We start from the raw sequence: 72,089 nt of genomic DNA on the forward strand, positions 1-72,089 counted from the left end.
ACGTGGCAATGACTCACACCCACATACATATCACACACATGCTTAATAATAATAATAATAAAATCATTTAAAAGAAGATGTGCCCATGCCTTTTGTGGCACAGCACCTCATTGTTTTTAATTATGAATAACAATAATTCATATTGTTATTGTATTCAATCAGATGATGTGCTCCTGTTTAATCTATTTCCTTCTGAAAGCATACATTGCTTACAGATTGGTAATTGTGACTAAAGCTGATGCAATCATTCCTGCTTCGGGATTTGTGGACTTGCATTTTCAAAAGGAGCTGAGCAAATAACTCTGAGGGTGAGTGCTGAGATGTTCCTTGAGCTGGAACTTGGCAAAAATTTCCTACTGCCTTCTGAAGTTTTATCATTTGACAGTCTTGCCAGAAATTAATTTGTTTTGCTAGTACTTGGAATATTTTTTCATGCATGTACATAAAAGGCATTTGTAATTTTTAAAAAGTCCTTTTATTGCTGTTGTTAATATAATTCTAGCTTCAGAGGATAAGGAAGCATGCTGTGTATGTTTCTACTTTATAGGCAGAATGTGGGGAAATTGTCCTATTTTTATGCACAATGTTTAGATAGGATTCACTGTCAAAACCATTGGGCTTGATGATTTTTTAAATATATATAGTTAATTATCATTTCCTTAAGATATATAGGTTATTTCCTTTGTCTTTTTCCTACTGGGATTTTCACTAGTTATGTCTTCCAAGCATTATTCATACATACCTTTTATGATGTTGGATTTGTAGACAGAAAACTGTCAAAAGTGATTACCATCTTTTCAAAGTCCATTGAGCAGTTCTCTTGATCTATTTTAAAAATTATTTTTGCTTAGTGAGAATTTTTCAGATCTATAATCTATCTTTCTATCTATCTATCTATCTATCTATCTATCTATCTATCTATCTATCTATCTATCTATCTATCATCTATCTACCTATCTATCTTCTATCATCTATCTGCCTGTCTATCCATCCATCCATCCGTCTCTCTGTCTCTATCTCTCTTCCTCTCCCTACTGTGTCTATCTTACTTTCCTTTCTTTCCACTCTAATTTCACCACAGTTTTACTGGAGGCACTGCAGTCTTTTCACAAAGAACTAGGCTCTATTTCATTGAATTCTCTACTTTATTTCCTTTCAAGGAATGCTTTTCTAGGTTAGTTCTATTTCTTTTCTATTCCTTGTTTTGGGCTTGACTAAATCTTTTCTTCTAGTTTCCTAAAGTAGATGTTTTTCAATAACTTTTCAGTTGTTGGTCTATAAATTATCTATGAATTAATCTCTTCATGTTTTAAAAATATACTTTGCATGATTTCTGTTGTTTTAAATTTGTTAATGTGCTTTATGGATCAAGTGTGATCTCTCTTGGAAATGTTCTGTAAACTCATGAGAAGAGTGAATATTGGACAGAACACTGAAAAATGAAAAATCTAAAAAGTTGCATAATGAAACACTTTTCTTTAGATTGTGTGTGTGTGTGTGTGTGTGTGCGCGCGTCTTGTGCTATAAGATACACAGGAGGACCAGAAGAGGCTTAGATTACCAGAAGCTGGTGTACCAGGTATTTATAAACCACCTGATGAAGGGGGTTGTTGGAATCATAATTCCCATCTTCCAATAGAGTTGTAAATGTCCTCAATATGGGAACCATCTCCCCAGCCCCTCTAAACTCTATACTTACTACTTTGATACCTTCTTGTTTACACATGGCGCAATCTCTAGTACATTGATACATTATTGCTTTAATCATTTTATTATCATTTATTCATAGGGGGTAGGATAAACAAAATTCTTTTTTCTTAACATTGTCTCTGATACTATTCCTTTTATATGGTCGTTGATTCAAATATCTTGTTTCTATTATTATCACCCTCCTGAACTAATTTTGTATATGACATGGCCAGTTTAAACAAATTTCCTCAAGTTCTGTATGTATAATACAATGTGTATGTCTCTTCATTTCTGAAGCACTGTTTTACTTGATGGAGAATTCTTATTTTATTCTTTTATTACACTTTAATGAAAAAATAGCGTCAGAATACAGAGGAGAATATTTTTTTGAGTAAATTATAAGTGAAAAAACAATCAGATTCCAAAAAATAATTTCTCAAAATAAAAAACACATATTATTTTAACGGCCATTTAAAAAGTTAATGCTGATACAGGGAAAGTGGGAGTCTTTGAGATCAAGAGACACTTTTTTGTTTGTTTATATTTTTGAGAACAGGGTTTCTCTGGGAAGTTTTGGTGCCTGTCCTGGATCTTGCTCTGTAGACCAGGCTGGCCTTCCACCTGCTCTGCCTCCCGAGTGCTGGGATTAAAGGTGTGTGCAAGCACCGCTTAGCAAGAGATGCTTTTTAAGAGAAGTTTTTCTTTCATCTGTGCTGAACTTTCATTAATGCATTAGGGTGCTGGATTCTCGTGGTCACACAAAATTTGCACTTAGTTCGTAGGTGCTTGTCTCTTAAATCAAAGAAGGAAATTCATGAATGATAGAGGTCAAGTTTTACAAAGAAGTTTATTAAAGACTCATAGGTGGGAGCTAGAGAAAGGTGAGGGGACAGGTGGAAAGGGAGAGGGGGAGAGAGAGAGGGCAAGCACACGACTGTAGGTTGGGCCAGGAAATAAGGTATCACTTGGCTCCTGGTAGAGTGCTTTTGCAGCAGTAATGGAAGACACTGGCTCTAAGCATGGTGGTCAGTTTAGTTGGTCCGTCCAGGAGATGTACAGGTGCCTTTCCTCAGCAGTCGCACACCCACTTATGGCTTCTAGGCAGATGCTTATTAGAAGAAATGATAAGCAGCCAGGTGCCAGCATAGTCTTCTTGCATTTCTGTCCTCTAGCAAGAACATGCCTAAAATGCTGCTTCAGGGTCCCTGTCCTGCTCTAGCGGTTTCTGCCTCTTGCTGTGATTGATGTGATGTGTTACATCTTTTATTATTTTAAATATTTCACCCTATCCTTGTTTGGAATTACCCTGACAGCAAGTCTGCTGTCAATCTCTGTTCTTTTCTATAGATAAGGAGCCTTTCCCTTCTCCCTCTAGAGATTACTTTGGTGTCATTTTCTACTGTTGAGTGTGCTGTTCATTAGCTTGTCTTCTTTTTCTGCTCTTAATTATCTGGCTAGATGCTATCTTCTTCCTGCTCTGGGGTTTATTATCTGTCATTATTTTTGGCAAATATGATGCATTGTTACGTCAAATAATTATTCATTTCCACTGTCTCCCTTTATTCTCTGCTTTTCTAATTTCGAGTTTAAACTATTTCCCAATGTCCCACAGTTCCTACAGGTCTCATTCTGTCATTTTATTTCATTTATTCTTTGAATCTTAGTTTGGCATGATCCCATTTCCTGCCTGGAGCCTCTCTGCTTTCTTCATGATCTGTGTTGAATCCATCCAGGAGATGATGACATAGACATCCTTCATTTCTTTATTGATGCTTTTGAAGATTAATTTTATTTTTAATTATGTGTTTGTGTCTGTCTGTCTGTCTGTCTATATGTGTCTGTACATGGATTTGTGCACATGAGTATATGTACCTATGGAGGCCAGAGGTGCCTGATATTACCTGGGTTGGAGTTACTTGAGAATGTGAGCCACAAAACATGGGTATTGGGAACCAAACATAGGTCACCTGTAAGAACAATTGTATCACTTAACCCTGAGCAATCTCTCTAGCACCCTTTCCTGGTGTTTTAGATTTCTAACATTTCCTTTTGAGTTTTCCTCACAATGCCTTTATCTTTGCTCACATTACAAATTATCCACCCTCACACATTTTTTTATGAATGATTACCATATTAAGGGTCTTCTGCTTTATTTTTTTTAATTCTTGTCTAATTATAGCATCCGAGTAACTTTCCTGTTTGCTTTGACTGTTCACACTGCTGGTTGTCTTGCAATTTAATGCATCTGTTAGTGTTTGGCTGGAGCTTGGCATGTTTATGTCAGGTGATAGACAGTAAGGAAAAACCATATCTATACATTTACACCAATGTTATCTGGTTGGAGTTCTATTTAAAATTTTTTTGTATTAAAAGACTTGGGTTTTTTTAGGTTCTTGGTTTCTGTGTAGGGTTCCTTTTGATTTGCTTTCCCACCTGCCTCTTGATTTTGGTCCTAAATCCTCCTCAGTGAGTCTGTGCAAGGCCCAGCTTATTGTTCCTGTGAGACACTACTACACTGTAGCTCTGTTCCTTGGAGGGAAGTCGTGTGGCATTCACAGTATTGGGCAGTCTTGTGATAGTCTCCATTTGCTAAAAAGAGAAGCTTCTTGGATGAAAGGTGAAGGCTGCACTCATCAGTGGATTAAAGGGTAAGTATTTTGAATGTAGTTAGGAATCATGGGGGTTTAGCTGAGAGGCAGAAGAAAGCTCTTCTAAAAGATCCATGACCTCACCAGCCCTGGGAAGTTGGGGAGGCTTCTAGTACTAAGTGTGCTTTTCCTCCTGTTGAGCAGGTCTCAAGTCCAAGTTGGCTGCTGTTGGTGACTGCCAAAGTATACATGTCACTATGGCATAGTTTAGGAGTGTCTTGCCATGCCTGTCTGTGTTGTGATTCCTGGCTGTTTCCTTCCTTTGGTAGCTTACATGGCACTTGGTGGCTCCATGGAGTTAGTCCTCAAGCCAGAGGCTTTCTGGTCAGAACCAAGTTCAGTTTTCTGGGTCGTATGTCTGAAGTGCATTGTGTCTTCAACGATAGGGATTTACTTTCCTCCTCTGGGAGGCACCCAAGGGTAATAGCAATAGGCTCCTGGGTCTCACCTAAACAACAATGAAGGGGATTTTTCAAGCTTAGTATTGTGATTTTGCTAGATAGTCCATAGCTCTTCTAACCCGAGGATATATATGCTATCTTTATAAAAGTACATAGTACCTGAAAGCTGGCATAATCTTTCCTCAGTTCTTCTTTTACTAGTCATGTACACAAATGTCATACTATTAATCTTGAGGCTATGGTCTATAGAAACATTACATTGTCAGAGACAAGGACAGAATCTCTAGTTAGCAGAAAAATACAGACCCCCCCCATAAGACAGGGAACTAGATCATCTTACAGTCAGGTTGCCTAGCAACAGGACACTGAATAGAGCCCTTGACCTTTTCACCCTGTAAACATCCTACATAAACATCCTGTTAGCTTGCCCTACCCTATGCAGATAACAGCTTCTTGCTTCCCCTACCCTGCAGGAACTATATAAACCCTCCTGGAGAAAAATAAAGTTGCACCTTAATCAGAATCTTGTCTTGGTGTATTTTCTTTGTGTCTCCTATCCCTATCATTCTGTCCTTAGGTTGGTTGAGAACCCGTTGAAGCCCTGCAGGCTGGGGCATTACATAAAGGGTCACTCAAGCTAGTTAACATATTAGTTCACCAAACTTTTATTTTCAATCATGATACTAATAATCCATCCATTTTGCAATTGATATTTTAAAATTATTTTTAAAATTTATAAAGGCATGTGTGCTTAGTTGTCATAAAAACTTAAAAGGGAATTTAACATTTTAGGTTTAATACCTATGTAAAAGATTAAAACTGTAATCTAACTGATATACATTTGCTTGCAATGAAGTATGCACACATTATAAATTAATGAAACAATGTGCAACATCTTAGACACTAAAAATATTATGATGTAGTAGATGTAATATTGAAGTTATTTCAATAATAAAGATAAAGTGTAAAATGTTCAAGTATTAAAATATTGTTAATTCATTTTAATTACTATAGGTCTCAAATCACTGTGGCATTTATATCCTATTAGGTGCTCTTAAAAATAATGCATCCAGCCAGGCAGTGGTGGCTCACACCTTTAATCTCAGCACTGGGGAGGCAGAGAGGCCAGCCTGAGCTACAGAGTGAGATCCAGGACAGGGTCCAAAGCTACACAAAAAAACTCTTGTCTTGAAAAAACAACAACAAAAAATACAATCCAATGATATTAAGTTATCATTCATAATGGTCTGTGAATAATATCCTTTCCTGGAATTGTTTTGTGATACTTTTTAAAAGTCCACCTTAAAATATATAACCAAAAGACATAGAGAGAGAATCCAAATCAACAAAATCAGAAATGAAAAGGGGGACATAACAACAGACATTGAGGAAATTCAGAGAATTATTAGGTCATATTTCAAAAACCTCTACTCCACAAAACTGGAAAACCTAAAAGAAATGGACATTTTTCTGGATAGGTACCACATACCTAAGTTAAATCAAGACCAGATAAACTATTTAAATAGTCCAATAACCCCTAAGGAAATAGAAACAGTCATTAAAAGTCTCCCAACCAAAAAAAGCCCAGGACCAGATGGTTTCAGTGCAGAATTCTACCAGATCTTCAAAGAAGAGTTAATACCAATACTCTCTAAATTGTTCCACATAATAGAAACAGAAGGAACATTACCAAACTCCTTCTACGAGGCTACAATTACCCTGATTCCTAAACCAAACAAGGATGCAAGAAAGAAAGAGAACTACAGATCAATCTTCCTCATGAACATTGATGCAAAAATACTCCATAAAATACTGGCAAACAGACTCCAAGAACACATCAGGACAATTATCCACCATGACCAAGTAGGCTTCATCCCAGGGATGCAAGGGTGGTTCAACATACGAAAGTCCATCAATGTAATACACCATATAAACAAACTCAAAGAGAAAAACCACATGATCATCTCACTAGATGCAGAAAAGACATTTGACAAAATCCAACACGCCTTCATGATAAAAGTCTTGGAGTGATCAGGAATACAGGGAACATACCTAAACATAATAAAGGCAATTTACAGCAAGCCAACAGCCAACATCAAATTAAATGGAGAGAAACTCAAAGCAATTCCACTAAAATCAGGAACGAGGCAAGGCTGTCTGCTCTCCCCATACTTATTCAATATAGTACTTGAAGTTCTAGCCAGAGCAATAAGACAACATAAGGAGATTAAGGGGATACAAATTGGAAAGGAAGAAGTCAAGCTTTCCCTATTTGCAGATGACATGATAGTATACTTGAGTGACCCCAAAGATTCCACCCAGGAACTGATACAGCTTATAAACACCTTCAGCAACATAGCAGGATACAAGATCAACTCAAAAAAATCAGTAGCCCTCCTATATACAATGGACAAAGAAGCTGAGAAGGCAATTAGAGATACATCACCCTTTACAATAGCCACAAATGACATAAAATACCTTGGGGTAACACTAACCAAGCAAGTGAAGGACCTATATGACAAGAACTTTAAGTCCCTGAAAAAGAAATTGAAGAAGATGTCAGAAAATGGAAAGTTCTCCCATGCTCATGGATAGGTAGGATTAACATAGTAAAAATGGCAATCTTACCAAAAGCAATCTACAGATTCAATGCAATCCCCATCAAAATACCAACACAATTCTTCACAGACCTGGAAAGAATAATACTCAACTTCATATGGAAAAACAGTTTCAATATTTTTTATTAAGAAATTATTATTTGTTTTACATGACAACCACAGATTCCCCTCTCTTCCCTCCTCCTGCTCCCCCAGAGATCCCCATACAACCCACCCCTCATTCCCTTCTCCAGCAAGGTATGGCCTCCCAAGGGAAGTCAGTAGAGCATGGTACATTCAGTCAAGGCTGGTCCAAGCCCATTCCCTGCATCAAAGCTGTGCAAGGTGTCCCACCATAGGCAGAGGGCACCAAAAAGCCAGCTCCTCATTAGTACACTCCTTAGTAGGCTCCAGAACTTTCACAAAAGAAGTTCACAGTCTATTATAAGGAAGTCAGCAATCCCACTGTAGACTCAGGTAGGAAGTCAGTAGTCCTGCGATGGGCACAGATGTGCCTCCATTTGTAACTGATAATCTCAATAAACTGATCTTTTGCATAGATCATTCATTACCTTAAGTCACTTATTGACCTTCAATTTTCCTGTTTTTTTTTTATAGGGTGTTACTTAAAATTTATCTTTTTAAGAAATTGTTAGAACATTTCCTGTCCCTTGAGGTCACTGACAAGTTATTTCATATTCTTTCCTCTTTGAATTAAGGGCTTGTAAGTAAACAGACCAGACACCTTTGGTCCAGGGAACACACTGGCAAGCTTGCAGTGAAAGGGACAGATATAACCTAACAGCTGCCTGCTGTTCTATCTTCAGTTAAGAATATCTTTATCATATAAATAATCAAAATACAATATTTCATAAATTAAGAAAATTTTTAAAATTAATAGCCATGTCTGTCGATCTCTGTCCTCAAAAAAAAAAAAAAAAAAAAGGTAAATCTTCCATCCATGACATCTATAAAATGTGAAACTTTCTACAGAAAATCATAATGGGTGTGTTGAGATGGCTTCATACTAGATTATGGTGGGCTCCCAATTCGAGGAGCCGTTTTTCATGTTAGGATCTGAAAACAGTCAAAATAGCATGATGGAGATAATGGCAGATATGTGGGTAACGCAGCTATAACCCAAGGATTGCTAAGACGGTAGGCAACTACCAGCAATTGAGTTCAACATAGACTGCCATCAGCTTGATGAGGGCTTTAGGCCTCCAGTTCTGTGATTTCTGTTGTTAAAAGTTACTTAGTTTGTGGAAATTTCTTCAATTTCTTCTGTAGAAAGTATCCATAAGTAAAGCACAGTTCAAAGAGCCATGCTCACTCCTTCCATCCAGTATGTAATCATGTTCACAATGACAGGTTGGGCTAGTAGTAGAGACTATCATTCCTCCAAAGCCTAAAACATTTATTGTCTGGTTTTTGTGTGGGAAAAATTGCTCCAGACTTTGAGGTCAGGATGCATACTTTAGGTATGGGTTTCTAAGGAAAGCATGAGAGTCACAGGATGAAAAGTAATTCTGAGTTCTCTTACATACAGAGAATGAGTTTGAGATTTAATGAATATCCAAATGAGTGCCCAAATACCAAGTTTCTACTGCTACAAAAATATGTTAATATCAAGATTGTATATTTTTTTCTATATTCTCATTTTATTTTGCATTTAGACATTGTCATTTGATGTATTACATACACACAAGACAACATGATGCCTCTCCTAGGCTCATGTTAGGAATTCTGAAAAAGTAGGGAATCTGAATAAGGTTCATTAAAAATGTCAAGAGCCAAACGCAAGCCTGTCTCTACCTCTGTGGGAGGCCTAAGATCCAGGTTCTTGATTCATGTCAGTTTTAATCATGTTCCAGAGGCCTGCCATAGTGGAGATTCTGAAAGGTACTATCAATTACCTTACAATCGAACACTAGTGCTGTTTGCCTCGGGCCCTTACTCTGCAATACCCAAGATTTGGGCGCATGGCAGAGCAGGCATGCTGCCAAACCTGGCGATCACCTCAAGCCATCTTCAAGTATTCAGCTGCTTGAGCTAATTATCTATTATTTTGAATGACAGTGTGGGTGACAAGAGATATTCCCAGAGACTGTTTCTCCAATCAACTAACCAATACAGTCAAATTTTAGTCCCCCAATTATACAGAAATTAAAAAGGTATAATACCTCTGGAAAAGCAATGATCATAGAAAGGGGAAAAACAATCTTGCAAACTCACACTGTAACTGAGAGAGCTTGTCCCACACATGGCATTTTCACCTACACTTTTATTTAAGGAATTGGTGCTGGATCTCTTTTTTCTGGAATATTTGTAGGAATATATAGCCAGGGGACCCAATATTTTACTCATAGTTGTAACCAAAGCAACTTAAGACAGGATGAGTTTATTTGAGTCCATAGTTTTAGGAGTGGGGTCTATCATAGAGGGGGGTGTAAAATGAATTGCTAAACAGTATTATTAATCAAAAACCTGACCCTGGTATTGGGGTAAATGATGAAAGATCAGAGAAGCAGAACAAACCACAGCTAACCTCACCTCGCCAACTTCTCAGCTAATCCTGTTTCCTTAAACTGGAAGCCTCTGAGTCCTCATCTGAATGAATCTCAGCTGAACTGCTGCTAAAAGCCTAAAAGCTTAAAAGCCTCTAGTTCTTGGTCCTCATGCCTTATATACCTTTCTGCTTTCTGCCATCACTTCCTGTAAGGTAGATGGGCTCATGGCAGTGTGACCAGCTAGAGGCTGTGGTTGGGGCACTTTTATTTATTTATCTATTTATTTATGTATTTGTTTGTTTATTTTTTTAAAATTATTTTCCTTTTACATACCAGCTCCTTTTCCATCTCTCTCCGCTTTTCCTGCTTCCCCTCACCTACCCCCATCCCATCCCATTCCCCTTCTTATAGAGGGTAAGCCTCCCTTGGGTAGTCAACATGGGTTGATATACCAAGTTGGAGCCTGATCTACAGATTTAGCCCCTTGTTTCGGGAGCTTTTTTGTGTCTCAGCAGAGTAGATAGAGAGGGAAGTTCAGATATTCAGCTGTCCATCTCTCTCTCTTTCCCACTTCTACTATGTTCAGGACCCCAGCCTGTATGAGTGTGTCTGCCCTCATTCAAGGTAGGTCTTTCTCTTCAGGTAATCTGCTTCAGAAATACCCTTACATACACACACCCTCATTTGTGTCCTAGGTGGTTCTTTTTTTTTTTTTCTTAAATCCAATTAAGTTAACATCTGAATTTCGTGACCACAGAACAGAAGGTTATATACTTTCTGAGGAAAAAAAAAAAGAAAAATTATGTTCCCAGACAACTTAAGATAAAAGTAGTGACTTCCTGTAGTGACATTTAGATTTATTGCTTGTGGAGATGGTGGCTTCTATTTTAGGGAAATAACATGATTTCTATATAGAGAAGAAGATGGGCAGGCTTGGCTCCATCCACCAGTACTCTCTACTTGAGATTCTAGTTTGCCAAATTTCTACCCTCTCTCCTGTGTTCTATTATGCATCCCGGGTATGTAGTAACCACTGATTCCTCACTGTCTGTACCTTTTATTCTGTTGCTGGGATAAAACTCTGACTAAAAGCAAGTAGGTGAAGAGGGTGTTAATTTCAGTTTTACATATCTGTATCATAATCCTTCATTGAGGCAAGTCAGAGAAAGAACTCAAGACAAAGGCTTGAACCAGAAATGATGTTCCTCCCTAGCCCACTCTCTAACTAAAGCTCAGCCTGATTTTCTTATAGTCAAGGACCACAAGCCCTTGTACTATATGTCCCACAATGGGCTTGGCCCTCCTACCTCAAACAGAAATCAAGTCAATGCAAATTCATGTCCAGAGGCCAATCTGATGTAGGCAATTCTTATATTGAGGCTCCTTATTCCCAGGTAACTATTCGTTGTATCAAGTTGACAACCAAAGCTTCCCAGCACACTATCTACTCAATCTCCTGGAATTGGGGCTCAGGGAACTAATACTACATTGTTACTCTTACTGTGTCATTTACTGTCTCTAATAAGCTTTACTCAGAGGCATCTCCATTTACAATTGTGTGTGTTTGTTGTGTGTCTGTATTATATCTTTTACTTTCCTTATTAATAAGATAAAAGAGCTGAACTAAGGAGTTAAAGGAAGGAAGACGGGTTTTATTGGTTTATAGTTTGAGTGGAGGTGAAGCATTGTGGGAATATCATGACTACAAAAGTGTAAAGCTACTGGTCACATTGGATCTGCAGTCAAGTAGCAGAGGGTGATGAATGCTGGTGCTCAGCTCTGGTTCCTTTGTACCCAGCCCAATGAATGATGCTCTCCAAGTTTAGCCCGTGTCTTCTCATCTCCATTAGCTTAATCAGAACAATGCTTTAAATGCATGCCAGACACATATCTTTTGGGAATGTTAAGTCTGGATAAGTTTGCAATCAATATTAATCATAACTTGTGCATGTATATGAGCATCTGTGTATAAGTACACAATTTATGTTAGTCTGACATATTAGCATATCAAAAATATAAAATTTATAACATTGATACTACCTTATTTTATTGATTTCAGGAAGTATTTGAGATAAAACAAAGCTAAAAATTACTTTTCTTCCTGAAATTCAAAGCAATTGTTGTCGTTCAGGCTAACATGTTTCAGTCCTTATCTCTAATGGAGATGTGGGCAGTCTTTTCCCTCAGTAATGTGTGAGAATTCATGACCCCTAGTAACTGTAAAAGAATATCTCTATTACTGTAGCTCTGTAGAACAGCTTGAAATCAGGGATGCTGATACCTCCAGAAGTTCTTTCATTGTACAGAAGTTATTTAGCTATCCTGGATTTTTGTTTTTCCATATGAAGTTGATATTGTTCTTTCAATGTCTGTTAAAAATTGTTTTCAAATCTTGATGGGGATTGTGTTGAATCTATAGAGACTGAGAGAACGAGAGTAAGAGAGTGAGAGCTGAGTTAGATAACCCAGACCAAAAACGAGAAACATGATATGTACTCACTTATAAGTGGATATTAGGTATAAAGTAAAGGATAAGCACCCTACAATTCACAGACCCAGAAAGGCTAAAGGAGGAGGTGGGTACATGCATTTCCTTGGGAAGGGGAAATAAAATAGATTTTGAGGGTAGACTAGGGTCAGGAGGGATTAGGTTGGTGGATGGAGGTAGTGAGTACTGGGAGAAATGATTGGACTTGAGGAGGGGAATGGGGTAGAAGCTTAGTACAATGGAAACTCAGGAATCAATAAGAATGATCCTAGAGAAGACTCCTAGCAATAGAGGATATGGGAACCCAGCCGCAAAAATCTTTGACCTATAATTTGTCCTGCATGCAAAATGTGCTGGAGTAAAGATGGCACAGAACTTTGGGGAGTTTCGGGAGTGGCCAACCAATGACTGGTCCAACGTGAGACCCATGCCACAAGAAGAAGAACAGTCATGACATTGGTTGGAGGGTCAGGAACCAGTGGCCCAGAGGCCTAGGGTAGAACCAAACATGTAAATGATCACTAATGATTCTCTGCTGTACTGTAAACCAGGGTTTAGCATAATCATCAGAAAGGCTTTCTTCAGCAAATGATGTGGGCAGATGCAAAAACCCCGAGCCAAACATTAAGTGGAGCTTGGAGAGTCCCCATGGAAGAAGACAAGGAAGTATTTATTGTAGGAGCCAGAGGTATCAGGGACACCACAAGAAAACAGCCCACGGAATCAACTAACCTGATTTCACAGGGCCTCACAGAGACTGGAGAAACAATCAGGGAGCCTGTATGGGTCTCACCTAGGATCTCTACATATATGTTATTGTTGTGTAACTTATTGTTCTTGTGAGACTACCAACAGTGTGACCAGGGGTTGTCTCTGACTCTTATGCCTGCTTTTGGGACTTTTTCCCTCCTACTGGGTTGCCTCACCCAGCCTTTAAATGAGGGGGTGTGCCTAGTCTATTTTAACTGAAAATGCCATGTTTGATTGATATCCCTGGGAGGGCTGCCCTTTTCTGGAGAGGAGAAGTAGATCTGGAGGAGATGGGAGCTGGGTGAAAGGGAGGGACTAAGATGAGAGGGGGGAGGGAAAATTGCAGTGGGGAAGAAATATATGAGAGGAGAAAAAATATAAATGAAAAATATCTCTAAAGTAGTCTCTTTGAGTTGTAGGATCCATCTTCATTTGAGGCAGCCAAGGATTTATTAAGAATCTTTTGGAACGCCGGGCGGTGGTGGCGCACGCCTTTAATCCCAGCACTCGGGAGGCAGAGCCAGGCGGATCTCTGTGAGTTCGAGGCCAGCCTGGGCTACCAAGTGAGTTCCAGGAAAGGCGCAAAGCTACACAGAGAAACCCTGTCTCGAAAAAACCAAAAAAAAAAAAAAAAAAAGAATCTTTTGGAACTGTGGATATTATTGGTTTAGCATCACAATGGAGAGATAATAATTCTCCAGAATCAGAAGCAGCATTCAATAGTAAAGGGAAGGTATTTTAAATTACCCCATGCCTCTGTACCTGGGCAAAATAATTCAACAGAGTATTTGACCTATTTTCCAGAGTCCTTCAGTAGACCTCCTACTTTATCCACAACAATACTATGTTTGAAAACAGTCTTTGGTAGCCCTTCAAACACATTGTTTCTTTACTCATAATTTCTACGAGTCTTTTGGGGAAAACATTCTTCAGTTTTTTTTTTTTTAATTGAACCTGAATCTTAGCACTCGCTCCTGAAGCAGAAAGCTAGACAGATTTCATAGTTGAGTTTGTATATGACCTTCTTAAACAGAGCGGTTTGTAGTGTTTATTTCCCCGGATTTACATTTAATTTCCTTGACTAAAGAGCTCTGTTTCATTCAGACTCTGAAACCAATACAAACATGTTCTGCTTTGATACCAAACAGCATTAATTCAGATGAAAATATTTACTTTCTCTATATCACTGATCTTACCACATAAACAACAGTACAGGGGGCTGAGTTAAGGCGACCTAACTAAGTAACTCAGCCTTTTCAATCTTTCTTACTGAAATCCCCACGTTTATTTCCTTCTAATTCCAAATCTTTTACTGTGTTAGAATGTTTGTTTGTTGTTACACAGCCACTGTTCTATCTTCATTGTTATACTTATGGAGCAAATACATTATTTTAAAGAGCTTAACACACACAGTTTGTTTCTCAGAACCTTACAGGTTGTTTTAGAAATTTAATTATTCAATGAATAATATTTTTATAAACAAAAATTAGAAAATATTTAGCAGAGAATTCCTTTTCAAGGTCAGCAAACTCACAAATCATCTATTATTAATGTTCAGAGAAGAATTTTTTAAGACTTACTTAAAGAAACCAGAAAATGACTTCATAAAAGGGAACATTATATTGTTTGGAGCATTTTCCCATTTGTTTGATCCTGTATTTTGTCTCCACCCAAGTATTTTTCAGGATCTCTGTGTTTATTTGGGAATGTGTCTTGCATTTTTGTGCCTTTGCTATTCATTCTGACCATATTTCTTTTACTCTCTTTAATGAAGTTTATGCTACCTTACCTGAGTTGATGCTTACTGACCTTATCGTCACATTTTATACTACTGAATGTGGTAAGTCCCCTGGTCTAATTCATGTTTCTACCAACAGTGAAAAAAAGCACCCCCTTCTGCAAATCTTTTCTAACATTAGCTATTATCCGTGTTTGTGATAATAGTCATTCCAACAGCACGGAAGCTATATCTCTTTGTGGTTATAATTTACATTTCTTGTATGATCGTAAGACTATTTCCATTATTATTTAACAGTTTCATACATTTATGTAATGAAGTTTATCACTTTCACCACCCATTCCCCTCTCTCATATTCCCTATCCCCTGTTGGAACTGTTCTATTCTGCAAATCACTCTCCTACTTTCATATCTTCTTTTTGTACATTAAACATCAAATTTAATTAAAGCACTGGCTTGGGCAGTACATAATTTACTGGAATAAGGTCAATTATCAGTGGCTACAGCAGTGAAGAAATGACATTTATATATCTTGCTTTGGGACAATTATATTCGATATTTACCTGTGTTTTGATTGGACTATGGCAAAAGAGATACTGTGCTTACATCATTGTTCACAATACAAAATGGGTGGGAACAAGCCAACATTTCATTGAGAGATGAATGACCAAAGAAAATGAGGAATATCTTTCTGTGTTCTTTATGTCTTTTCATACCTAAATGTTACATCCATTACATTTGGGAAGACTTGGAATTTAGGATCTTAGCTAGCATGCTAGTTCTTACCTTCAACCCTCTATCAATTGTTAGTGATTTTCAGAGAAGAATAAGATAGAATGTTCTTGATACATTAAAACCAGTTATTTTGTAACTAATGAGAAAAATTCATTTTTTTCTGTAATTTATTCAATTTCCCATTAATTATTATGTTTTCCAAGTAGATAACCATTTAAAACTAGCAAAACTTTTGACAGTTTTTAAAGTGTTTCTAAAATGTTTAGAAAAAGATTAGTATAGCTTAAATATTTATTTTTGTTGTGTTTTAAATTTATGTATGTGTGTGTGTCATGTGTATGTAGATGATCATGGAGTTAGATACCCTAGAATCTGCAGGTGATTGAGAGCCATGCCACTTGGGTGGCAGGAACTGAACTCGGGTCCTTTGAAAGAGCAGTACATATTCTTAACCACTGAGCCATTGATTGGTATTTTATCTCTAAAATTTAATTCATTTTCAGGAATTCTAAGCAACTAAAGCCATGGTTTTTCTTAAAAAGAAAATTCAAAGCAAATGCCTTACTTAAGATTTCTAGTTCTGTGATGAGACATCATGACCATGACAACTCTTTGATTTTTAATTTATTTATTCACTTTATGTATGTGAGTGTTTTATGTCAGAAGAGGGCACCAGATCCCACTAAAGATGGTTGTGAACCACCATGTTGTTGCTTGGAATTGAACTCAGGACTTCTGGAAGAGCAGCCAGTGCTCTTAATTGCTGAGCTACTGATCTAGCCCCCAACCATGGCAATTTTTATAAAGAAAAATATTTAATTGTGATGGTTCACTTACAGCTCAGAGATTTAGTCCATTATCATTATGACAGGAAGTAAGGCAGCATACAGTCAGACATGATGCTAGAGAAGTAGCTGAGAGTTCTTACATCTTACTCACAGGCAACAGGAAGTGGTCTGTCTAACTGGGTATGACTTGAGCATGTATTAGTCCTCAAAGCTTGCCTCCCCAGAGACACACTTCCTCCAACAAGACCACACCTACTCCAACAAAGCCACACCTCTCAATAGTGCCACTCTGCTTGGGGGTCATTTTCTTTCAAACCCCCATAGCAACCAAAGCCATGATTTTCTTATAAGTCCATTTTCTTTCTGTCTCAAAGCTTCTGTATTGTTATTCCAATTGATGTTTCAGTTTGTATGTGTGTTTATTTATATTTAGAAATTATGTCTTACCCAACAGTCATCCACTATGTTTGTATATATTCAGTCACTGCAATGACAGTTGCACCATTAATAATTCGTGCTTTGCATGGAATACATGTAATAGGATTCTGGCATTTGCAATCTAAACCAGTTGTTCTTGGGGATGTCTTGAATTTCACTGATTATCATGACCCAGTGATTTCATTCCAAGGGAGCAAAAAGAAAGGAAAAAAGATAAAAGCTTTTAGTACTTAATTCTACACATAAATGTGCAGTTAGAGATCTTTGAGAATATGACATGGCAATATTTTATTCTAAGGATTTTTTTGAGGACATTTGCAAATTAAACACTGTGTCTGACTTATGGCACTTTCATTTGTATTGTAGAAGGATGCACTATCCCACTTAACATGATATACTGTAGTGATATTTTCTGAAAAAGTCACTGCGTTATCAAGCCTCTTAAAACATCTTTTGGCTGTGATGATTTAGTGGCTCCAATAAAGTGAATTTGTTCAATCAATCTTTTTGTTCCTTAATGAATTCTGAGGTTTTGTCTATTTGCTTTTTATTTATATGCTTCTCCCTGTCTGTACATAATCTATTGACTGCTATATTCCTAGCTAACAGAGGTTGCAAATGCAACTATTTTCCCTAATAAATTATTGTATCATAAGAAAATTTTGCATGAATTTGCTAAGACAATGTCCATTCTTCATTTCTAAGAAGTCTAGTTATGCCACTTTGAATCTACACTTATGACCAAGATAAAATATGAATTTTTATTTTCTTCAAATGCTCCTCTTTAGAAGTATGTATATTTAATGGTTATGACTCTTTTAATCATTGTTTTCTTTAATTGTTGATATATAGGTACATAAATACAACCTAGTCAGTCTATACAATTATTTGGATGCATATGTTTTCAGGACTGACTCTTTGGTATCAGATATCCTATTGGTGTACTCTTTCTTAGAACATTAATATATTTTGTAAATTGAAAAAAATTTGAGGTGCAACTTCTACCAGAATATCACACTCTTTGAAATGCACTTTGTCTTTTTTTCTGAGGAACAGAAGCTCCACCAAGCACATTCTAGCTATTGGATCCATTTCTTGGGGTAGCAGGCTCAATCACTCTTCTACCATGAACGCAATTGGAAGCTAAAAGTTGGCATCTCTTCTCCAAATACTAATACCAATGAGTGTTATCTTTTACTCTATTTTCTAAAGAAAAGTTAATTTACATTTCTAGTGCTGGTCAGGACAAATCTGATTTGGGAATGGTAGAAAATGTAAAATTATCACAATAAGATTGTGATATGTTCATATGAGTTCTACTTCATGTGTTGAAGGTTGATTGTGAAAATATTCAAACATACATCATAATTCAAAGAATTTTCTATTAAGTATTTACTTATTTGCATACAAGTAGTTACCTGAGTTGATCTCTGTTGCTAAAATCAATATTTGCTGTTTCTGCTTTATTGTATACCATCCTCCTAACAATTACAGCTGTTGATTTGCCTTCCCTTCTATGTGCTCACACTGTAGTCACATGAACTTTCATCGAGTTCCTTCTGTCACAGATCATTAAACATATGTCTTTATCTTTAATATTTCTCTTCCAAAGTAAAATGTATACATGATGAAAAAAGTAAACCTTGACTGTACTGTTGAAAGACATTTTCTGAAAACAATGTCTAAGCCTGTGATCCCCAAATCTGTCAGGGTAAATAAATTCACCCTCACATCAGAGTTCACTCGCACAGCTGTTTAGCATCAGCTTGCATTCCCAATGGTTATCTTTATTGTGTTTTTAAAATCATAAATTAGGTTTATCTTCTCTATGAATTCATGGAAAGAGAACATCCAGAATGCAATATGCTCGGGAAGCCTTCATTTGTGAGAGTCCTGTGTATCACTTCTCATTCCTTTATTGTTGGACAGTTTTTTTACTATATGAATATGCTACTCATTGATCTACTTAAAATTTAACAGGCATTTGAGTTCTTCCCAGAGTGGATTTATTGTGCATTAACTGGCTCTAAGAAATTTCACTTAAGTCTCCTTGTAAATTTAGTTTTCTATTTAGGGTGGCTAAATATCTAAGAGTATTTTCTAAGAAACCATCTTAATGAATAAATTTTTAATTTTTGATTGATTTGAATTTTAAATATTCTTTATTATTTGAATTAGAATTATATTCGATTCTTTTATAGTTATTGTTACTCACATGGGTAAATGTTTAAGACACAAACATATTTACACTTTTTTATGTGAAAGCCCTGTACTTTTGATATATTTTAAGCTTAGTATGTACCTTGAATTACTTTTGAATTTTTTTTTGTCCATGTGAATATCAGCTTTTTGATATCATTAGTGAAAGGCTATTTGGTTCACAGAGCTCCTTCTCTTCTCCTTCTTTCCTTTCCTTTTTTCTTTTCCTTTCTTCCTTCTCTTTTTCCTTTTACTCTTGTTTTTTTATTTATATATTTCTACAAATATTTTATTAATTCTTTGGGAATTTCATGCACAGCCTACTTAATAAAAAACTAGTGTATAGAAAAATAGGTTACATAATGTTCAAGGGTACTCTCTTCATTGATCCATTTCTATCTGTTATCCCTCTCCCTATTGTTGTTGTTGACAGGCCTTTCTGGGTCATAGATCACATCTGACTTCCTTGTAAATAGTATTCTGTTACCCTCTTTCCTTCATTTCCTCCATTATTTGAGCCTTCATTACCCCATTATGAGGTTAATTTTTTTCCCTGGTTTCATGATCCATACCCATACCCCTATCTATATATGCACAGATATATAAATTAAAATTTTACGTGAGAGAAAACATGATCTTTGTCTTACTCATATCTCTTTACTTTTCCTAATATAATTTCTAGTTATCTCTTTTCTTTATGCAAAAGTCATGATTTTAATGTTTTTACTGCTGAAAGACCTCTATTGCTGTCTATACATCCTTGTTTTCTTAATCTATCCACCTGTGATTGGAAATCTAGTCTGTCTCCATTACTTGGTTTTTGTGAATAGTGTCATAATAAGCTTAGATGTGGTAGTTTCTATGTGGTAGAATTGAATCCTTTGGGTTTATGCCAAGGGGTTGTGTATCTTGATCCATTTCTAAAATATAAAACGTGGCAGCAGCGTGATCCTCTACTGTCCTGTTTACTCTGCCTTGTTCTTCTTTTTAATGTGTCTTACCTCAAGGATTTGAAAAGGATATTTCTATTGTAACTATTCAAGTCAAGATATATAATTTCTCATAAATCATTACACATTGTAGAATATTGTTATACCATATACTTTGTTGTTCTGATGCCCTCATGTTTTAGTGTAGTGAAATTTTTTAATTGTATTTTTGAGATTATAATTACAACATTTCTCAATTCCCTGTGCTGCCCCCAAATGCTTCCATATACTCTCTCCATTCTCCTTCAAGTTCTTAGGCTCTTTTTTTTACTAAGTGTGTGTGTGTGTGTGTGTGTGTGTGTGTGTGTGTGTGTTCCTACATTTAACCTGTTCCATCTATGTAGTGTTACTGTATGTATGCTTTCAGGGCTGGCAGTTTAACACTGGACAAACAATTGGTGTGCTCTTTCCTGGGGAAGACGACCTCCAACAGAGTTGGTTGTGTAGGTTTGAAACATCATAGGCTTTCCTGCATCCACTTTGGCATGTTCTTTGGGTTTCCTTGTTCAACTCACATTTGCGTAGTCATGTTGTTGAGACTTCAGTGAATTTTATTAATTGGTTTCCAAAATCAAACAAGCACGCATATTATTTTAAGTACTCACACCCTCCTTTACTTGTAATATGGTATCTAAGACCCTTCCATCAATTCTAGCTTACTCTGTAAAACAATCACTCCAATCAATAATAAAACATGGGATGGTCATGTTACATGTTTAACTTCAAGGGATCTCCAATAGCTATTAAAAAATTACCAGCTTTTCATTCACCTCTTTTAGGTATTTCTCGCAGGTAAGAAGGAGTTAGATAACACAGTGGTTTTACATATAATTCTGTGTCCTGTATTTTGATGTTCTGCTTTGATGTACACCCCCTTTCCATCTACCTTATAAAATAAAGTGTGGGGATTGAGTCTACTTGTTTATTTTCGCTGTCATCTTTCAAATATCATTTAGGATTGCATTTACCTAAACGTTATTGCTCTCTGTTCTTTGTAAATTCATTTAAGCAATATCCTGATGATGACATATTGAAATTACTACAATAGTACATTTTTGTTCAATTTAAGGATAATTTTGAAACACAACAAGTCTGTGTGAGTGGCAGACACCTAGATGACTAACTTTGGCACTTCATGTCCAAGTGAAAGAACTGAAAGATTCCTTGATTGTCCTGACAGCGAAGGTAACAGGCACAGGAACAGTCTCCAAGTGTATCCCCTAGAACCTTCTTATAAATGACCCAAATATAACATTCAGGATACCAAAGTACAAAAACAAAATGTGTCTTCAATCATTCAAGCAACTATTATATTTCACATATTTCCACTCTAATTTCTGACAAGTGTCACCCATTGTGGGAGATCTCAATATGGCAATGTAGTTTGAATAATGTTAGAGTCTATTTCCAATCATGCTGAGGAGAAATGCTACTTTTTGACTTGAAATATATCATTAGTATTTTCATCAATAACCAAGGAGTGGATTCTCTGACATGAGAAACCATTGTTTGAAATTTCTATATATTCAAGAAAGTTTTCTGAACTCTCCAGGGTCCAACTTGTCAATAATGGTTTGTTCTTTTTTGTTTTTGTTTTTCTTTATACACTAGGTTTGCATTCTGAGCATAGTGTGACTTGTTCATTGAGATGTTTATGTTTGTTTTACAAACACACACACACACACACACACACACACACACACACACACACACTTCTTAAAGGACATCATCTATATGAATAAGCTGGTAAACCACCTGAAATTCTCTCTATATTTAATCAGTATAACTATACAAACTAAGGAACAAAGCAGCAGGCTCAACTGATTTTATTGTTACATTTGGCAGATGGAAAGAAATACTTGGCAGAGAGAGAGAGAGAGAGAGCAGAACTGCTTTTAGGCTCTTTAGAGCATGTGTTAGTTATGCCGCAGAGATGCTATAGACACGTACATGGTGCTTGTGCAAATGTGAACAGGATGATAGGCTGCTGTCCAGGAGAGAAGCTGGACAAGTTAGGAAAAGTTGCCCTGTGTAGAGCTACAGCTTTTGTTTTTCTATTCACCTTTGAAACACAAGTCCTAAGTGACTAATGGCAGTTGTTCTTATTGTAGCTCTGGCCCTGATAGGTGGTGGCCTCTGTGTGGATTCTACAAAGCTTCATAGTGTCGACCTTCTAGAAATGGTGTTAATTTGAATTTTCATTGGCATTCCTGACTTTAACATTTTGTCAACATATTTCAGCTTCCTAAAATACATTTTCCAGTTAAAGAAAAAAGTACAAAATTATTATAAATAACTAGAGAAAAAACCCAGAACCTTAAAATAAGCCAGGAAGGATGTGTTTTCATGTGTTTCTTGTATTTTTTTTTATTTATTCTATACTTTGTTTGACTATTTGTTTATTTTCTAAAAAGAAAAAGAAAGGGTATGATTTGTGTGGGTGGAGAGATAAAGAAGATGGGAGAGAAGTTGGGGAAGGGAAACCATGAACAGAATATACCACATGAAAAAATGTTTTTCACTAAGGGAAACAAAGCTATGAAATACTCTAAGCCTTGTGTTTCTACAGGTAAGCTTTCATAATGATTCACAGCTCTATCAATTGTAATCTATTATTTCATTTGCTTGGAGAATTTGCATTTCTGTTTTTCACTGATGTCTGACCATCAAACAGACCTCTTTCTAAAGTACATGAAGAAAGAGCTGGGGTATGGTGGCACACCTTTATAATCCCAGCACTCAAGAGGCAGATTTAGGAAGGTTTCTTTGAGTTCAAAGGCAACCTGATCTACAAGCAACCTCCAGGACTACATAGAGACTCAAGTCAAAAGAATCAAAACAGAGTAACAAAAACAATTATAGATACAACAAAATGCATAGAGAATTGGCAAATATTCCATCTATAATATAGGAGTAATTTTATGGCTTTAATCAAGGCTAAATATAAATATATATGCAAAAACATGTTTAAAGGTTAAATGTATTTTTTTATTTGTTCAATAGTAGATGTTCAGTGCAATGTAATTAAGGTTTTCTCACACAGGCTTACCAAGAATCAGTGATATGTGGAAAGGACCTGCTCTGGAGAGGAAAACAGAAAAGTACAGAGTATTGATAAGGTCAGTGAGTCTTTACAAATGCAAGGGATAGTGATGACAAAATGACCTGAAATCTGTGTTCTGCCACCGAGGAAGTCTTGAAAAATAAGGCTGAGGAAAGAGAAGCCTGAAGAAAAGGCTTTGTAATAATATCAGTTACACAGGAGTCCATTGCTACATCTTTTAGGATAGTATCTGTTTTATTTCTTAGCTTCAATTGTCAACCCGTCCTTCGTCCTTCAGTTCCAACTAGATAGTCACAAAATGACATAGGTTACTTTGCATTTGCCAGACTAACTATATTCCCTAACTATGGTGAATATATATATTATAGCTCACACATTATACTCAATAGTGACAGCTATAATATAAAAATGTGTTATATATGTCACATATACATGTATATGTTATAGGTATACACACATAAATAACACATATTATATATTATAGCAGTCACTATTCAGTTATTAAAGGGTTTGTATTGAAAATAGTTTGGGAAGGAACAGTTACCTCCTCTTCCCAGAGAACATTTATAAGATAGCATTAGCTTATAGTTCTCATAAGAATGGAAACATGTCTTAAACTAAATGCTTTTTTAATTTTGTTCTTGCACAAACTCATACAATTATCCTGAAAAATAAATGGATATATTTCAAATCCACAACAGGCAAAACTGATGCTGATCAACTAATCTTGAACTTAGCTACCAAAATGGAATTAAATAGATATCTTCTAGTGTAAAGTTAGGCTCCCTAGGATACAACAAAACAATTACAGAAATGAACAAATGCACCCAACACACACCAAGTAGTACACAGCAAATGAAATAAGTACATATGTATCAGCAGTATGAGATTATTGTTTTTAGAATTAATATTTAATGTGGCTAGTGCATATAATTGATGAATCATATTGCTGACTTGAGATGCAGGTAAGTGTCATGGCTAAGGGAACATAATTCAGAAGGAAGAGACTTGAGATTGTACTAGAGGACAGAACAATCTTAAGGAGAATACTTGAACTAGCTGATACAAGATTACATTGAGGTATTTTTTTAAACTTTAGGTATCATTACTCAAGGGCATATTTCTGGTTTTTACTTTAAAGTTTTCTTTAAAATAATGAAATGCAAATATCACATAAATATTAGTTATAAGGTGGCCAAAAGACAACTTGAGGAACTTCTAAAAATAAATTCTATACTATTTAACAAACAAATTAAGGGATATGACAAAATTGGTCTAAAACTATGAAATTGACATGAAAAGAGTAGGATTTCACCTAAGATAGGCAGTAATGATTTTTAACACAAAAAATAACTCAAAGCCATAGGCCATATCAATAGATTATTACATAAAACCATGCAAGCATCTTTTATCTGGAGGGATAGCTCAATGGGTAGAAGCACTTGCTTTGAGAACACGAGGACCTGAATTCAGAACTCAGCACCCACATAAAAGTTACATTAATCTGCAACTCCATTGCTACTGGAGGACAGAGATAAGATAACTGAGGTTTGCTCAACTAATCCAATTTCAAGTTCAGTAAAAGATCTTGGGTCAAGTGAATAAGGCAGAGAATATTGAACAGGACACCTGCCTGTCATCCTCCTCTGGCCTCCACTTGTGTGAAGCACACAGACATGCACATACATGTGTGCTCACACATATATATTCCGCATTCACCTATATACTCATATGCACCATGAGGGACAATCTAGGCATTCTATTGATGAATTGTATTCTTCCTCCTAAGGCCAAGAGAGAGCCAGGAGGATTCTATCACTGATCCCATTGAGCAGCACAACAGACATCCTTAGTTCAACATTGCATGACAAAGAAATAAAACTGTTCCTATAAAATACATCATTACTTTCTAAAAAAAAAATATTAAATTACTCAAAATATCCTACTGGAGCAATGGGTGCATTGTGATGTAAGGTCAAGTTACAAAAATAATATTTAAGTAAACATTTGAGACTAAAGCAAACAAAAAGCAGAAAGAAAACAATCCTTCCTATGAATTTTTATAGAAATCAACAAAATGACTCAAAATTTTAAATGGGAAACCCAAGGAATATGTTTACACACACACACACACACACACACACACACACACACACACACACAACTAAGTTTAAGTATAAATAAAGTGTTAGGGGGACAGTGTGGCAGTAGTAGATACAAGTAACTTGTTGCTACAACAAGTACCTTAAGGAAACAGCTTAATGAATGAATGGTTTATTTTGGTTTATAGTTCTGGTGTGTATAGTCCACCACAGCAGGGAAATCCTGGTGCCAAGAACATGAGCCAACTCATCCTATTCTGTCCACAACCACAAAGCAGAGTACAATGAATGCTCACATTCTTCTTCCAAAGAGTCCAGTACCCCAGCTTGTGGGATTGTGTGGCCTACCGTCAAGGTTGTTGTACCTCATTTAACCTTACCAAGATAATCCCTCATAGTCATTCCTAGAGTCTGTTGGAATCTAAATAATCCCTCATAGGAATGTCTAGATGTTGGTCTCTTGGGTGATTCTAAGTCCTGTCAAGATAACAACCAAAATTAATCTATTTTATATAATTCATAGGACATGAGAAAATTTGAAAGTAAACCTATGCACATATGTTTATTTGATTTTTATTGAAGAGAAAAATAGTTCAGTGCACTAAATAGTGTTCTTAACAAATGAGGCTGAAATGGTTATAATCATGCATAGATCATATATAAAATCAAGTTATATATATTTATTTCTACCCATTTTATATACTAAAATTATTCAGGTTTGTGACTTATCTTTATTTCCTTATTTGTCATATATGTTTTTTCTCAGTTTGAAGTTGCTGTCTGTTTTGTTTATTTTTAGCTACTCTACAAACAAAAAAATTCCCACATCATCTATATTTTGTCTTGCTGGTGATCATATGATTGACTGAGCCTCTTGTGACTTATTGAAGAGTTCAATAAAAGGAATTGGTAACTACAACTTCATTTAAAATCCCCATCATTCCAAGAATCAGAAAAACATACAAGAGTGTGCAAAAAGAGTTAATAGTTGCTAATATCAAGGTAACAGAGAAGTTAGTTATGTGGCAAAGATTTTAAAAACTGAAACTATAGAAGTGCTTCCATGAATACATATAAACATTAAGGAAAATAGAAACCTAGCAAAGACTGGAAAAATACATGAGAAAAATATGTGAATATCAACCCCCACTCACAAAATGTTTAGCAATCAAAATAAAAAGATCAGTCTTTGGGCCTAAAATCAAAACAGAAGAGAAGGAACCATTTGCCAAATGGGACATATAGTGGTAAAATACCCAAGGAAAGGGTAGTACGAAATCAAAATGGAAATAAAGGCAAAGTAAAAGTCAGAGCAGATCCTTCTCTGTTCCGGGACTATAATTAAAGATAGAACTCACTTGTTGGAGTTTTATGAAAGAGTGAACCAAAGGTAAGGGCTGAAACAGCATTGGAAGAAATTGTCAGGGTTCAAATCTGATGTCCTTCACAGGCTCAGTTTTTGCATGAGTCTTAAATGGTCTTATAATTTAAAAAAAAAAAAAAACAAACAAACAAAAAAAACCTGGAGCCAGATACTGGGGTAAATGTTGAAAGATCAGAGAGACAAAGGAACAAGCCTCTAGAGAAACTTCTCACCACTACCGAATATTCATGCCAAATGGAAGGCAAAATTCTATCTCCATGAATCCTCTGACTGAAAGCTTCTGAGTCCTCATCTGAAAGGGCTTCTAGTTCCTGTCTCCTCACGTCTTATATGCCTTTCTCTGCCCAGCCATTTCACTTCCTTCCTAGTGCTGGGATTAAAGGCATGTGACTCCCAAGTAGTGAGATTAAAGGTGTGTGCCAGGCTATTTCCTTCCTAGACTGAGTCAATCTCATGTAGTCTAGGGTAGCTTTGAACTCACAGAGATCCAGACGGATCTCTGCCTCCCGAGTGCTAGGATTAAAGGTATGTGCCACCACTGCCTAGCCTCTAAGTCTAATCTAGTGGCTGGCTCTGTCCTCTGATGCTCAGGCAAGCTTTATTTGATACACAAAATATCATCACACTAAGTTGTGGTGCTTCCCCACCCCCATGGTTGGTCCTGCTTGCAAACCTGGGATTTAGGAGGGTGGAGACTTACAGGAGGATGTGGGGCAATGAGAAGCTAACTTGGCCTTGGAAACTACATCATGCCTTGGTCTCCTCTCTCTTTCTGATTTTCCTTTTCTGTCATGATAGGAATAACCCTCCTCTGCTCTGTGGTACAATCCCCAACATGACACACTGACAGTTCTGAAACAGTGAAGGATATAAAATGTTTTCTTTTTATTTCATCTCTGTGATGTAAAAGTAACTAACAAAGACATTGTGGTGTGCTTGTTAGCTTTTAATGTCAACTTCACACAACCTAGAATCACTTAGAAGGAGTCTTAATGTAAAAAATACAGTGATACTGGACTGGCCTGTGGAAGGGAGAGTTGCCTATTTATTAATTGACCCAGCCAACTGCTTACTTCCTGTGTTGACCAGACTGTGTTGTACAACAATGCATAGTGGGAGTGTTGAATTGCTCACATAAAAAGGCTAGAACACTAAATTTAATCCATGTTTTTCCACGATAAAAGGTACTTTCTTACCTCATGAGTAATGAATATATGACTACTTTAACTACTTCAGAATAAACATCATTTTAAAAATTTATTCTACTATGAAATGACAACCAATATTAGCAGATTTTTTTTTTTATCATTTTTATGTGGTTTTTATCTTGTGCTTGGCATCGGTTGTGGTCTGAATTTGTTAACAATGAGAGTATGTGATTTCCCTTTGTGAGATCTCACATGAGACTCCTTGTCCAGTTTATGAAATTTCTAGTAATATTTCTTAATGCTTACATTAGATGAACTTCATAAATTGTTCATGCATTTCACCAACAGTGAAATGAATGCTCTTAGAGCAGATACTATTTTTGCATACATATTAAAAACACACATCCTAATGGAAATATTAAAAGTAGCTCTGTAAAATCATGGGAAATAAAATATATGCTCAGTTATTAAAGATTTTAGCTCCCAGTGCAATCTCCAATTACTTTCTTCAATTTGTGAACATATAGCTAATTCCCATAATATAGGTATTGCCATTTAGAACACATCTAAAAAAAGAATGAAGGAAAGAAAAGAAACAATAACAAAGGTAAGAGAATCACCAAATGTTTTTTTTCCCTCTATTCTGAAACAGCACTGTCACATAGCTACTGGAAGGCTCTGACTTTGGAGTAGATAATTGCCACAGCAGAAACAATCGTGTTTTAAAGAATAATGTTTATAGTACCTCTAAATAGAAGATTGATAAAGGAAAAATCTTAAATATAGAGTGATATTGGTGAAGGTTCTTACTCTGTTCCATATGATTTCTTTGTTCTGGTTGAGAAAATATCTTTGCCATTCAAAAGTTCTACAAGACATGCATTTTTTTAGTAATTAGTGTTCAGACTTTGTGTCAGCTACAATTTATGTCTTATAAAAAGTAAAAAAAAAAGTCTCACACTTGTAACTCTGGACATTAAACATGTGACAAAAAATAAAATAAATGAATTATACAAAAATAATGGGGAGAAATGTGGCAGCCTTTGCAAGCACCACAGCTGGCAGAGTAATAATCTGGGTGATATAAGAGGGGAAATTTGCTCAACATGACATGGTTAGTTGATGTTTGTTCAAACTTCTAGAGTCTGACACTAGGCAGCCTATTTTAGACATTTAAATACAGTAAAACGTTGGCAAAAGCTTTCCCGAAAACAAATATCCCAACCTTATACGCACAATCAGGCATAATGTGTAACTACATCGAAACTCTTTTGCCAATTACATGTGACCCCTGCCATAAAGATGGATTCCATAGCGGAAGGGCCTGTGGAGGATCTGGTATGGTATTGGTCATACAAATAGCATAGAGGTCACCAGGCTATAAAGAACATGTGGCATCTCCCCTAAGGATGGGTTCTATTGACTGAGAAACAAAGATAAAGATAAAGGTTTATTGTGGAAGCATCTGGGTTAAATATAATGGTCTGGAGAATTCAGGTGTGACCTGGCCCTACAGGCAGTACAGATCTCCAGTGATTAATTATATCCACTCCCAGTCTTCTGCATAGAAAACAGGTACACATGCCTTCTGTTGAAGAGACAAGCCTGTGGGTTTAACATTGTGGTTTCCCTAGTGCTTATCTATGAGCACAAGGACCTCATGCCCTCTATAAGAAGTGCTCACTTCTATGAGAGGAGTACATGTGCCTTCCAGCATATATGATTGAGGCTCTCAAGTAACACTAGTAATACTACCTGATTGGTCTTACTTTCTTTCTTGGAGTTCTTTGCTTAATGAAGATGGTGTCCCCTTAGCCCAAAAAGCTCTGGACTTAACACTCATTTTCTCAGTATCCAGAAATCAATGCTAAGAATGTCATGAGATGTGCCAACAGCTACATCACATCCTATGCCCACAGCTACTAAATGATCTAATTGATTATATCTCTAAAGACTATGGAGAAAATAGATCAATTCACAGAAGACAGTGTGGGATGTTTAACTAAAAGAAGGAACTAAAGAACGAGGACCATAAAAACAATGAAATTTTGCGACAAATATACATATGTGGAAAACAAGGTGGCATGCAGTGTGATTTCCAGGGTAGGACAATAATAAGTGGAGAGTTCTCAGATGTGGAGAAAATATTCAGAAGCTACACTGCAAGGACAGCACTCAGGGAGTCTTTGTGGAATGGCTTATATCTTAAAAGACAGGGTGGGAATTTTGAAGCCTCACCCCTGTCTAAGTAACTGTTGGTAACTGATGGCTAGTGGGGAAAGAAGTCAAGTTTTCTTCAGGGATGTAAGCCTAACAGGTTATCCATGCTCCAGTAGGTGGCCCCACATCCATGTACATGCAAGCAATACTCAATGAACACAGAGGCCATTGAGAAAGAGAGGGGTGGAGAGAGAGAGGGCAAGGGGTGGGGGAAGACAGAGGAGGAGACAAAGAGATAGGAGAAAGTGAGAGACACAAAGAGAGACAGAGACATGGAGTTGGGAGGAAAAAGCAATGTTGGGGATAGGGAGTGATCTGCAGAAATGGGGAGTGGTTGGTGTTAAAAATAAATAGCATGGATGTATTCATATTGAATAAACTATTTAACAAATAATGAGTCTAACATTTGGTATGGAAAAAGGTAACTGTCAATAAATGATAAAGTAAGGGAGATAGTAAATGTCATTGAAATTGTTCATTGTTCTTTGGGTTGAAATAGAGAAACTGGAACAAAGTATCAGTTCTGTAAAACTTGTTACCAAATATATTGACTTCCTGATTTCTTATTTAAGTCATGAGAAAAGAATTTCTCGCCGGGCGTGGTGGCGCACGCCTTTAATCCCAGCACTTGGGAGGCAGAGGCAGGCGGATCTCTGTGAGTTCGAGGCCAGCCTGGTCTCCAAAGTGAGCTCCAGGAAAGGCGCTACACAGAGAAACCCTGTCTCGAAAAAACCAAAAAAAAAAAAAAAAAAAAAAAAAAAAGAATTTCTCTTCACCACTGCAGAAAGAAAAATAGGGTTTAGCCAAGAAGTTGAGGTGGGCTTAACATTCTTTTTAAATCAATAACTCTAACATATCAAATTAATAGTCTGAAAATAAAAGCACAATCTTCATTAGATACATAAATATAACAGAATGCTATTTTAAGTTTACTGTATCAGTAAACAAAGATTAGAGATAACTCTGAATAGTAATCTACAATATTTCTAAAGCTGTGGATAAATACAGCAATGATTAGTATAAATTGTCCAGAAACAGCACTGTTTTGTACATCTGTGTCATTCTTCATAAAGATGACAAAGAACTGAGTTTTAAAATTATATGCCTATAAAAAAAGACACTGACCTCAAACCACTTATACATTAACACACTACTAAATGTGAGGCATAACATTAAATTCTTAGAAGTAGCGTAACACACCAATTCAAACAACATTAGAAAATGATGCATCAGCCGGGCGGTGGTGGCGCACGCCTTTAATCCCAGCACTCGGGAGGCAGAGCCAGGCGGATCTCTGTGAGTTCGAGGCCAGCCTGGGCTACCAAGTGAGTTCCAGGAAAAGGCGCAAAGCTACACAGAGAAACCCTGTCTCGAAAAACCAAAAAAAAAAAAAAAAAAAAAAAAGAAAATGATGCATCAATAGAATATAATTAATAAAAAGTTAAGATCTACTTTCTGGTGGCACAGCTAAGAAACATAAGGGATAAAAAGAAAATGCAAAGCATCTGCTTACTGAAAAGTTTATGATGGAAGCAAACTGAAGAAAGAGACAGCACCATCAAAAAGATAGATAATAAGTGGACACATTTGGAAAACATTTCACCAAAACTGATGAAAAATAAGAATGTAAACCAATGTTTCAATATTGTCGTATTTAGAGAACCCTATCCATCATCAGTCCAGTGCAATCCAAAACACCATGATCTAGCACAGCAGATCCACCAACATGTTTCAAAATGTTTAAAGATCGACAATATGGCTAACAAGAAAAGGAAATAATCTATATTCAAAAATTAGTCATAGTATTGAATTCTGTTGTGTATTACAGTCTGTATAACTTTGGAGTTCTTTAACGTTGCATAGATTGAATAGCAAAATGACTTTGGGAGACCATTACCAGGAAGTTCCTTAAAAAAACATATCCAACACAGAATGGAGCAATTCTGCGGTTTGGTATTTCCTCAAGAACAATTTATAAAAATCTTCAAATCAAATTATTTACAATTATCTCTACCTAGAAGTAATCTAAATATTCAGGGACTTTAATGTAGAAATTTCAGTAAGCAAAACAAACATTACATTGGTAGATGAAACAAGACTGGATCCAGCATCTAAATATATTACCCATTGTTTGTGAAATTTAAAAACAGTGAAGATTCGGTAATAATAGAAGATTAGTTATATCTAGCATTTATGGCATAGAAAGAAACTTCTAGGCAAAATACTGTCATTCAAATATTTTACATCTGGAAGTAGGGTTATGCATGTGCATACGTTGCTGAGCTTCTTCAAAACGTACCTCAATAAAACTTACTTTAAAATTTAAATTTTCTACAAGCAAACTCAGAGACATTAATTTCCTAGTTGTCCATAATTTCTTTAAGAAACATATTCTGACTTCCCATGCTATATTAATAGATATAAAATACATTCACCCAAATTTGTTATCATTCTCTTAATCACATCCCCTTGAGATTCCAGGATATGTTTAGAAAAACATGAACATATTTCTTGGTGTAGATTTTCTTTCCCTACTAATTACTGCTTTTGCAGTGATTTATTCACTGTACTCCTGCATAGTTTTATTCAATAATAAGATGAGAAGACACAACACAGTTTTTATTATTCTTTTTTGTAGGGCATCTTCAGTATCACTTGGAATAAAGATATTTATTCAATAGTGGAAGAGTGAGTACACACAATTATAGACAGTTTTAAAATCTATATTTGTGCAGGCATGTGGTTGACACTTGTGCACCAGATATTAATAGGTCACTTATTTCCTTGTGATTTTTTTAAATTTAACAAACACATAATAATATTATATCAACAGTTATTTATTCAGAGGTGCTCAGAGTTGGATAAAACCATTAATGGTCAAGCAAGGTGACTTTGTGGGTAAAGGTGTTTGGCACTCAGCCTGCTGACCTGAGATTGATCTACAGATCCTACATGGTGAAAGGAGGCAACCAAGTCCCACAAACTGACACAGAGAATAAATAACAAATAGAAGGTATTTTTAACAATAAAATCAACCCATTAATGATCAAATAAAAAATAACTATATTGTGAGAGTATATATTTAGAGCCGACATTTACCTAACTCAAATTTATACCTTCACTCCTAGCCTTATTGTTTTAGGAAAATTACTCTCTTGAATATAATATGTAGAAATTAAGTGTATAAAAATACAGAGGACAAAGTGGGGAGCTGATGGGGCTGTCACAAAATCTTTCATCAGTGTTAACTACATTATGCAAAGTGACATAAAAAAAGTTAACGATATTCATGAGTCTAGGAGTAAGATCCAAAAACTTAAATCAGAATATTAAAAGGATCGGGGAAAGAACTAAATATCCAACCAAGATAAGACATTTCCAATTATTGCAGGTAGTACATTTGAGACATGAACACATAATATGTTCAAAATAAAAGAATTACATATACCTGTCATGTAGACAGTAGACATCAGGATACTGTAGAGATGTATAACCAGAGCTCAAACAAAGTTGGGGAGATGGCTCTCTGGATAAGATGCTTGCTCTGGATGTGTGAGGACCTGAGCTTGACTCAGCACCCACATGGAAAGCTGGATGGGGTACGCTTGTAATCTCAGCTCTGTGGAGGCAGGAGCAGGTGGATTCCTGGGTTCACCTTCTACATTACATGATCAGAAAGAAAATAAGATAACATTTTAAAAATGCATTTTATTTAAGTGAAAGCACATTTCAATTAACTAAATGAAAAGAATATCATAAAAAGATGATCATAGAATGTATGCAAAGGAGCTAAAATAGTGCTTTAGAAAATATATATCTGAACATCTATGTCATGTGAATAAGAGCTCCTAGAAAGAAGTTGTGTCTGCAGAGACTAGTTGGATGATTAGAACTTCAGTACTGTGAAGAGGTTGGAATGTTGCAGCTCCATCAGCTAATTACCTTATCTTGGGCTAGTTTTAGCTCTCTGTAACAATCATTCCTTGCCTGCCTCTGTGTTGGGACTGACATTCTGTGACTAATAGATAAAACGTATTTCTTGTCTATCAGCTTAAGAGACCACTGCTTTCCACCAATCCAAAAGCTAAGAATGTCAACAGACAGTATTTTGGTCCTGTAGAACAGCTTCCCCCATCTTTCTGTACCTGCCTCTCTGATGTACCCACCAATTTGCTTTAAACTTGTATTGCTCTATGACTTTCTCTATTCTGTAAAAGTATTAAAATGTTATGAAACTGCTTCCTATAGGAACATGGACTTTGGGGTAACCTAGACCTCTGTTTCTGAAGCCACGGTCACTCAACATGGCTTCAGAATGCATTGTCTCTCATTTCCATTAAAGTAAGAGCTGTGGATATTTGGGTAAGCAGTTCAGAAACAAGAAAGGGGCAGAAGAAAGACACACAACATCCTTTTAAGAAACGGGGAACAGCAACAGCATGTTCTTGCACTGGAATAGATTAATATAAAATAAATTTTTGCATCATTTTTATAGAAATTGACAACCTTTTATGCAATTCATGTCCTCAGAAAATACTTTGAGAAAACTAAAATAACTTCATAAAGAACGAAATTGTAGTGTAGTGCTTTCCCTATCTGATTCCAAACTTGAAGTGGGTGTTGGAACATGAAGAGATAAATTGATAGTTGGAACAGAACAGAAAGGCTAGAAATAGTGAAGTTATCAAAGCAACTCAGTGCAGCAAGGAGAGTCTTCACAAAAAAGAACTGGCAAGTTGGATATTCACATGAAGAAAATTTAAACTTATTTTTATCTCTCATTATGTACAAAATGTGGTTAGTGATATATATGGTCCTAAATATAATGTTGAAAAACAGGAGAATGCTAGAATTAAACAAAATGGGATATATTTGTAGTGTGGAATGGGCAAAGAGATTTCAATACCCCAAATCAGTGATGGACAGATTGGGCAAGGTACAAATTAGTAAATGTGTATTGTTATGTTTGGGTATGAAATGTTCCCCCTGAGGCTCCTATGTTGATGAAACTGCTGCTGCGAATGCTATTTTGGGCGGCAATGGAAGCATTAGGAGGTGGGGCCACTCTGGAGGGAGTGTGGAAGAGGAGATGGTATTGGCCTTGCATCTGTTCCTTTCTGGTGTCTGTCCTCTATGAAGTAAGGGGCCTCTGCTGTCTGCTCTGGGTACCTTGATGCTCTGTTTCAAGATGGGCCTAGATTTACACTTCTAAAAATACTGAGAAAAAAAAATCCCTCCTTTCATTGTGTTACAAGGACATGTCTGACTGGCACATGTTCATAAACTACAACACTAAATAAAATTTTCTTACAATATCATATGGCAAAATGGCCCTAGAAGAGTGAACACAGACTTGGCAAAAAATATTTGCAATAAGCAATATATAAAGAGCTGGAAAATTAAAAAAGAAAATCATTTGACCATTGAGGAATGGGATAGAATATAGCTAACATTTGAGTCTGATAATTTGCAAAAAAAGGTATATGTATCAAAACTTATATTTCTGCATTGCTGTTTGGCATGTAAATGACAGACACAGTGTGGAGCAGTGTTTACTAGTGTCTCACAAAACTGTACATACGCAAGTTGTGTGTGTATGTGAGTGTGAATGTGTGTGACTGTGTGAATATGCATGTGTGCCTGGGTGCATGCTTTCCTGTGTGTGTCTCTGTGTGTTGTGTGTGCCTCTCTGTCTGTGTGTATAGTGTTTCTACATATGTGTGTGTACCTATAAATATGTGCCTGTACATGTGGGTACCTATGTGTATGAATGTATATGTATTTGTTTCTTTGTGTGTGTGTGTGTGTGTGTGTGCATGCCCCTGTTTGTATATGTCTCTGTATATTGTACTCCTATGTGTGTTTATGTGTTTGCATATGTGTATAGTTGAGTATGTAAGCATGTATGTATGCATGTATGTATATATTTTTGTGGATGTGTGCATATGTGTATGTGTATATATTTACATGTGTGTGCATTTGTTTATGTGTATGTGTATATGCATGTGTGTATTTGGCCAAACTCATTATGCATTCTATTAAAACGCATATCTCACTTTAGGTAAATGTCATCTTAACTTTTAAAATGGAAAATTTAACTAGAAGTTTAATAGTGTTGAATATGACTTGCATTTGAAATATCTACAATATCTGCCCTTACAATTATCTGGAACTAAAGCTTATGGACAATACTGAAGACAGTTTAATAATACAATAATGTAATAATCCCCTTCAACACTAATTTTATTTTAATGCATCTTTTCTACTGATTAATTTAAATAGTCTCTGTGTATGATAGTGGTTATTTATAATCAGTGCAGTTCTTTCATCTCTGAACCTGCAAAATTTGCACTGATTAATGTTCAAAGATATTTGGATGACTTTGGAGCAACTCTTGCCTATAAAGGATGACACCCAGTGATCAGCATGATTCCTGTCTCATAATCCATCACCTAGAGGTGTATTTTCCACGATGGAAAGCTGATTTACTGACATAGCTACTTCACTACTTCTTACCATCAACTAATTGAAATTTCTAGATGAATAGAATGAAAAACGTTGAAGCACACACTAAGATTAATCTCATGAAACAATTATTTCTGAGTGGATAAGCTAAAATATTCCTTTCTACATTATTATGGCTATTTTTTCCTGCAAAAACTGCCATCTCATTTTCTTTGCACACTTCTCACTGTCTGGTGTGTGTGTCTCTCTCTCTCTTTTGTCTTTGTTCCCTATATATTCATGGTATAACACACTCAGGTAGTAGTTAGAACAGGCTTTGGAATGTGAGAGCCACACCTCTTATACTATATGTATGATGTTAATGAACTTAAATTTCTGAACCTAGTTTCCATAACATTTAAGAGGCAGGAAAATAGCACCACCCCACAGGGTTATTGTTAGGAGTAAAGGAAAATGCAGGCTAAGGAGAGGGCCAAGTAGCTTTTAAGCACATAATAAATATTAACACTAATAATGTTCTGAAGCTTCTGTTTGACTTTAGGTCCATACAAGTTCCATCTGAAAAGTAAAAAGACCCAACAGGATAGACTTCATACTGTGAATGTTAGCATTACCTCAGATCCCTCATATGTGGAATAGATTACATAATACTTTTGCTAGAGAGCTTTAAAAACTTAAATGAAACTTAATGAAATAAGCAGCTCATGTTCATTGCCTGAGCTGTATCCATCACTTTTGGTAATCTCATTGATGATTCTAAACCACCCTCATAAACATTAGCCACATCTATGTACGTATGTACATGTATGTGTATACCAAGTCATTTTGAATGCATAAATATTTAGGAGAATGATTGATGCTTTATTTTTCCAGGAAAGAGGACGTTAAAGAACTATACATGTGTGTATCTATAGATATGTAATATGGACATATTTGTACCCATGAAATTTAATTTTCTGTGAATGAGTTCGAAACTATGTTAAAAATTGGGGATTCTAGAACACTACTAATTTGAATTCTAGAGCATTAGTAATTTGACAGAGACTGGGGATCGAGGTTTTGTCTCAACTTTTTAAAAGTTAACATATAACATTGCAAAATTTCTTAAGTGTTTTTAACACAATAAAGTTATCTTTAGTGAGAAGTGTTGAAATGCATCTTTAAATAGAAGAATAATCCCAAGACTGTTAAAAAACTACACCCTGAAAGAAACTTTTATACCTTTTAACCTGTTTGTTAAACTAAATCAATGTGCAACACCAAAATCGTGGACCCAAAAGAAGACCAGAGTCTTGTATATATCTCCATCTTGTATCTCTTCTTTCACATTTAAAATAGGCGGAGAGTTATATAATCTTGGAAACACATTATAAAGAAATAGTTTAATAGGTCACATTATTGTAATAAAAAGCCATTCTGATAGTCTCTCATCCCTAATTTTAACATATATTTCTACAAATATTTTTGGTTTCTTTGAGTGAGAAATAATGTTTAGATAACTAGATTACAGAGCCATGTTGTGACGTTCATGGTCAGCCTGCCCTTCATGTTCAGACTGTGGTGTGCCTCAGCAGTGGCCTGAAGTGGGTGTAGACTTTGCAAGTAGGACTCACATCTCATTGCAGGGATGTCCCCCGCCCAAGAGCCAGGCTGTTACACCACACACCCACCAAGCTGATCTCACGGAGGGAAGTCCTGTTGAAAAACACCTTAACAATTTTAATGCCTTTCATATTAGCAGACATTTGGACAGCATATTACAGTTTGAAAATTCTATTTAAATGCATTATTCATCTGACATTCACAGAGCCCTCTGAGAAAAAAATAATAAAGATCTAATGTAAATTTTAAAGAGTGAGTTATTCTTTAAAAAATTCATATGTGTGTGCAATGGATTCAAGTCATATCCGCTCCCCCACACACCTCTAACTCTTCCACTTCCAAATTCATGCCCTCTCCCTTCTTTCTTTCTTTCTTTCTTTCTTTCTTTCTTTCTTTCTTTCTTTCTTTCTTTCTTTCTTTCTTTCTTTCTTTCTTTCTTTCTTTCTTTCTTTCTTTCTTTCTTTCTCTTTCTTTCTTTCTTTCTTTCTTTCTTTCTTTCTTTCTCTCTCTCTCTCTCTCTCTCTCTCTCTCTCTCTCTCTCTTCTCTCTCTCTTTCTCTCTCTCTTTATTTCTTTCTCTCTATCTTCCTTGCTTTTTTTTTTTTAATAAGCCACTGAAACCAATTAGTGCTGCCCATATAAACATGAGTACATGAGGACCAGCCACTCACTGAAGCATAAACCTACCAGGGTCCACATCCCTGAAAAAAAAGGACCCTGACTCTCTTGCATCCACCAACCACCCACAACTCTTCAGCTAGTGTTGAAAAGTCCTGAGCGCCTCAAAAAAGATTCTGGTATGTATGCTGGCTTGATCTTGTGCAGGTCTCATGGAGATTGCCAGAGCTGCTGTGGATGCATAACTGCAATTTTTCTGCACATCCAGACACCATTTTAGACCATTTTTCATGATCTCTTGATCTTACAATCTTTCTACTTCTTCTGTGGAGTTCTTTGAGTTATTTACATCTAGATATATATGTGCCAAATAACTCAACTATACTACTTTCAGATATATACCCAGAGTAACTCTAAATAATTTCTATGCAAATGTATCCCACAATATTCCTCAGGAAACATTACACTTAAAAATGGTTATTTAGGGGATAGAGCAGAGGCTTGTTGGTTAATAGAGCTCTCATTTATGCAAAGGACCGGAGTTTGGGTCCCATAACTCACAACTGCCTTAAACACTAGCTCCAGGGGCTCTGACACCTTCTTCTGGCCTCCATCGGTATGGGCATGTAAATGCACATGATTACATACATACAAACACTTAAATATAAAAATTCAAATAAAATAATTTTTAAATATATGATATTATTTATTGGAAATTAAAGTTAATTGAGAACCACTGTCCTAGAGTCAATGCCTTCTCTCCCAGCTTTGTTTTACAATCTGCTCTGGGCCACCACATCTCCCTCACTTTTATTTACAGGCTTGTTTCTTTATATTCCCATAGTGCAGTGCACCCAGAGCATTGGTGCTTGATAGCCAAACACTCTACCACAGAGCCACATCTCCAGCCTTGTTGTCCATACGACTGCATCTATTATATAGCTTATCTACAGAGATAACCAGCAACATGCAAGGATATCTAACATAGACATGTAATAATATTACCCAGAAAAGAAAGGATTTTTCTGAATGGGACTTCACAGTTTTTGAGCAATGAGATCATCACCTCTGATGTCTTACTTTAAAGTCTTACCTGTGATCATGGTGCAAAAGGCACAGACAAGGGTATATTTGCTATAGTGTGAAATGCTAAAATTCACTGAGTGTAACTGTTTTATAACTAATCTAATGGATCCAAGCTTTTGCTTCCTGTGACAAATGAAGTATTTGTATAATCAAACACTTTCATCTGTGGATCCCTTTAACACAGTTTTTCTACATAATTTAACCAGTGTTTTCACTGGAAGGATATATATTTATTATACTGCATGAGATTCTTGAAAAAAATTTAGTAGAGAGAAACTTCTTTTAAAATTTCCCCAAGTGAAACAAAGTTAGCTACAAATAGAGAGACCTTGAAAATATATATATTTATACATATAAATATATATTCATATTGAAAAATATACATACTTATATAAATTTATATAAATATATACATATATATGTTCAAACAGAAACAAATAACTTTCTTTAAGGCTATTTTTATATACAAGGTCATATTTTGTTCACTCATTTCAATTCAGTAAAACATATTTCTCTGGGGAATGCAAGCTATTATGGAATCTTAATTATAGTCATTTAAATTTTTTTCTCTTTTGCAGTCATTAATTAGGTTTTTGCTTTCTTATTAAATATAGAGGCTTCTAAAACAATTACTAGTTTTAAATACTTTACATTATTACCAACTATTAGGATATAAAGAAATGAAAGTTAGTAGTTAGACATTACAATAGAAATTGTAGTCATATTAGATATGTTTTAAAAATTGAGCAGATGTATTTTAGACAGGTCATCTTCAAACCCTTCAGAGATCTACAGAATATGGCATTTAAAATGTTTTAATAACTTAGAAATTTTTCTTTTTTTGAGACATGTAGGCTCCTGGCAGTACTAATCTACTTCAGAGAAAATATGGGCATTGAAGAAACTGCATATGGAGTTAACTTTCATTGTGGCAAAAGTTAGCCACTGGACAACAAAGTATCCTCAAATCAACAGGACAAAATGGACAGACAGAACACGAAACAAAGGACTACTGATTCTTGCCAAAACAAGTGTGGTTATGGCTTTATCAAAAGGCATCTTCTGAGGCCAGGACAATATGGCACCATCCCTGAAGTGGACTTCACAATCTGGAAAAGGTACAGTACCCTTTTCTTTGAAGGCAGCTGAACAGGCAGTGGGCCGATGGCTTCTGTTGTGCAATGGAACAGCAACTAAAGCTCACGCCTCTCAATAGTAGACTGGCATTTAATAGAGGGATGTGGAGAAGAAGGGGATGCTGAGATGAAGCCATATATACACAGCCAAGAAGAATGGACAGCTGAATTCAAAAACCATCAACAATTTCCAGAATTTAAAATCCTGAATCATGACATGACACTAGTGGAATTCAGGTGTTTCTGGTATATGGACTGCTCTCACCCAATGTGAGGTTGAACTGTTGACCTTGTGTACAACCTACTTCACAAATGAGTCTGTCAGATACCATAAGCCTATAGGCTGAAGATGATGCCCCAACACTGTGGAGAAACCTCAGGTGACTGTCCAGGCAGCTGGCTGTTTCTGTCAACTCACAAAATTTTTGGAAGTTGCTTTTGTGCACTTCCTGTTTTTATTTTTGTTAGCTAATATTATTTCCTTCTTGGGTCTCTGAGGGAGTTGAAGATTAGTTAGTTATAGTTGAAGATTAATTAGGATAGAAAGTGAATTAGATACATTTTGAACTTACTAAAATAGGATAGATAAGGCAATTATTTTCTCTGATTTGTCAAATACAAATGGACTAGACATCGTTTAGGTATTTGTTACTTGTATATATTGTATATAGTTATTGTACTTTTGTATATAGTTTTTCTTTTGTTAGTTATAACCTTTTGCCTTTTTTCTTTTTATTTAAATAGAAAAGGGGAAATGTGGTGATATTTTATTTGTACTGAAATGTGATTTTAATTTTATGTTAATAAATAAAGTTGCCCTGGGGTCAGAGCTATTAGAGCCATAGCAAGAGCATGGTGGTTAGAAGAGCTAGGTAGATTTCTGTGTGTTCAGGGATACAGCCAGTATTGGAGACATACGCCTTTAAGACCTGGAGGGCGGTACTTACAGGCAGTGATGAGGCAGTCATGTGGTTGGGTTTACAACCAATGAGAAGGCAGAACAGAAAGATTATTTAAACAGAGACACAGGAAGTACCTCCCTCTCTCGGGGAAGCTAGGAGCACGGCAGGAGGTAAGATTTTATCTCTGAGCTCTGACCTCTCGGCTTTCTCTTTTACATTGGCTCTGTGTTTCTTATTTTAAAAAGACGATTGGTTACATCTACAAATAACTTTCTTTAAGGCTATTTTTATATACAAGGTCATATTTTGTTCACTCATTTCAATTCAGTAAAACATATTTCTCTGGGGAATGCAAGCTATTATGGAATCTTAATTATAGTCATTTAAATTTTTTCTCTTTTTCAGTCATTAATTAGGTTTTTGCTTTCTTATTAAATATAGAGGCTTCTAAAATATATGTATTGTCTTGAAGGTTGTTTTCCCCACATTTACATCCTCGGTTGTTTCTTAACTAATGAGCAGCTCTTGGTGACTCAGGTGAAACAGTTTCCATTTAAATAACAATAAAATGAATTCAATCATGTAAGTAATTATTTTTAGTTTTGAAAGTGTTCCAAATATTTCATGGTAGTCTCACAAGCCATCTTTATTTTGCCAAACATGAACTATTATTGTCTTAATGAAGTGTCTACATATGTGTTATATCTTTGCTGGATTCATTGTTGGCCTTGTGATAATTCTGTCTCCCACAACTTTCTGAGGGGCTGACGCATTCTAACCCACAGTAAGTGTATTCTAGATGAGAAACCGACATAAGGGAAAGCATTGTTCATGTATATGGGCATATATTCTGTGTGACTATACCAGGGAAATCCTTCATAAAACATGCATCAAGCATGCAAAACTATGAGTTTTTCTGAATGTGGAATCAAATATTTCAAATTATAAATTTGCAAAACCACATATAATAAAATTAATAATAACCTCTGACCTTATACAAATAGATTGTCATATATTAGGTCTTTGATATTTTATGGCACAATCATTTGAAATTAATTGTCACCCAATGGGAATTGTAATTCTTGTGTATAAAAATCTATGTACATGCAAAAACCAAAAACCTTTAAAAGTTAAATTTTGCTTTGCATCTACAAAAATGTTTACAATAAACATGAAATATATTAGCAATATGCATATAACATACATAGAATAATATATATAATGAAACATGCACATATACATTTAATAAGTATGAAAAATGCTACATGAGGCACAAATTTATACCTTCTATGCAGCTGAATGTGTGTGTGTGTGTGTGTGTGTGTGTGTGTGTGTGTGTGTGTGTGCACTTACCTATATGTGAAATTCAATGATAGGTTTGGGAAATATTTTGATCAATGTTTTACAACTTCTGGTTAATGTAATAATTTTACGCTAATGTGTAATTTTTCCTTTAAATGCAGTCAAGACTTCTACCTGAAATGATATGTTAAACAGTCTCAGGGAGGCACGAGTCAGGCAATTACCAAGACGAACTGTTCTTTCTATAACTCTTCATGGATTACATAATGCTGTATCAAGGTATAGACAGAAAATGTGCAGTTACTGATTTTTCTTTTCATGATGAAAGTCAAATTTCCTAGAAGGCAAAAAACATCAACTCTCTTCATTAAATAAAGAGATATAACATTTAATCTGCTTATATGTAATGCATTACTTTATGAGTGAACATTATACTCCTTTGGTTGGGTGTTTGATTTTCTGTGTCTGATAGACTCAAACTCTTTCAGATTGTACTGCACTTGTAGATAACCCAATGACACAGAGTTTCTAGCATATTTCTTGAAGGCGGCTTGCTTAAGGAAAATGGCTGATTTGATACCCTTGAATTCACCTCTTATCGTATCTCTAGTCCTTTGATACTTGCCATTTGTGTCTGTAGCTTAGTAGTCTCAATCTCTGAGCAATTGCTCTTTTGAAAAGTCTTTTTCTTTCCAAACACACACTAAGACTCTTGAGAGCAGAATATCAACCTGTCAATCTTTTATACTCACGAGCCTCACCAACACTGAGAATGTGTGATGTTGTTGACGTCTCTCCCTCAGCTGCAGGTCCTATATCATATGGAAAATTGGAGAGATGAAAGGAAGGAGGGAGGGAGGGAAGGAGAAAAACTGAATTTTCCACTTTGATGGTTTTAATGTGAAATGTTCCCCATTGGCTCATGTGTTTGAATACATAGCCCCAGCTGGTGGCACTGTTTTGGAAGGTGGTAGAATCTTCAGGAGGTAAAATTTCAATGCAGTAGGTAGGTCATCAGAGTCTGGAATTGAGAGTTTATAACCAGTTCTGTTTCCTGTTTCCTCTGTTTCCCAGCGGAAAATGCAATGTGACCAAACAGACTTGTGCCCCTGAATTCCTGACTTCCCCTCCATGATGGACAGTACCCCCCTGGAACCTTGAGCCAAAATATATCTTCCTGAAACTGCATAATGTCAGACACCTAGACACAGCAACAAGAAAAGTACCTACTAAGTATGTACCTCCATCAGAAAACATGAAACGAGCCCATCACTCATTGCTTTCCCCTCTTCCACTGATCTTGTAACATGTAAGTCTTTGCTTTTCTCAGTCTTACCAATGTCAAAGCAGCTGTCCATCAGGACACTGCATGTCTGGCCATGTCCCTTCAGTGGGATCCTCCTGCCAGGAGTCAAATTCCTCGTTTTCAAACCATGAGGTTTGCTTGATTTTTTTTAAATGATTATTTCAGGATTGCTGCAGGCCTAAATGAGCTTCCCTTTTGAGTTGCTTTTGAATTATTGAATATATATTGAATAAATATTTAATATATATATACATATATATGAATATACAGATTCCATTTAATACATTCATTAAACTATCGAATAATAAGTGAACTATCACTCAAAATTATTCTTCCCCGAATGAAGATATGCCCCATTATAAAGAAACAGAGATAACTCCCTGATTTATCAGCCACAGTCGGATGTTTTATGTGCTAATGAAAACCATTGGTTCTTTGACTCAGAAAGTAATAATAAATACTGCCAATTTCTGAAACTAAGAAGCACTGAGTTGGTTTATTTATGTATGTGCCAATCTTCATACTTTTTCATACTCTGGGGAAGTAACCTCATTTAAAAAATGGAATAAAAAAGGCAGAATAACAAACAAAAGGTTGTAACTCTGTTGTCACTTCTACTCCCTAACCTAGACAACTTTTAAAGTTCATTTTACAGCGTATGAGACATATTGAAGTATACACCTTTATTCTGTTTGGTGTTCTATTGCTGTGAAGAGACACCATGACTGAGTCAACTCTCAGGAGAGAAAGTTTTTCATTGGGGCTGGCTTACAGTTTCAGAGGCTTAATCTATGAGCATCATGACAGGGAGCATGTGGAAGGCAGGTGCGGTGCTGGAGCAGTAGCTGCAAGCTGCACCCTGATCTGTAGGCTAAGAGAGAGACTCTGGGTTTGGCATGATCTTTTGAAACCTGAAAGGCAACCCCTTGTGGCACACTTCCTCCAACAAGGCCACACCTCTGAATCCTTCTAATCATTTAAAATCGTGGCACTCCCTGGTGACTGTGCATTTAAACATATGAGCCCATAGGGGCCATTCCTACTCAAACCACCACAACATCTAAAATATTTTTTTTACTGGAAATGATCAAGTTACTTCTAGAATTGGATCTTTAGACACATATACTATTTGAGTGCTTTTCTTCTCACTCTTTAGAGGCGATCTTTGTGATAAGAAAGGAAAGGCTATCCTAAATATTTGATGGTTTTAATGATACAGTTATGAATACTATGTGGATTACCAAAATATCATGATGGAACAAGTGACATATAACTGAGATTAGCTCATGCCAATCGTTATCGCCACCATATTATACTAATGAGCAAATGAGGAAAGCAGACATGTTTCTCCTCTGCTTTCAGCCACTTAGCATGCTCTAAGAGAAAGTTCACAGAAAAAGGACTTGGGTGGTAAAACGTAGCTATTACAGATGACTCCAGAAGTATGTCTGAAAGTATTAAATCTGGGCAACACTTGAAAAATCTATAAAGACATATTGTAAGTTTTATGTTTTCTGATAGAAAACCTTTACAAACCTGTAAGCTTTTGAAAACCAGCTAAATTCACTAATAACTGTACTCCTTCATCGTTTAACACTGATGCCTTTATGTGCATAAGAGAAAGAGGCAGTTTCTGGTGGCCTGCGTTGACTTCAAATTTGCTCTTTAGCCAAGGCTGGCTTTGAACTCTGAATCCCCTGTCTCCACCTCCAGAATGTGAGGATTATAGCCATGTGTCACATGTCCAATCCTTGCTTATTTGCTTGCTTGCCCCCCCTTTCTGTCACTTTCTCTTTCTTCTCCTACTCTCTCGCTTACTCCCTCTCTCCCTCCAACCTTCTGTGTTCCTCCTTCTTCTTCCTTCCTTCCTTCTTCTTTGCATCCTGCCCAATGTGTAGTGTGTGTGCATTACTGTATGTGTATGCATGTGCAAGTGCATGTGTGTGTGCATGTGCTTGTGTGTGTGTGTGTCTGCCTAGACTAGAACTTCCTATGTAGATCAGGTTTTAATTATATTGGCAGCAACCATGCTGCTTCTGCCTCTAAAATACTGAGGTCCCAGGCATGCATTACCATTCCAAATACTAATTTCTTCTTACTCAGGCCTCCCAGAGTCATTATATATACTACTTGTGCCACGTACAACACAGTCGACATATACCCAAGTTATTCCCCTGTGACGTAGCCCTACCCTCAGTTGAGAATGGTCAAAGAACAACTGGCTGAAATCTAAAATCAGGCAATCAACCCAGGTCTCTCATCCCGGTCGTATGATGGCTTATGGGCTAGATCATTCTCAAGGAGAGGACAAAAATATCCTATTAAAAGGATGTTTTTGTCACCTCTACCCAGAAGATGCTGTTAACACCATCCATTCAATTCACTAACGTGAAAAAAATAACCCTCTATATCTGTTGAATGTTCGTAAGGATAGAGGATAAGTTGGAACAGAAAGCTGATCTTTCCATGAGTCCTACCCCGCTCTACAGGTCTGCCTCACTGTCAGGACTTGCAGTGTGTCATTCCTTCTCATATGATGTCATATTTTACTAATTCAGCTTCTCATTGGGCTTGGAGCTGCCCAAGTATCCCTTGATTGATGTTCTGAATAAAACTCCTTGAGAGAAATCAAGACAGTGAATTTTAGAATATGAGAGACTTGGGCTACAGTGTGTGCTCTGCGACTTTAAGATCTTAGATAATTAATACACCTCTGATTTCATATTTATTTTTTATTAAATGGGAGAAGAGATAACATTTCTTCTCAGATGATAACTAGCATGATTAAAATTAGGTAATGCGGTCATGGGGCTATGATTTTCATTCAACAAATATTCTCTTGAACCACTTTCAGAGTCAGAACTATGTTTAAAATTGTTTTCAGTAATTCCTACTTGCCAGCTGGTTTATACAACAAATACATTGATTTCTGCAGTTTGGAATCAAGGGGACTGGATCTTGATCTATATATGTCATGGGTGTTAGCTAAAGTAATTTCTCTGAATGAAATAATAATCCACCTATAAAGTCCAGATGCTCCATTACAAGGATATCTTACTATCCTTATTCTTGCACTTGTAACTCACCTGTGGAATTGGACGATGCTCACTCAACACCTCATTTTAAGTTAGATGTAGTTTTACAAAATAATTTGAACACTCTACCATCCATGTACCATGAACCTTAACCAATCATTGTCAATGCACACAGGTCTTTTTCATTTGCATAGACTTATTTACATTAATGATTATGTCTGATTCAAATGTTATTATTATCTCTATGTGTTAGTTTTCTTTTACAAGGACAAAATATCTGAGATAATAACTTAAAAGGATCAAAGTTTTCTTGAGGTTCCACATTTTGAAAGTTTATATGATTTAATCAATTTCTCTTAGGTACATAGGTGAGGCAGCATATCATGAAAGTGCGCACCAGACAATAATGGTCATCTCATAGTGGCCAGAAAGCAATTTGGAAAAGAGAAAATTGCCAGTGTTCTACTACACATTTTTTTTTCTTTTTTTCCAAGACAGGGTTTCTCTGTGTAACTTTGCTCCTTTCCTGGAACTCACTCTGTAGCCCAGGCTGGCCTTGAACTCACAGAGATCCTCCTGCCTCTGCTTCCCAAGTGCTGGGATTAAAGGAATGTGCCACCACCGCCTGGCTTCTACTACACATTTTTTTTTTTTTGAGACAGGATTTCTTTGTATAGCTTTGTGCCTTTCCTGGAACTCACTTTGAAGACCAGGCTGGCCTCGAACTCACAGAGATCTGCCTGCCTCTGCCTCCCGAGTGCTGGGATTAAAGGTGTGCGCCACCACCGCCCGGCTCTACTACATATTTTAATGGCATATCCAGTAATAACATTTCCCCAGCTTGGATTTATCTCCTAAATATTCTACCTGTTCATTAACTCAACCACTTGTGAACCAATCTTTCAAAATATGAATTTTGGAAAGACATCTTAAATCCATACCCAAACTATCTCGCTTTTATATATAGTACACAATTCTGTGTATGTTTGTTTGTGTGTGTGCCTGTGTGTATGTGTGTTTTGACTGTTAAAACTGTGCCTTGCTGTTCCCTTTCTTAAATTTATGACAAAGTTTGCAATGCAAACATTATGTAATAGTACAGACAGGTAGTAGACAACTATCTGACTACATGACCTATAGATAACCAAAGATTCCAGTAGATACATCGTTGTCATTATATTTTGCTAAAATTGAGCATGCTAAGATACTTGCCTCTTAATTAGTTCACTAAATAATCAGATCTAATCATGAGTCTAATTATTATTCTAATTACCCAGTAGTATTTCAAAATACTGGCAATAGCTATGATAGAATTTAGAAATGTCTATAATTTGGACTATTGGAAATTATCAGAGTCTGCTAACACTAATGTAGACAGCATTCATATATAAACACAAATAACTCAGATGTGAGTGAAAAAATGAGTGATTTTAAAATATCCAAATTTAGGATTTATTGGTATTTTCCATCATGTTCATGCCATGGTGACCACCTTTAATTTTTTTCTTACTTCCTAGAAGGCGGAACTCTGAGTTATTCACTAGTACCTCTGCCCCTAACCTTATGCATCATCTGGGATTCTTCAGGAATATAGGGAAATATTTGTTTTATTAAATGGCTTGCACATAAAGTATATATGCACTCTACCATCCATGTAGCATGTTTTATTAAATGGCTTATTTATATTTTGATTGAATATTCTTTAGACATTAGAGATGATGATGCATATCATTATTTCAAATTCTAAAAACAAGTGCTTCATATTCATTCTGCAACATTTTGGTGTTTCTTTAGGAAGTACATGACTTATTAATAAGTATAAATACCATTGGGCCATAAGAGTGTATTTAAAAGTAATAAAAAAGTAATTTGAATTGTGTTTTTTCTTCTTATATTCCATGTAAAAATGTAAATATCAGGTTCATCAGTTAGCATACAATTTGTGTGGCTTAAAATTGACTACAATATCAACACTAACCAAAAAGTTTCTTCAACCCAAGGCCTACTTGTATTAGTAGTTATTTCAAGAGTTATAATTCAAAATTCATGTCTGTTTTCAAGGGCATCAATTTTACTTAGAAAAAGAGCAGAGGGAGCAAACAGACACTGAATCCAAGATAAAAAGATGATTTATTGCTGTGGCTTTCCTCTCTGTAGACTTTCTGTTCCCCTGAATGACAGTGGGAGTATTTAATTCAGAATGAATTCCTTGATCGATAAGGATCATCTTTAAGAGTGTCAGTCTCGGCAGATGGAGCAGGGCTGTCCGGCATAATCTCATGAGTATCTTGCTGGACCACCTGTTAATTTTCCCTCTGACACTTGCCTCCAGGTTTCTTTGGGATGAAAACGCACAGACACTGTCTTTCATAGTTTTCCAGCTTACAGCTTTCCTGCAGACAGCTGGTCTATGCTACCCCCCCCAAAAAAACCCTATACTTTATTGAAATATATTGTTACAAAGTGAATCTTCAATGTGCCTGTTCATAATCTTTCCCATATAATAATTTATATAATAAAATACTGAATCTAATTTTTCATGGCTTTAAATGAAACATTGCAGTGTGTGTGTGTGTGTGTGTGTGTGTGTGTGTGTAAGTAGTAGTAGTAGTAGTAGTAGTAGTAGTAGTAGTAGTAGTTTTCTTCCATCTCTAGTATTTCTCATGACTGGGAATTTTCTGATCCTCCCTGTCTCCCAAGATAGCTGTTGGCTGTTGACTCACTCCTTGGGTATCTGATGTTCAAAATAGCAATACTATCACACAGGGTCTTTTGCTATGAGAGAGTTTTAAGTGTAGTTGACATTGTCCACTAGGTCATTTTGGGTCCTTCAGCTTATGCAGTCATATGAGTGGAACTTTTTTCCTACTAGGCACAGGCTTGTCACTGTTTTATTGTTGCTGTTATTATCAAAAAATAGCTTATCAAGTAAAATTTCATGTAAACACATTTGTTTATCAAGGCCATTTTCTAACAATGAACATTGCACATTTCTTAGAATTTTAATTCTTGTATCAATAAAGAGACAAATAAATTGCCAGTGTAGAATAAATTGTAAAAGATTAGAAAATCAAATATACTTTATGCGTATATATGTATATATATCTCATAGATATTTTTGTGATCATGCAGTTTGGTTTTGTGGATAGACTTCTTTGTATCATAAGTAAGTCGTCATAAAGGGGAGAGCAAGAATTGAGTCTACATTTTGAGTCGAACAAATAGTCAGTCATTCTTGCATATCCACTTGCCAATATGATTTTTATTTCATGCAAGTCTATCAAAATGGGGTTTTCTGGGAATAGTTAAAAGGTTAAACACATTTCACAATAAGCCTTCATATTAAATGCAGTATAGATTTACTGAAACTATCATGAAGGACAAACCAATGCAATAAAGACTTCCATGTGTCCAAACCCATCAGTTTACTATGTGAATAACTACATGCCTGTGCATGTATACAATGTCTACAATCACTGTGAACTCTGAAAGGTTTTGTATCCACTTGCCACCTATACAAATTATAAATTTTTCTATCTTATTGTTCTTTAGTTTTATTTTTTCAGCTGGATAAATTGTTTAATTTTGTTTACCGAGTCATTACAGTTCCAACATTGAAAAAATATGAAGCTCATCCAGTGTAGCTTTTCTGGCAAGGATATCTTTTAAAATCATAAAGTATGTAGAATGTAACACTTATTGACAGATTGGTGAATTCTAAAGTAGTGAGAAGGGACATGGAAAGAAACTGGGAGAAATACTTAGAATGATAATAATAAAACATTTTTTTTCATTTTAAGTCTTTTCTAAAGAATATACACCTTTGAAAAATAACAAACACCTATGAGGTTGCTGATCACACAAAGAAATCTAGAACTGGTATAGAGAAAAATGTAAAATGTTTAGAAACTTAAAGAAATTGTCCTAGAAAAATATAGCTAAGTCTTACACATCCATACATATTTTACCCAAATAGTTAAATTATTCATTTAAATATACTAATTATTCTCTCACAGGCTTATTCAGTAACTTTGATAGAAGGAACTAAACTCTAGGAGCTTTAATATGCAGCCAAGCTATTACTGGTATATTCATTGAGGCTGGGAGGGTTGGGGCAGGGAGGAAAGGAGATGGGTGGAATCATTTTGGTTAAAATTTGGGGCCTGATTGGGGATATGGTGAAAACAGTAGAATGAACAGTTAACCAATCAATTGGTTCTATGTCAATAATTTGCCTTTTCAAAAAATTACACTGGCACCATTACTGAGGTTTGAGAGACTGTTAAAAATCCGTGAATGCTGAAACCTGTAGCCAAGGTGCTCCCTACCTGAGCTCATGGTGGCCCACAAAGGGCAAAGCCAGCTCCCAAGTTACCAAAGTTACCCTTTGAAGATGGGAACTGACTGAGGAGGGAAAGCTTTATTGAAGCGCATATACGGGCAGACCATTATGCTATGCTGTGGATATCATTCTGTATAAATAAAACACTGATTGGCCAGTGGCCAGACAGGAAGTATAGGCGGGACAAGGAGAGAGGAGAATTCTGGGAAGTGGAAGGTTGAGTGGGAGAGACACTGCCTCCTGTCACCATGACACGCAGCATGTAAAGATGCCAGTAAGCCACGAGCCACATGGCAAGTTATAGATTCATAGGAATGGGTTTAAGATATAAGAACAGTTAGCAAGAAGCCTGACATGGCCATACAGGTGTAAATAATATAAGAGTCTTTGTGTTTATTTTACAAATGGGCTGTCGGACTGCTGGGGCTGGGTGGGACTGGAGAGAAGCTCTCCAGCTACAATGCTAATTCCTGAAATTGAGAAAAAGACCTTTTTCCAATTATGAAATTATAAATATCAGTTTGTCCATCCAAGCCACTGGCTCAAGTACTGCAGGAGGGCCTATATGGGAGATGGGAGTGGAGGACCTATGCTCTTAGGGTGGAGACTCTTGGAGCCTGTTTTTTTTTTTTTTCTGTGTGTGTGTGTGTGTGTGTGTGTGTGTGTGTTGTTTGTTTGTTTTTTTGTTTGTTTGTTTCAGCTTTGAGCCCTGAAACTGTTTGTGGCAGGTTCAGTTACTGACAGCACAAATCCCATTGAGTCAATTCAAGGGCTGAATGACTTCACAAGCCCTGGTCTCAGGAGATTCACTTTCATATTGGGGTAGTGGTTCATTTGAGAATACAAACCTTCAGATTAACTATGTCCACAATACTGTCTTGAATCATGAAATCCATCAGTTTTTAGTGTTGTCTAGACCTGCATCTAGAACTACATTTTAAAATCTTTAAAGCATGTGTTAGATGTATGTGTGAAAATTTTGTTTAAATGTAAACTTCATACCATACTGTCAATTTTTGTCTTAATAAAATTATAGATTTATAAAAAAAATGTGCAGCCAAGCATCAGATTGAAATTTTATAATCTGTAATGGTAAATTCCAGAATGAATTAACTAAAGCCCAATAAGTATTTTCCCATCACAGACTTTGGATTGAATAGAATGAAGAATTCTCTGACTGCTCCACAGTTACGAGTTCAGGTGAGACCACCGGCCTCAGAGCAGCCATGGCCTAAAGGACAAAACATGGAAACCATCATTTCTGCTTTACATCTGAAGGACTTCAGATGCAACTCGAACATGTTCCAACTATTTTAACTGCTTCTTTTCCAAGGGGAAGTAGTTACTAGAGAACAAAATAAGCACTCCTGGTATTCTCCTGGGAAGGATACTAGAAACACAGAATAAGTATTTCATATCACACTTTTAGAAAAAGCCTATGGATTAAAAGAATCAAACACAGCAAACAGATCCTGATTACTTGCCCCTCATACCAGCTTACCCAAAATGACCATCTGTTATTGACTTTTGCTTTTAAAAATATTTAAATTTAAAAAAGTAAAAGCACTTAATTGAACTTCTTTATGATGAAGAACAAATAAAATTTGGGTAAGAGTAGTATCTTACCTTAGGACATAACTGAATATAAATTTTAGGGAACCAACATAATTGGAAAAAAGAAAATCAATTTAAATGTTTGCAACATAAATTCTAATTCCCTGCCTTTTAATTAGAAAACAAAACAAAACAAAAACAACAACAACAACAACAAATTGTTCTCTTTCTCACTCACAAACTCCATTCAAAACTTTGTAGCTTTTTGGTCTTCTCTATTTATTTCCCTGAATACAAATGACAGTGTACTACCAACCTAGTGTGGACACATGTTCATAAGCATAAATGCACATAATCTCTTCTGCCAACTGTGATTTTTAAATAGCTGTTGAATCTTATCTGCCCAATATTTTTTAAAGATTTACTTACTTTTAGTGTGTGTGTGTGTGTGTGTGTGTGTGTGTGTGTGTGTGTGTGTGTGTAAATGTGCGGATATGCACACATGTGTGCAGGTGCCTATGGCCACCAGCAGATGGCACTGGATCCTTTGGCACTGGACTTAACAGCTGTTCACCTTTTGAGGCCTTCAGAGAACTTGATGAGGCTGGCACACAGTGGATAGAGTATGATCAATGTTGATCCAGTCCACAAACACATTCATCCAGAATAACATTTAATGAAATGATAATGTGCTCCTTGGCCTGGTTAGTTTAGTGTGAGATATCATCTATGGCAACTTGTCATGACTTCAGATGCTCTGTGCCTCACCTGGAAGAAATCAAAGGATAAGGATTTAGAGAACAAACACCTTTACGCTACCAATGAGAACAGCTATTTGTAGTTTGCTACTAAGAGTGTGAATGTAGAATTTACAGCAATCTTTTATCCCATCAGTCATCAGTGGCAAACGGCAACAGGTGATAAACCTCACTAAAACACCTGTCTGTTGCTCAAGGCAGATTTTCAATTGATTCAGTCTTTCTTCTAGAATTTTTTTTTTTTACTGATAGTTACTTTGTATTTTTTTTCCTTTGTTTGCATAGCAAGTTTAAGTGAGAGAAAAGTTCTGGAAGAGTTTTCATTCTCTAAGAAAAACTAGAGATTTCAATGTATTGCTATCGTCAGTTGACCTATGAGACTCATTCTTTTTCTCATAAATTGACAATGACAATCATATTCCTTGATGCCATTGCTACATATATTATATATGTGTGTGTGTGTGCTTGCACATATGTATTATATATGTATGCATTTTCATCTGTTTATGTTTATATAGACTCATTCCATAATATATGTATGGTTCAGTGAGATTCCCAATGGTGAGCATTTTAAACTTTATTATTTTCTGATAATGAAACTAAACCACACAAAAGTTATGATAAATAAAATTTATAAAACACATGATTTGGATTATAGCCACAAAATCCTGGATGATATATATAAAACTCTAGTCATAGAGAATATTAGTAAATTTATTTTATGATTTAAAATCATCACAAAATTCCTCATAGAAATTAATTATTGTCAGACTGGAGAGATGGTTCAGCTGTTAAAGGCCAGTCTCACAAAAAGTAAGAAATCAATTATTGTCATATTTATTTTTAATGATGTCTTAAGCCTCCAAACCCACTCCACATAAAGGACCCAGCAAAAATCCACGGTCTTTGAGTGACACGTTTCCTCCCAGCCCAAAATGTTGCTAACGTTTTCCTGTCTGCCTTGGAAGGCAACTGTACACCACAGTGAATAGTGCTGACGTGTGTTTTGTTTCTAATACTACATGGTTGTTGAGACTATCTCAGCCCTTCTCAATCACTCAAAACGAAGATATTGGCTGGATTCCCCTCCCCTCACATCTATAGATCTTTGAACGATAAAGAGATGCAGTGCATGTCAATATCTGATTTTAGATTTCTAGCTTGCTAGAAAACCCAGAAACTTGAAAGTTCTTTCTGTGCTGAGTTTACAAGTTCACTTGATCCTCCGAGTTCAAAAAATGAGCTTTGGCAACATTTGACAATATTTTTTAGTTCTCCCACTCTAATTTCCGGAGTGTGCCATCTCCTCCTAGCTGCTGCATTAATAACAAGTTGCTAAGCTGAATTTTCTGGCACTGAGTGTCTTTCCTGAACAATCACGTCTTTATTTTTTTTTTCTGAAGAGGGGAAATGTATACTTTTTTTCCCTGGACTAATTTTAGATTGTTTTGTATCCAAAACATGGTGTTTTCCCTTGGAAAGAAATAACAGACTAACATGAAAGGTCAAGGAACTAAGCATTGGTTTCTGGCATGTTCTACATCCTGGTGGGAAGAAATCAGCTGTTTTTTTTTATACTGAAGTGGTTCTCACCACACTTTCCAGACATTCAGTTATCAAAGGTAGTAAGTGCCCCCTAGAAGTGAACTGAAGAAACAGACACGCTGCTTTGGGCATTGCATTCCACTTGCCCACCAGCACTTTTATGCATCACTGTGTGGGTGTTCAGCCTCCCTCCTGATGTGAGGTTTCACACTGGAACAAGGAACTTCACAGCGTTAACCAGCTGATGCTCCCACAGTACTGCGGTTCTCAGCCTGAGGGCTACCCTTTCAAACACACTATCTGTTTAGCAGGCTGCTAAGCTTTTAGTGGAACTACAGTCAGGATCATACTAAGTATTATTTGGAGCACTGGATTTTTATCTTATAGACTTTAGACCAAGCTGCTCTACTTTAATTCATGTGCACTTCTTAAATCTGATGTAAAACCCATTTTCTGAGTTGTGCTGGTTTTTAGATTCTGACATGCCTGTACCACAACTACTGATAACCATGAACCTCCTACTGGATACGATATTAACTCCAACATATAACTGTATTCCAATGTCTTTACTCATAGACTCGTTATCTTATTGCACAAAGAAAAATAAAGGACCTGAAAGATAGTGACTTGCCAGTGATATAATCAGAGTCTATAATTTATAAATGTAAGTTTCACAATCAGGTTGCCTTGGGTCAAAATTAGGTCTGAAAAGAAAGACTGATTTGAAGTTTTTTTTTTAATCTCTTCTCACCTCAGTTTCCTAATTAATAAAGAGAAAAGGAAGTAATAATGTTTATTTCAATGGTGTGGGATGAAGTGCATTACTATGTCTAAGGAGCATAGCTGAGTAGCAAATGTTTTAAAGTACCCAAGACATAGGTAGAACTATTATTATTACCTATGACCATGAGACAGTGAAATTTCAGTCTGACTGACAGAAATAAACACCACCAAGGGATTTATAGTGAGAACAACTTAGCTCCCATCACTCCCCATATGTCAAAACATGTATGTCCAAGTTTTATAGTTATAATACTCAGTATACCCCGATATGATTATGATAGATGTCAAAGAACTTTTAAGTTATATATCATTATTTAATTATTTATGATTACGTTTAAATCTTCTCTTCACTGAGATACCATCTTAACCTGTCAGAATGGCTATGTTTGTAGCAGTGTTGTTCCTAATAGCCAGAATCTAGAAATAACCTAGATGTCCCCCATTAAGAAAATGTGTTACATGTACACAATGGAGTACTACTAAGCAGAGAAAAACAATGGCATCATCAAATTTGCAGGCAAATGGATGGAATTGAAAAACATCATCCTGACTGAGGTAACTCAGACTCAGAAGGAGAAACATAGTATGTATTCATTCATAAGTGGGTACTAGATGTAAAGCAAAAGATAACCAGACTACAACCCACAGCTCCAGAGAAGCTAGATAACGGGGAAGACCCTAAGAGGGACACATAGATAGCCCAGCGAAGGAGAAATAGATGAGATCTACATGAGCAAGGGGGTGAGGGGGATAATGGAGGGCAAGAAATGGGGGATGAGAACATGAGGAAATGGGAGGTTCAAGCTGGAACAGGGACAAAGTGGGAGAGCAAGGAAAGAAATACCATGATATATGAAGATATCATGGGAATAGGAAGTAATGGGGTACTAGGGAAGTTCCCAGGAATCCACAAGGATGACCCCACCTTAGACTACTAGCAATAGTCAAGAGGGTGTCTGAACTGGTTTACTCTGGTAACCAGATTAGTGAATACCCTCTGTCATCATAGAGTCTTCATCTAGTTACTGATGGAAGCAGATGCAGAAGTGTCAGGCCAAGCTCTAGGCTGAACTCCAGGAGTTCAACTGATGAGAGAGAGGAGGGATTCTACAAATAAGGGACAAACACTACGATCATGATGGGAAAACATACATAGACAACCAGCCACACTAGTGGAAACCCATGAACTATGGACCAATAGCTGTGGAGCCCTCACAGGACTGGACTGGGCCATCTGGATAGGCGAGACAGTTGTTTAGCTTGAACTGTTTAAGGGGCCCCCAGGCAGGGGGATCAGGATCTGTCCCTACTGCATGAGTGGGCTTTTTGGAGCCTAGTGCCTAGCATGTGACTTCTGGCACAGCCTTGGTGCAGCGGGGAGGTGCTTGGACCTGATTCAACTGAATGTGCCAGGCTCTGCTGACTCCCTATGGGAGACCTTGAATTGCAGGAGGTGGGAATGGGGGATGGGTTGCAGAAGAGGGCTGGGGGACGGGCAGAAAGGGAAGAGGGGGGAATTTGTATGTTTTATCTATCTATCTATCTATCTATCTATCTGTCTGTCTATCTATCTATCTATCTATCTATCTATCTATCTATCTATCTATCTATCTATCTATCTATTTATTGAGACAGAGTTTCTCTGTATAGTTGTAATACCTGTTCTGGATCTCACTTTGTAGACCAGGCTGGCCTCAAACTCAGGGAGATCTGCCTGGCTCTGCCTCCCGAGTACTGGGATTGAAGGCATGCGCCACCACTGCCTGGCTGGGATTTGTATTTTATTGAGTATTTTTGCATCAATGTTCATGAGAGAGAATGGTCTGTAATTCTCTGTAATTCTCTCTTTGTTGCATCTTTGTGTGGTTTGGGAATCAGAGTAACTGTAGCCTCATAAAAGGAGTTTAGTAACATTCCTTCTGTTTCTAATGTGTGGTACAATTTGAGGAGTTTTGGTATTAGCTCTTCTTTGAAAATCTGGTAGAATTATGCATTGAAACCACCTGGTCCGGGGCTATTTCTTTTTTTTTTTTTTTTTGGTTGGGAGACTTTTAATGATTGTTTCTATTTCCTTAGGGGTTATTGGTCTATTTAAATTGTTTATCTGGCCATGATTTAACGTTGGTATGGAGTACCTATTTAGAAGAAAATTGTCCATTTCCATTTAGATTATCCAATTTTGTGGAGTACAAGTTTTTGAAGTATGACCTGATGATTCTCTGGATTTCCTGTTTGTCCGTTGTTATGTCTCCCTTTTCATTTTGGATTTTGTTAATTTGGATGCTCTCTCACTGCCTTTTGGTGAGTTTAGATAATGACTTGTCTATCTTGTTGATTGCTTCAAAGAACCAACTCTTTGTTTCATTGATTCTTTGTATAGTTCTCTTTGTTTCTATTTTATTGATTTCAGCTCTCAATTTTATTATTTCCTGGCATCTATTCCTCCTGGCTGAGTTTGTTTCTTTTTGTTCTAGAGATTTTAGATGTGCTGCCAAGTCACCAGTGTGAGAATGCTCCAACTTCTTCATGTGGGCATTTATTGCTATGAATTTTCCTCATAGCACTGTTTTCACATTCTCCCATAAGTTTGGGTATGTAGTATATTTATTTTCATTGAATTCTAGGAAGTCTTTAATTTCTTTCTTTATTTCTTCATTGACCCATTGGTGATTCAGTTGAGCATTATTCAGTTTCTATGAGATTGTAGGCTCTCTGTAATTTTTGTTGCTGTTGAAATCTAACTTTAAGTCATGGTAGTCCAATAGAATACAGGAGGCTATTTCATTTTTTTTATCTGTTAAAATCTGCTTTGTGACTGAGTATGTGGTTGATTTTAGAGAGGGTCCATGCTGTGGGATGTTCTGTATGCTGTGAATGTGTGTTGCTCTGATTGGTTGATAAATAAAACACTGATTGGCATAGCCAGGCAGGAAGTATAAATGGGGCAAGCAGACTATAGGAATTCTGAGAAGAGGAGGGCTGAGTCAGGAGTCACCAGCCAGACACAGAGTAGGCAAGATGTGAAGGCAGAACTGAGAAAAATTAACAAGCCATGTGGCAAAGCATAAATAAGAGTTATGGGTTAATTTAAACATAAGGGGCAGTCAGTAATAAGCCTGAGTTAATGTCTGAGCAGTTATAATTAATATAAGCCTCTGTGTGTTTACTTGGGGGATGTGAGTGGGAAAGATTTGTCCTGACCACAGTCCAGCCAGGACACAGGAAAACTTCTAACCACAGTTCCATGGGGTGCTGAGAAGAAGGTATATTCTTTTTTGTTAGGGTGAAATGTTCTGAAGCTATTTTTTAAGTCCATTTGAGTCATAACATCTGTTAGGTCCCTTATTTCTCTGTTAAGTTTCAGTCTGGCAGATCTGTCCAGTGTTGAGAGTGGGGTGATGAAGTATTAGTATGTGGGGTTTGCTATGTGATTTAAGCTTTAGTAATGCTTCTTTTACATGTGCAGGTGCCCTTGTGTTTGGGGAATAAATGTTCAGAATTGAAACTTAATCTCGGTGGATCTTTTCTGTGATAAATATGTAACATCTTTCCTGATCTCTTGTGATTGATTTTAGTTTGAAGTTTATTTTGTTAGATATTAGGATAGCTATACCAGCTTGCTTCTCAAGTACATTTGATTGGAAAGTCTTATCCCAGCCTTTTACTCTGAGGTAGTGTCTGTCTTTGAAGTTGAGGTGTGTTTCTTGTATGCAGCAGAAGGATGGATCCTGATTTCATATCCATTCTGTTAGCCTGTGTCTTTTTATAGGTGAATTGAGTCCATTGATATTAATGGATGTTAATGACCAGTGATTGTTAATTCCTGTTATCTTTTGGTAGTAGTGTGTGTGGGTGTGTGCATGTGTTTCCCTTCTTTGGGATTTACTATTGTGGGGTTATCTATTGCCTGTATTTTTGTGGGTATATCTGACTTCCTTAGGTTGGAATTTTCCTTCTAGCACTTTCTGTAGGGCTGGATTTGTGGATAGGTATTGTTTAAATCTGGTTTTATCTTGGACTGAAAGTTTTGCTGGCTATAATAGACTAGGCTGGCATCCATGGTCTCTTAGTGTCTGCATTATGTCTGCCCAGGACCTTCTGCCTTTAAAAATCTCCATTGAGAAGTCAGGTGTTATTCTGATGGGTCTGCCTTTATAAGTCACTTGGCCTTTTTCCTTTGCTGCTCTTAATATTCTTTATTTTGTATGTTTAGTTGTTTGATTATTATATGCTGAGAGGACTTTTTGCGGGGGTCTAGTCTATTTGGTGTTCTATAAACTTCTTGTATCTTCATAGGCATTTCCTTCTTTAAGTTAGGAAAGTTTTTTTTTTCTATGATTTTGTTGAATGTATTTTCTGTGTCTTTGAGTTGGTATTCTTCTCCTTCTTCTATCCATGTTATTCTTAGGTTTGGCCTTTTTATGGTGTCCCAGATTTCCTGGACATTTTGTGTTTTCACTTTTTTGGCTTTGGGGTTTTCTCTGACTGATGAATCTATTTCCTCTATTGTATCCTCTACACCAGAGATTTTCTCTTCCATCTCATATTCTGTTGGTTATACTTGCATCTGTGTTTCCTGTTCATTTACCCAGATTTTCTATTTCCAGCATTCCCTCTGTTTGTGTCCTCTTCATTGTTTCTATTTCACTTTTCAGGTCTTGAACTGTTTCTTTCACATGTTTATTTATTTATTTATTTATTTATTTATTTATTTATTTATTTATTTATTTATTTTGCTTTCTTTAAGGGATTTATTGAATTCTTCCAATGTTTTGTTTGTCTTTCCCTCAATTTCTTTATTGATTTCTTCCAGTTTTCCTCTTTAAAGACCTCTAGCATCTTCATGAAGTTATTTTTAAGGTCACTTTCTTCTGCTTCTACATTGTGTTTTTGAGGCTAGGTTCTGATGATGCCACATTTCTCTTTATGTTGTTATATGTATTTTTGCACTGGTACCTACCCATCTTTTCTTCCAATAGGTGCAAGAGGTGCCTGTGTCTGAGTGAACTGTTTTTCATCCAATCTGTGCTTTCAGTGGGCCCCTTTGGGTCCAATATTAGCTCCTGGTCTAATTGGAGCAGGCAGATTCTGTATCTCAGGGAGCTGCTCTTGGTTCAATCCAAGCTAGTTGATTCTGTGGTTTAGGGAGCTGTTCTTGGTCTTATCAGAGCTCTTGGTCCAGTCAGAGCTATTGGATTCTATGTCTCAGGAAGCCTATCTTGGTCCAATGAGAGCTGGCACATTCTGTGTCTCAGGAAGCCACTGGGGGTTGAGGGAGATGGGTATTGGGGTAGGTTATACATCTTGCAGATTTCAGGGTCCGATAGGGGGAGTTTTTCCTGCTGGCTGGCAACTGGGGCAGAGATGGGTGGGGGTTCCCAGGGACTGGTTGTGTCCCAGGGCCTAGGTCATAGAGGCAGGACTCTCTGGGTTGGAGAAGAGTCCCTAAAATTACTTTTGAAAAGATTTCCAGTGTTTTTCTATTCCTGATTACTGACTTTTGGCCTTTTCTAGTTTTGGGAATGTCTTTATTCCATTTTTTTCTGTGTAGAAATATCCTGTTTGATTGTTGTTGTTTAGCTCATTATGTAATTTGGTACAACTTTTTGTAGCTTCTGGTTTAATTTTCCTGGGACTTTAGGAGCAGGCTTTGCTCAATCTTTTATTTGTCCAACTCCACAAGGTTTAAAATTAGGGTTTAAGGCCACCTTTAGGTTGTTTTATATTTTGTTTAAAAGCATTTCAACTGTGTGTAAATGTTCTACCACTGTTTTCTCCTTTCCTTTTGTTTTTCTTTACCATCTAACAATTCCTGAGAATCTTCATATGGGGTCAAAGCTAGTAGAGTAAGTTGGAGCCTCAGAAGGAAAAAGTTGGTGTCCTTATGGTAGGCAAGGAGTACTGGGTCTCTTGAGAAGGAAAGTCACCAAGACTTTGAGAAACACAGAGATGTCTTCCCCAGGGTAGGATAGACAGAGTAATGAGTATCTTGAGTGATCAGGTCATCAGCATGGTGGATGATGAATTTGACCAAGGAAGCTTTAAAAATGCTAAGAAAATTGTTTTCAAGGATTCTTCACAAATACACACACACACACATACTACATAAAATAATAAATATATTAATTTTCACAATTTATTCATTCCACTATATGTGCACATATGTATATATTTTAAACATTATATTTTCACAACAAATAAGTGCAATCATAACTATTTAAATAAATAAATTGAAAAGGAGAATATCTGCACAGATATTTATAACCACATGATAGTTGCTTTTGATGGGGCCATGATTTTGCAGAACGTTACAACCTTATTTCAAGTATAAACACTTTAGATGAAGTGATGTCTTTGTTCCCATGGGAAGATTTTTGTTTGTTTTGTTTTTGTTTTTAATCACAGATACCCTTCCTTATCCCCCAAATGTCTTCAATTATTTTGGGTCTTTTACATTAAGCTATATTGTTTTTGTTCAAATATTCGTGTGTTTGTGTGTGTGTGTGTGTGTTCACATGCACAAGTGCACATTTGTGTGAGTCCCCACAAGGCCAAAGAGGTTGTCTTTCAAACCCTCTTGAACTGGATGGGCAGTTGGAATCCCCCTGATGTGGGGTGTGGGAAATAGACTCTGGTCTTCTGCAGAGCAGCAAACATCTTTAAGTGCTGAGCCATCTCCCTTGCTCCAGAGCCAGCTCTCCAGCCCTAATACGACCGAAGTAATGTTTCTTTATTGGTGTATGGAGGCATTTGATAGTTACATTAAAGCAGGTTTTTTTTTACATTATTAAATAGAATAATTACTAGGAAATTTTAGGTACTTATCAGTTGAATCAAGACTTGTAGAGAATTTCAAATTTCACTCAACTTCCTTTATCCTTTTAGTTTGCATGTATTAATAATACTTTCATAGAATAACTCTCATGGACTCTCTTGTCAGGTTGTGATATATAGCAGATAATAAATCCAGTCATAATGTCTGAAAAAATGCAGAAGAGTTCTTAAAATGAGACTATTGACTCATAGGCGGCAGTGTATATTACTAAATCTTGACTGCTGTACATATTTCTGTGGAGAGTCATTATGGTCCAAGTGCTTGTCATGGCATTTCTCACATTTAATGCAGGAAAATAAGATGAAGATCACTGGAGAATGATCTACTAATGTGCCTTTCAACCTCTGTCAGACATGAGATGCTTGGCAAAAGCAAGATCCATTCTTTCTTAAGGGGATTTATTAACGTATGAACTCATTGTGTTGTGGCTGTCCATTACTGTTTGCCTACAGCGAAACTTCACAAACAATGGCTCCATGATGCCAAGGAGAGTCACTCTCTTCGTGGGGTGACCTCCATTCCTGCTCATACCATAAACAGGTTACATCGCATATCTAAAAGGGACCTTCAACCTCACAGTAGATGATCTCCTTAATGTATAGATATGAATTTAAAACTTAGTCAAGCCCCGCTTCCTGTGGTAAAAACAAACAAACAAACAAACAAACAAACAAACAAACAAAAACAAAAAATCTCCCTATTTCTACATTTTACTCTATGGAGTAAAATTCAACTCTGTAAGTATATTATATACCCAATTAACTACATCTTATAATGAGAATGAAATAATCACAGTACTGTAATTCAATCTATGAGGTTAAATTTTCTTTTCTTTCTTTCTTTTTTCCAATAATTATCCCTTGGAATGGGGTTTTAAAATCCAAGAAATACTGTGGGATGCCTTTCTGTGGACTGTGAAATATGCTGCTCCCATTGGTTAATAAATGAAGCTGTTTTGGCCTATGGCAAGAAAGCTTACAGCAAGGTGGAAAATCCAGGTAGAGATACAGAGAGAAGTGTGGAACAAGACAGATGCCAGCTGCTGCCCATGGCATCTGTAATGCCACGGCAACGTGGTGACTTATAGATTAATAGAAATGGATTAAATTATAAAAGCTAGCTAAGAAGAAGCTTGAGCCATAGGCCATCCAGTTCGTAATTAATATAAGCCTCTGAATGGTTATTTTATCAGTGGTGATGGGTCACAGATGAGAGAGATTTTTCCTAACCATGGGCTGGGTGGGACACAGGAAAACTTTCAGCTATATTTTGGTGCCCAACATGGGGCTCGAACTCATGACCCTGAGATTAGGAGTCTCATGTTCTACCTGAGAAAGGATCTGCTCTTTCTTTTGAAGTCAATTTATCTGCAATGTCAGTTAATCATTCAAAACCTAAAATGTGCATTCGTCAAGTTGTACAAAATAGCATATTAGAACCAGATTCATTTTGACTCCACTGCTATTCAAGTCATAAAAATTCAGAAAGCATAGGCAGAAATTTCCTATGCTTGTTGCCACAGAAATTCAGTTTTAGTTTAAGAAAACAAATAGAAAGCATAAGCATGCCTGCAGAGATGTTTAAAGCACTCGAATTAAAATAAAAACTTCCTGAAAGTACCTTTTATAAAGAAGATTTCTGGTAGAATCATTGTAGCTAGCACACTATCAGCTCTGCTCATGTTCCTGAATGGAAATGAAAAGAAGAGACTGATATCATCTATATTATAATTTAATTCATGATTCTCATCCTTTCAGAATGCTTTCCCTCAGCGACTGCAAAATAATAATAGTTATACACAACTGAAGAATTGTTTATAAAGCACTATATTTAGAAAACCCATTTTAAAGCATAACTTAATGTATTCTTCCAAACAATACTTTAATGTCAAATTTATCATCAGATTACAGTTTGTGTTTGTCTCGTCTAAAATAATTGTTTGTGTGTTATTTAGTAAGAACAATTTTATCTGCTACTTCTCAGGATGCTCTGAAATAAGAGCAATTCAAGTAAAGTATTCTGTTTAATGACCAAAAATCTTTTTGAATACTGTAAGCCAAATTGGAATTTAAAAATAAATCTTAATGAGTGTTAGTCAGTTTAAAGTTTATTTTTCTTCCTCTTCCATCCCTAAATAATAGTGTATGGATATTAAGGATAAAGTGAATAAAACCAGAATAATGATGAATTTTAAACAACTTGCATTATATTCCATATGTAGCTGAATAATATCTCTGAAAGTTTAATATTTGTCAAATAGCTTTACCTTCAACTTAAGTTTTCCCCTGTAAGTGGCCATCCATTTATTCTTGGTATGTGCATGCACATCCATCTTTCTGCATGCTCTTATATGCATGGTATGTGTGTACACACAGACTCTTCTGCATCCTCTTATGTGTATGCACATCCTCCATTCTTTTGCCTGCTTTTATATGTATGCGTGTGCATATTCCTTTTCTGCATGTTATTATATGTGTGTATTTTAGTTAGGGTTTCTATTGCTGTGAAGAGATGCCATGACCACAGGAAGTCTTATAAAGGAAAACATTTCATTGGGACTGGCTTAGAGTTTCAGAGGTTAGTTATTATTCTCATGGTGGAATGCACGGCAGCACGTAGTCAGACATGGTGCTGGAGAAGGAGCTGAGAGTCCTACATCCAGATCAGCAGGCAGTAGGAAGGAAGACTATGAGCCGATACGCCTGGTTTTGAGCTTCTGAGACCTCAAAGCCCACCTCCTAGTGATGAACTTCCTCCAACAAAATTGAACACCTATTCCAAAAAGGCCACACCTCATAATAAGTGCCCCTCCTTATGAGCCTATGGAGACCATTTTCTTTCAAAGCACCACAGTATGTTACATGCATGCACATCCTTTATCCTACATGCTGTTATTTGTACATTACATGTATGTACATCCATTCTTCTGTATGCTGGTATGAGGAAAGAAGAGGCTGTCTGTAGATCACAGAAGCTTCAGGTTGTTATGATTCACTTATATGTGTTGGAGATCAGGTTGTGATGGCATCTGTATGTTTCAAGATACTGAGTCTTAAACACTTGGAGCTGAGCAGTGAAGAAGATCTCTGAGTTGTCTTGGTTTTTTGGATGTATTATTGAGGTTCTGAAAAAATATCCTTACGTATTAATAATTATTTCTGATTAAATCAACTTCATTTTAAATTTATAAAAACAAGGCTTAATAATAACTAGTGAAACTAAGTTTATCAACATCTCATGGTCTTCTGATAGCAGCCCTGTTATGTGTGGACTTTAAACCCATGATGATTCCAGACAACAAATGAGTCTACATGGTGCAAAGAAACATCTCTGTGGCTAGCAGGGAAATTCTTCTACATTGTAAGATGTGTAAGCTTCTCTACAATGAGAGGCTGCGATTACATGTTGGCTCATTCAATTTCCTCCAGTCTTTAGTCTCTGTTATAACACTTACTTATGTGCTAATTTAGGAATACATCTTTATGGTTAATTATGCTGCACTTCTAAAAACAATACTCATCGGTTAATTAGACAACATAAAGGTTAGACTTCTTCATTGCAACAAGCAAAAATAACAGCTGAGAGATCACTATGGCCTTCCTAAAGGGACAAATCAGAAATAGAAAATTATGGTTGAAGTCATTAGGGATAACCTAGTTAAGTAATTCCAGGCAGGTCAGAAGGTAAAGTGGTTTGAAATAGGATTTCCAAAGTAGCTGAATCATTATGATTGAGTAAATGCATGATAAAGTAATAGGTGGAGACAACTAGGGAAAAGTGTGCAAGTGAGCCTTTTAGGTAAAAATTCCTCATGAGCTGCCATTTTACTATGAAAGCAAATTGCTATCTGCAATAAATCTATCTTGGCATTTCCTGAAGCAAAAGTACAGTTATTGATTGCTGAGACCTTTATCTTTCTCAGGAGAGACTTGCTTGAAACAATTATATTATGTAAGCATATGTTAATGAATGGTCCAGCATGAGTCCTATGGAAACGGGCACAAATTTCAGTGGATGTCATGAAAATCCTCAATAATGTGGCCAGGGACTCAATTACAGCTCATCATTAGACAGAGATCACAGTGTTTTTAAAGGATCATAGTTTAATCTTTAAAAGAAAATTTAAAGAAAGCAAGAACCAGCAAGCATATGCTTCATCATAATTATATTGTAAAAAAAAATTAACAGAATTTAAGACTCAGCCATACAGTCAACTAGGACAATGTATAATTTAATTCAATACTGTACAAAACTTTTGTCTTCTAACATACCTTTGTTTTAAGGGGTGGAATTTAATTTTTGCAAAATTTATTTTAAAACTGAGAGTACCATTAAGGAGCATGAAGTGCTGCAGTCACAAGTTGGGATGATCTAGCTAGGACTTGCTAATTTAAAAGACTTTTAAAACAGAGTAAAAGAAAACAGCTAGATATGATAGTCCAAGGCAAATATGTCGCTAGAGTTTTCCTGCCTTGCCCACAGTCAGGACAAATCTCTGTCACCCGCCAGTCCCACAGCCGCTCAGACCCAACCAAGCAAACACAGAGACTTATATTGCTTACAAACTGTATGGCCGTGGCAGGCTTCTTGCTAACTGTGCTTATAGCTTAAATTAGTCCATTTCCATAAATCTGTACCTTGCCACGTGGCTGGTGGCCCACCGGCATCTTCACATGCTGCTGGTCATGGCGGCGGCTGCCGTCTGGCATTCTGCCTTCCTGTCCTTTTATTTCTCCTCTCTGTTAGTCCCGCCTATCCTTCCTGCCTAGCCACAGCCGATCAGGTTTTATTTATTGATCAATCAGAACAACTTGACATACAGACCATCCCCCAGCACAGCCAAGTGCAGACCATCTCAGACACCTGCACTCAGGCCCATGGTCCTAATCATCCTCTATGCGGACCTGCTGGGTAACGCCACAAAGAACCCAAGAAGGGCTCCCACAGGACATACAGAACATCCCACAGCACAAATATGTTAAGGCAAGGGAAAGAGAAGCTAGTCTGAGACAGACACACTTGGACCTTTTTAAAAATTCAGTGTCATATATATATATATATATGACATATATATAATCCTTGATAGAGGGATATAGTAAGTATTTTGTGTTTCCACAGAAAAATATACAGAGAAATGGAACCACAATCTCACTCTCTTCCCTGAGTTCTGTCTCCTTTCTCCTTCCTTGCATCCTACTGGCAGAGTTCACGAGGACTTGGAAGACCAGGGTGCCCACTCATTTTAGATACTGGGAGAAGATAGAGCTGAACAAAGGGTGAATGTGGCTTCTAAGGAACACTTAGGAAATGTATATGACAAAGAGTATTAGTGAAATAACAGAAGTGAGGAAATAATGCATATAAGTATACAAAAGGTTCTGATAGCTGTGGGTACTATAAGAAAAAATTAACCTTACTTCACTTCAACCAAATAAGAAGGAAAAATTAATCCTGTTTCCCACTCTAAACTTCAAATGAGAGGAGTAAATCCTCACATGGCGAAAGTGTAACGAAACAAGAATTCACACATGAGAAAAAAATATAAGAAAAAGAAAGTATCAGAGGACAAATGCATTAAACAAAATCAGGATGCAGACTCCTGGCAAAGGAATTAAGTCCATAAGATAAAACACACTGGAATAGGAAAATAATCCAAACAGGGAAATAAGTCCTATATTACAAATTAAAATGTATAATCCTATAACATAACGTTGTTAGAAATTGCTAATTCAAGAAAGTACATAATGATTCAACAGTGGAGAACATTACCTTATGTATTCTAGTTCAGAGGAGGAAAAGAGTTCTGTGTGTGTAGACAGAGTCTTGGAGTCTCGGTACGTAACCATAGCTGCAATCCTCAAGCCTGTCGCCTCAGATTCCTTAGTTCTGGAATGACAGATAAATACTTTCATGCCCAGCATTTCCTTCTTTTTGCTATTTTTGAATGTTTAGAAAAACTAAAATTAGTAATCCATGAAGATACAAAGTTTCAATTAGATTAAAAAAAGAGTGGTGAGTATGGAAGATCATGTACATATTGGGGTTGGTGAGACAGCTCAGTGAATAAAAGCACATATTGTTTTTGCAGATGACCTGAGTTTGGTTCCTAGCAGCCATTTTTTTGTTGGAATAACAACCACCTTTAACTCCAGTTTTGTAGAATTTTATACCTATTCTGGCTTATGTGGTCACACACAGAAATAAAAACATGTTTTTACTGAAAAATTTTCATATTTATGTTAGTTACATAGACTGAAATGCCATGTGGTACAGTACACGCAGGTCTTAAACAGGTTAAAAAGTAGCACAATTACGAGTGACAAAAGGTCTCTGTCTAGAACCCTTTGAAATTTAGTGTCGAGTTTTCTTCCCAGAAAAAGTCATATCTATATCAACATTCCAAATCATTCCATACATTTAGGATTTGTTGACATGTGGTCATGAAATGTGGAGATTAAGAATACACTTAAGGATGATTTATGTATCAGATACTTTTCTGTTTCTATGATAAGATACCCTGACAAAAAGCAAGTAAGAAGTTATTTCATTTTACTGCTCCTGAGTACTGGAATCCATCCTGGCAGGGGGTGTGGTAGCAGAACTTAGACGTGGCCTGTCAGTCAGGAAGTACAGAGATCACATTTCATTCATGCACAAGAAGCAGAGAGAACAGGAAGTGGATCCTGGCTATAAAATCTCAAAGCCAAATTCTAGTGACAGACTTACTTCCTCCATGAAGGCTCCACATCCTAAAGGCTCCCTAACCCCTCCAAACAGCACCACCTACTGGGCACCAAGTGTTGAAACACATGAGCCCATGAGGGACATTTCTCATTCAAACCACAACACTATAATAATCATTAAAGTTTGTGAGTATGAGAAGTATGCCATCTAACACTATTATCACGCATTTATAACAAAAGCTTACAGTAGTAAGAAATTAAAGAAATAACAAATTTACAATAATTAGAATGACAAAGCTGTCTCTGTTTTCCAAGCATTGAAGTTATCTATTCAGTCCCAACAGAATCTTGGGGGCTGAAAGTAATAAGTTATTGGAAGTAATATGACTCATTAACACATGAATGCAAGTTAAATATGTAAAAACAATAGTTTTCTTGTTTCCCGGTAAACAAGAGAGATAATAAAATAGATAGGAATATATATTCTATTGACAGTCTTAAATGAAAAATCTAAAAAAAAATATTCAGGGATATCTGACAGTAATATACAGGAACTCCATAAATAATATACTTCTGAAAATGAATTTGTAATAAATGGAATAGCATAATATGCTCTGGTAAACAACAGATTTGTACAAAGGTAATAATTCATCAAAGTATGGTTAAGTCTTAATAGAATTTTAATTAAATTCTGGTAACATCTAGTTGAAAAACTTCAAATGTGTTTCTTAAATTAAAATGAGATTAGAACAAATTGGAAAAATTCCAAGCAAATTAAAGATAGATTAATGGTGATAGGCACACTGCAAGGTAGCACAACATTTTATATACCTATAGCAATTAATAGAGTGAGCACAGTACTGACAATCAAGCCTGTAAGATATCAATGGAACTGAATAATTAGCCTTACAGAAAAAAAAATTCTGGTTGAGCATGGCCTGATGTGTTATTTGAATTGCATTAGGGAGGCTAATTTTATCTTACCTTTTGGAAGAATAAGAAAAAAAAAAGGATTATTCCCAGTGATTTGGACGAGCAGATCTCTGTGAGTTCCAGGCCAGCCATGGCCACACAGTGGGACCCTGTCTCAAGACAAACAAACAAACCACCAGCAACAACAACAACAAAAGCATTGTTTCTGTTGTGGTGGTTTGCTATTCATTAACATTAATTTAAGCTAATTGAAGGTATTCTGTGAAGGCATTTAGAGATATATCCTTACACAACACGTTCCTCAAGGAATGACATGCCCATTGCCCCCTTTCACTCCTAAAACTCCAATGACTCCCCAGGAGACCTGCACAAGAAAGGATCCACCAACAGTCCCTCAAGGAAAGGGAGTGGACTCCACAGTCCCCACTCATCCTTGAAGACATGGAAGTAGTTATGGGTGCTAGGAGGTAAAGAGAAATGTTTTCTTCAGTCCTGTAGCCTCTCAAAAGTCCCAGTATGCCCACCACTAACCCTGTAAATGATGTTCCTGAGAATCACCCCAGTTAAACTCAGAGTATACCAAGCTACTTTTCCCTGAAAGTTATTCTTCAGTCTATCATTAGTGTTCTAGCTGGGGTGAATAGATGATTATTATTTTCCCCAGGAAACAATTCTATAATTTTTCATTTCCCTATATCTGGCTATGTATTTTGTTGTTTACAAGCTAGATCCATATGAAGATACATCTGCCTTCAGAGTTCACAAACCATAACTTTTATTTAGCGAAAATAAGTGATGAACCAATGAAAAAATGTCATCATTTGCCTTGAGGTACTTTCTTTACACAGAGAATCCTGTTACAGTCTGTTTTGCTTTTCTGTTTTTTTTCCCCTATGTAAAACATGTTCACAATAAACTTCATTTATTTTTTAAACTCTGTTGAGCAAGATATTGGAAATCATCTCAGGATTTGCAAGGTAGAGGGAGGAGAATCCAGAATTCAAGGCTAGTCTCTGCTGTATAGTGAATTAAGACTGTGAGGGCTACAGTACACATTATAATAAATAAACAAACAAACAATAATCCAACTTAATTATCCCAACATGAAAAATACATGGTACATATCTAAACAGAGAATTCCCAATAGATGAAACTCAAATGTCTGAGAAATACTTAAAGGGATGTTCTACATACTTAGCCATCAAGGACATGCAAACCAAAACTACTTTGAGGTTCTATCTTACACCTGTCAGGATGGCTAGGATAAAACACAAGTGAGAGAATCTAAGTGGATGTCTCCAGCAGATCCCTCCCCTC

The 72,089-nt window shown here is 36.4% G+C and overlaps 1 long non-coding RNA gene across 1 annotated transcript; it reads left to right on the forward strand.

Moving 5' to 3' along the window:
- Window positions 1-14,734: 14,734 nt before the first annotated feature.
- On the forward strand, window positions 14,735-26,055 carry LOC143269956 (uncharacterized). The gene is made up of 3 exons (XR_013046766.1): window positions 14,735-14,923; window positions 23,014-23,089; window positions 25,936-26,055. It is a non-coding gene; the product is annotated as an uncharacterized LOC143269956 (long non-coding RNA).
- The last annotated feature ends 46,034 nt before the right edge of the window (window positions 26,056-72,089 follow it).

Source organism: Peromyscus maniculatus, chromosome 21 (genome assembly GCF_049852395.1).
Source record: "Peromyscus maniculatus bairdii isolate BWxNUB_F1_BW_parent chromosome 21, HU_Pman_BW_mat_3.1, whole genome shotgun sequence".
NCBI lineage: Eukaryota > Metazoa > Chordata > Mammalia > Rodentia > Cricetidae > Peromyscus > Peromyscus maniculatus.